At 38.9% G+C, this 63,314-nt stretch overlaps 1 pseudogene; it reads left to right on the plus strand.

Moving 5' to 3' along the window:
• Positions 1-29,570: 29,570 nt before the first annotated feature.
• Positions 29,571-60,713, plus strand: LOC132373716 (N-acetyl-D-glucosamine kinase-like; annotated as a pseudogene).
• Positions 60,714-63,314: the final 2,601 nt, after the last annotated feature.

Below are 63,314 nucleotides of genomic sequence, written 5' to 3' on the forward strand. Positions count from 1 at the left end.
GGTCCCTTGAGAATTTCCCCAATACACTGATAGCCACAGCAGTCATCTATTCACGACTTCGATGTGAATGTCATATATTTTTGTTTAAACTCAAGAGATTCTAGTTGGATGACTATGTGGTTCGAATGAATCTCATTGCTTTTTGCCCCCTATCCCCATCCAGAGACCTTCTTTTCTAAAAATGCTCATTGACCACACTACATTGTCATTGAAAAGAAGGACCTACCTTTGATGTTGCTCAAATGACTGTTGCACACCTTCAGGCAGCCATTTATTACTTAAAAACCATGATACCAGAGAAAACTACGTTTATATCCCGTAGAATTAAATTCTGCTGACTACTCCCTGCCAACTACTTGCATTTAAATGTACACTTAATTAGATGGGAGTTTATCCAGGCAAAGGTGCAGATCTGCAGTCACCAGGCCATGTGGAATTGACTGTCACTCATTAAAGTTATCCTTAAGATAAAGATTTAAATCTATTTCATTTCCTTGCTCGGTATCACTAAAGTAAATAGGACTAAGACAAGAGAATTAAAGGAGATTTTCCAACCAAGAACATTGACAGCTGAAATATAATCAGTTTCTAAGATTTATAATGCTATTGACTTTTCTTTTGCATCATAAATTTCACTGCTGACTCTCTGCCTGAGTTTTATTATAATATCATATCATATTAGGGAGATCAGATTTGCTGGTGACACATGAAAATCACTGATACGAAAACAAATTCCCATTATCAGCTCATCACCTAATCATATTAGCATCTTTATATCTTATTATCAACTTTTTTATATAAAATAACATTTCCTAATGACAGGGATTTCACTAATGCTATACGAGTGGGACTAATATCATTTGAGAGTTCTCATCATGCATATCCTACTTGAAAGCAAAGTATATTTGTTTTCTACACAGACTTTGAAAATTTCAAATGAGTGTCTAGCAATTCAGGCAAAAACGATGGTTTATGGAAAAGCTATCTTCTTGATCGGCATTGAGGGCCTTTCACAATTTGGTCCCAAACTTCAATTAACAGCATAATGACTCACAAAATTTGAAGGCAGTTACAGCAGATTTTTTAAAACCCCAATCAGCTAACCTATTGAATGCAAAGTAGAATAGATTTAATTTCTTTAGTTATCACTCATATTATTCTCAAAGTCAAATCAGCATAAAGTTTAGCTGAGTTAACTGTTACCCGATTCCAAGTGTTGGCCAATGCCACTGAATGAGAGATTTTTACCTATTTCTTAGCAAACTTTCTTAGACTGGTTGAAACCTGATAAAGGGAAAAAACAGCATTTCTACAATTTATTTTTTAGAATGTGACCGAATCACTGGAGTTTGTGGCTATATCTGCAAGATACTGAACTAGTCAATCACCTCAGCAATTCAGTATGACAACCAGTCAATGCAGTGAGAAAATCAATTTCATCAGCTCATTGAACTGAACTGATGCTTGTGGACACATGCAAATCGAAGGCCCTTCATGGCTTCCCATCGCTACTTTGGCAGCTGCTTCTCTCTCGCCAGTGGGATAAGGTTCTCACACAGCCAGAATGCCACAAAAGGGGACCCTAGCTCTTGCATGTATTTTTAAGTTCCCCTGGCATCTGGCACCAAACGAGAAGACACTTGCAAGGCAGCACCAAATACCTCTCCTGGCCAGCTGCAGCCCAGGGCCCCAGAGAGCAGCCTGAGCTCCCTTGATGAGGACTTCCCTGACTCTCCTCTCAGTCCTTCTAAAATCCAGGGTTCACCTTTGACCCTGCTATGCGAGTATGCTCCCAATGATTCTAGAACTGACGTTTCAGTCCTCTCCAGCATTTCATCCAAGAAGCTTACTTACCAGGCCCTCATTTCATACCTCCATAGTCAGCCAAGACCTTCCAGAATTCTAGAGTGGTTAAATAGATCAGCTTCTCATGAACCCTCCCTACGTGTCACCGGCTGAAATGTAAGTGCTTGAAATGGAGGGGTCTGTCTTTATAACCCAGGCAATGAATAGCAGATCATGGGGTTCAGTAAATATTGAATGACTGGATTAATTAACTAATTAATTTAAAGCAGTGGCTCTCAAGCTTTAGTTGGCATTAAAAGAAATTACCTGCAATCTTTTTTAAATATGGATTCCTGGACCCCATTCCCCCCAAAATGTTTATTTAATAGGTCCTGGATTGGATGCTGATTTTAACAAGTAAAAATCCAAGATTGGATTTTTAACAAGTACCCTGGGTGACATGTTTTGATTTAAAGTATCAGTTGTCTTCCAGTGATCTGACTCTTACTTTAAAAAACAAAAAAAACTATGTAAATGTTTGCTATAAGACAAATTTTCTAAGTTGACCCATTTCTACTGCGTCTATTTTTGCTGTTGTTTAGATGCATCATTTATCTAAGCCTAGGAGAATGACCAAGCATTTAAAATATATTTCCAGCCCTGAGTTTCAGCGGAAATTAGTTGGGAAGCCGTCCCTAGTGAAATGTGTGAAAACATTTTCACACAGAATACCTGAAAGTCTTAACAAATGTCTCCCCTCTCGTGGCTTTCTCATGACCTTCGCCTCGTGAATTTCCAGGCACCCAGCATTGGAAGGAAACATGCCCAAGTCCCGAGCGGTTCCCACCTTTAAGGAGAGGTTGAGAGGAGTCAAGGAGAAGCCTAACTATGCTGTCAGGCTGAAGCATCAAGTGAAACAAGGAACAAGCCAGCTTCCTGGGAAGCTAGTAGAAGCCAGTAGAAGAGAGGAAGTTAGAAATGTCATGTCTCTGCTGGCCTCTCAGCTCCTCCTGGCAGGGGAATTGCCCCCTGTTCTGTGCTCCTTTTCTCACTAGCGTATGTCTACATTCCAGTGGTTTTTACAGTATAGTCGACTTCATGGCCCACAGTTTCCACGAGTCCATAAGCCCTTCAAGGCAAGGCCTGTGACTGACAGTATCATGATTAAGAGCTTGTTCTAGAGGCAGACCCCAAATTCAAGTCCAGGTCTGCCACTTACTAGCTGTGTGGGCTTGACAACTTACCCACTAAGCCTCAGCTTCCTCATCTGCCAAATGGACAAAATAATAACTTCCCTGGAGGAATTGTTGTATGAATTAAGTAAAATAATCCATGTGAAATGCTTAGCAAACCTGCTTTGTAAGTGTTGGGTACGTATTAGCTCTTGTAATTATTGTTCGTTTTGTGTCCCCAGGAAAACTTGTGATAAATGGAATGGAAATGAGAATTCTGATACCCATCCTACCACAGCCAGCCTCTAGCTCCAGTTGGGCCCCTGAGGAAGACAGAAGTCAAGGCCAGTCACATGTCCACTGCTGGTCACTCCAAGTCCTGGCCACGAGCCTTATGTGGAACACCTAACCCTGGTGTGCTTGGACCAAAAGCCCAGGCCGGGAGATCTCCATGGCCTCTTCTGGGTCCATCCACTCTGATCTTGGCTCTTGAAATTTCACCACTCCGTGGAAAGAAGATGTACAGAAAAGGGATGCTGAAGAAGAGAAAGGCCTTCCCTAAACCACACTCCTAGGTCAATCCTGGCATAATTATTAATAAGACACCCTCTCCCAAGCACACCCAGGTTTGAAAGGCAAATTTTGTGGTTATCCAGCCCCTACACACTGGAGGGCAAGAGTCCCTCCAAGTCACTTGCACCAAGTTGGAAATAGCTCGAGCCTGTCGTGTGACACCAGCCTCATGGGCTAACAGGGAAAGAAGCTACACAGGAGAAGAACCTCCAAGGATGTAAACTGCAGGCCCTACCTCCACTCTGAAAGGCCTGCCCTGGAGCCTTGCGGCCCAGGTGTATCCCTGGGAACTCCTTTGCCCCTGGACCCCTGTCGAAGCCCCTCTTTCTCAGTGGGAGGGAGCCCGGGGACACCTAGCTCCCAGGAGAGTTTTAAAGAGGCCTTTAAACCGCCACTCCTAGTAGGGTCCCCAACCACTACAAGAAACTCAAAATATGAACTTTCACTTTAGGAAAAGCCTTTCCATGGACTTAAAAGCTTGCTTGTTTTTTGATGATCATAACATTCTTGGGTAAGGGACAAAAGACAATCTAACAAACTGCTGGTTGAACAGTGGTCACAGACTATCAAAGATGCAAGTCCGAAATAACAATAAAAACCCCAGTCAGCCACAATAACTCATTCCTGTCAAGCACTTTACATTCACAATGTGCACCCATGGCCTCATTTCTGCCTTCCAACAGCACTACGAGCTTGGCATTGTTAGCCCAAAGTTTACAAGTGAGAAAAAGGCCACCGAGAAAAGTGTTTTGCCAAGATCACACACATGTAAGCGGCAGGCCTGCAACCTGAATACTTGGCTTTTGATTTCAAATCTTTGATTCTCTTTAATACAGCCAGCCACATCATATTCAGATTAAACTTGAATTCAATTATATAGGAAAAAAAAGAAAAAGAAAAGGGAAAAATACAGATAGAAGGAAAAGCCAAGGAGAAACCATTTAAGAAGTGCAGGCAACATCTCTGACCCACCCTTTCAATACAAACACGTCATGGAAGGAACAAATGATTAGGGACAGGACCACACTATTCACTAAGTTTACCTCTGTCCTCAGATGCTTTCATAATGGAGCATCTCATCTTACTGAATGTGATTCTAAGATTTAAAGGTTTGTATTTGGGGACAACAAACTCCTCAACACAGATTAACTAGTTCATCTCATGCTCAACCCAGGGAAACAACCATGTATTAGCTATAGGAGGAAAAACCCCAGGGAGGGATAATGACAGGCCCCACATGGCACCTTCCCAGAGCTGTGGCTCCTCCAGTGTCCAGCATCCTACAGTTGAGAAAATGCTTTCACAGACCCCACCTCATGCAATCTTGTCAGCATCCCGGAGACAGGGAGAGATAGGAAAGATGTGCTTAATTAATATACCGCGTTGTGTTTTTTCTGTCTGCATTTGTGCTACAGGGAAGGACGGGATAAAGCGGTTAAGACTCAGGCTGATCAGGCCCCTAGGAGTGGAGCTTTCAGAGATGGGCAAGGTTTTTGTGCCCAGGCTTTGTCCAGAAGCCACAGAGCTGCCTGCCTCCAAGGCGCAGGGCTTAGTGCAGATGCCAGCTGTGACCACACGGGACTGATACTGGATGGCCCTCCCCAAAAAGCAAGGCACCACCGAATCTCCTGGGTTCTTGTCAACCTAAGGGAGTTGGAAGAAGCCCCAAGAATGACTATAAATAAGTGTCTTGCTCACCTTGGGAGATAAGCACCCACAGTTATGTTGACGTTGACTCTTTGTTTCTAAATTAAGAGAATTTTTTAGAGTAGAGTTCACAGCAGAATTGTGGGGAAGGTATAGAGATTTCACATATACTCCCACCCTTACACATGCAACGCTTCCCCCCTGTTACCAACATCCCTCACCAGAGTGGTACATTTGTTTCAATGGATGAGCGTACATGGGCATATCATAATCACGCAAAGTCCATCATTACCACTAGGGTTCACCCTCGGTGCTGTGCATTCTTGGGACCACTGTATAATGACATGTATTCACCATTATGGTATCATATGGAGTATTTTTACTGCCTAAAAATTCTCTGTGCTCTGCTTATTCATCTATCCTTCCACCCCCAACCCCTGACAACCACTGATCTTTTTTTTTTTTTTTTATTGTTTAGGTAATGATTTATTTGTATGTTTATTAGCCCAAGATGCTAATTGCAACACATTTCTTTCTCAAAGATTTTATTTATTTATTTATTTATTTATTTATTTATTTATTTATTTTTGACTGTGTTGGGTCTTCGGTTCGTGCGAGGGCTTTCTCTAGTTGCGGCAAGTGGGGGCCACTCCTCATCGCGGTGCGGGGACCGCTCTTCATCGCGGTGCGCGGGCCTCTCACTATCGCGGCCCCTCTTGTTGCAGAGCACAGGCTCCAGACGCGCAGGCTCAGCAGTTGTGGCTCACGGGCCCAGCTGCTCCGCGGCATGTGGGATCTTCCCAGACCAGGGCTCGAACCCGTGTCCCCTGCATTAGCAGGCAGATTCTCAACCACTGCGCCACCAGGGAAGCCCAACCACTGATCTTTTTATTGTCTCTATACTTTCATCTTTTCCAGAATGTCATAGAGTTGGAATCATACAATATGTAGCCTTTTCAGATTGGCTTCTTTCAGTTAGTGATATGCATTTAAGTTTCCTCCATGTCTTTTTATGGCTTGATAAGTTCATTTCTTTTTAGTGCTGAATAATATTCTATTGTCTGGATGTACCACAGTTTATTTAATTTCACCTACTGAAGGACATCTTGTTTGCTTCCAAGTTTTGTGTTGACTTTTTTTAATGAAAAAATATGAAATTTCTTGCAGATCTTATTTTGTGATTGCAAATTTTTTTCCACCTGTGAATGAGGAAAAACTAAGATGCCAAACATCCAGAAAAATCATATATTTGAGTTATAAGGGCAACCTTTGTGTGGAATGAGGCACTCAGCTTATTAGGCAGACTGCTGGCTAATGTATGCTTCTCCTTTGTTTCCTGTACAGACCTCAGTTGTTTAAAGTGACTTTGGGGTGCCCCTGTCTTTACTGACTTACTTGATGGATTGTCTCTAACACCAATTACCATCCTAAGTATGTGACATCAAAACAACTTGTATGGCTCCTTGGAGACACACAGAAGAAGGGGTTCCCAAGGCACACAGTCATTAAGCAAGTGTTTGTGCCCTGGTGCCAGGGCCTTTCCTTATTATATAAGAAGTAGCTCAGTTTAATGGTTCCTTGCCATCGAAGAGTCTATGAATAAAAACTCACTTGATATTCATCTAGTTGAAAGTATCTCCTACACATGTCCTGTTCTGCTCTCTCTGCAGCATTCTGAATTTTGGCTTTTGCTTGCTTTAAGTATTTGAGGATTTGTTTTCTTGCTTTCAAGCTCAGCTATAGTTAAGGGTTTCTCTTACATTGAATCCAGCATGTCTCTGTGTTCAGAGCCTGAGGAGGGCTTCCCATAACACCCAAGTTTGCCATTTTCAGGGTAGTCTCCATAAAAAAGTTCATTCACTCATTCAATCAACATGTCTGAATCCTTAAGAGGTGTCAGGCACTATGCAAGGCACAGGGGATGACATAAACATGAGTGAGATGAAAAGCCTGTTCCCAACCAGCTCATAGCCTAGAGATAGACCACAGACGAACTCCAGTACAATGGGGCCCCGGGCCGGCCTAGGCACGTGCAAAGCGAACAGGAGCAGAGCGCTGACCGCTGGTTGTGGCCGGAAAGCTGAGGAAGGCTTTGCATGTACAGCTGTGTGTGATGACTGTGACCAGCCAAAATCTATCCATGATCAGCGTGTCAGTGACAGAAATTAACTTTGACGTTTCTGATCCGAACCTGTTTTAAAATGCAATAGAGCATAAAGTAAAGTGGGTTGTTAGACTGTTCAAGACACCTGGGTCAAAGTTCTCATTCTGAATCTACGGGCACTTGAGAGAACCCTTGTACACTTCTAAGCATCACTTTCTTACCTTATTATTTAACCAGTTGGGTTAAATAATCTGTAAGATCTCATCTAGCTGAAAATTACATGATGATTATACTGAACTGTCCTCATTTTCCCACAAAAGCATTTTTATTCCATTATTTAAGGAAATAAAGCTAAACGTATCTGTTTGCCAAGGTCAACAAGTGCAATTTAACTAAAGAAACAGACCCAGAAGAAGAAACAGACACAGACCAAAAGACTAAAGAGAGGAGAGATTGCTGGTGAGCATCAGATGCAATTAGCACAGTAATGCCGGAACGCAGCAAAATGAAACTGCTTGTTTAGTATCAATGGGCAGAAAATCGTTTTGACTGAATATCTGCCCGTCACCGTCGTAACCACAAACTTCTCAAAGTGACGAGTCACATCTTGTCATTGCAGCTCACTACCAAGCATCAAGGGACCCTTAATAAGTACAAATTGGTTACGAGGAAGAAGAGAGCATCCTTTTCTTGGTGTCTGTTGGGTGCTGCTGAGAACAGTCTTTCAATCTCCCACGGCAACGATCGGGTCCTTTCTCCTGATAAGCAGCCGGTTCCCTTAGCGGTAATGAGCACTGTTAACCCAATGCATTAAGCCCCCTAGATCAAGGATAACAAAAACTATGTCCTTGAGAGCACAAATCGGTATGAAGTGAGGTGACTTATGATGCTAAAACGTAGCTTCAATTGCTCACCCAGTTCTGAATATGTTGTTTACAATCTTCAGCTCAGCTCTGCCAAAATTGGGTTCCCGTCCCATTACCGAAGGCAGGCAAAAGGGGAAGCGCAGCGCCATCTGCTGTCTGCCTGAGGGGAGAGCTGACACTGCGAAGGAATTACTTCTGTGTTCTGAAGGTGTTTCTTCCACGTTCTGTAAAGCAATTTTCTCTGGTATCAACGAATACATGAAATTTACTTGTTGAATTTTTATTATTTATTATCATTTTATTTATGTGTGATATTCTAGATAAGGGTCTCAGACGAAAATGAGGTTTGAAGTTTAAAATCTAGTTTATAATATTTATGAATGTCATAGAATCACAGCATACATTTTTTAATAAAGCATCTGACCTTAATTACAGTTCTTTCCTTTGCATTCATTTTAAATACCACAAAATTAATGCCATACACAAAGGGAAATATTGCAGAGGGATAATGTATTCAAACAATGTTATAAAACAGCACCTTTTGAGTTAAGATAAATATTTTTAAAATAACATATTAGAACTTAAAGAATGATTCAAAAGTAGTCTTCTTTCCTTAAAATAGCTGAAATTTTGCACTGGGTTACTGATCTTTCCTTAACTGGACTCAGTATGTAATTCTATTTTAATGAAACCTATTTTCAGAGCTGACAGTGGTGCACTGGGATTCTTTCAACTATGAATGAATATGCCCTGGACAGGACTAGATACTGGTCTCTAACTTGGATGATTTGGGGCTTATGTGACCAGAAAAAATGGTAAACAGGATGTCAAGGACAGCCACAAAAGTCTCGGAACACTTACCTAATGTACAGCCAGCCCTAAAATTCTGGATTGAGGCCACAGCAGAGACCTGGACAGAGAAGTCCAAAGGCAGCTTCCTCTGGCACCTCCTGCCAACATCTTATTCCAGGTGTTGATTTTTATCAAGTTTCTACTCCTACAACTTGAGGTAGGAGTGACAGCAAGAGATAAACAATGCTTGTTTTTTATTATAAATATTCCCAAAAATATTGGTAGAGAACAAGATGCTAGAAATAGTATTCATGAAACAAATTATAGATTAAGCCATAAGAAGCTACTGCTACTTGACTATTTTTTACCTTAAATAAGGCAATTTCACATACCACTTAGGAAATAGGAAACTCGAGGAAAGGTACACTAACATGGATGTGACTAGGGAATAACATTCCTTGTAAGTGCAGTTTTTAACTGCACAAAGTTTGTTCACAGCCGAAGCCATGTTTATGCAACATTAAGTTTGTCAAATATTTTAGCTTGCTTCATGAGTTTTATCAAACAGAATACACTGACTCAAATAAGCTTCCAGTAGGGGCTATCAATTTGGGTGTTAAGACTTAGTTTCTCATCCTTCTTTACTAATTAAGTTTCTGTCAAACCTGTTGTGTTATAATATAGATAAGAACTACGTATGAAATTAACTAATAGACATGCTATGTTCCAAAAGTCCATTTTTAAGGCAGTTGCTTGAAGGTAAGAAAGCACCTCCTAAAAGAAATAAAAAGTGGTTAATTTCCCAAGCCAATTCATGAGTCTGCATAATTCATCATGCAGTTACATTATGACGTTATTTTACAAACCAAAATGGCAAGCCCAGGAAACAGAAAGCTAAAAAGGAGAAGGAAAAGGATCAAAAAGTGGCATTGTGATACTTAGTGTTCGTGACACCATTTCCAGTATTCTGCCATACTATGTTATTTTTAAGTACTAAAATACATATTTAGTTCTGGATGATACTGTTGTTTTAATATTTGAAAAAATGTGAAATCTGAATCCTTTATGTATTCAAAAATCAGTGACTCAATTCTTCAGTTTATGCCACGAAACAAACCTGTGCTCATTTTTTAGAGCTGGGTAAGACCACACCCAAAAGGTTGCAATAAGCAACCAAATGTGTAATTGCAAAGCTTCCACTGAAAGGATAAGTCTTCTTCCAATTCAAAGACTTTCTGAACAAGTAAAATATGAATCTGTCAGTATTGACGTTGATAAAGATCTCTCAGTCTCAGTCTTTAAGACACTAAGAAAAAAAAAGACAAACCCGAAATGTTTTCTTCAAAACAAAATATTGAAGCATATGACAATAAAAAGATCGTCACTCTCAAAAATATTCAAAAAGTACTCCTCAAAGAGATGGCATTGTTTGAAGATGAAAGAGTCAAAAGTAAATGTCTGTAGTTAGCTTCTAACTTGCTTCTCCACTTCTGACAGGTACATAGAAAGAGCATTATCAGGAGCTGAAAAAATTTGCACAAAAACATGCTTGCAACTGAATAATGATACCGTTGACCTCATTTCTTTTAAGTTCGTACTTTTTTAATTTATTATTTTTTTTTTGGCTGTGTTGGGTCTTCGTTTCTGTGCGAGGGCTTTCTCTAGTTGCGGCAAGCGGGGGCCACTCTTCATCGCGGTGCGCGGGCCTCTCACTATCGCAACCTCTCTTGTTGCGGAGCACAGGCTCCAGACGCTCAGGCTCAGTAATTGTGGTGCACGGGCTTAGCTGCTTTGCGGCATGTGGGATCTTCCCAGACCAGGGCTCGAACCCGTGTCCCCTGCATTGGCAGGCAGATTCTCAACCACTGCACCACCAGGGAAGCCCCTAGGTTAGTACTTCTTAAAAGAACTATAAATTACAACAGATATTTGATTTTACATTTTGTGACTAATTTTCTTCATTTTATAAAGAGCCCATTTAAGTAAAGCATTATTTTATATATTTCATCATTTAATAATTTTACTATTATAATGCTTATTTATTTTCATGAATTTATATTTTACTTGAGGTTTTTTAGGTTTATAATTTTTATATTTGAAATGTATGACTTTTTAATCCAACTGAATTTTAAGAATTATGAAATTTTGTTTTAAATAAATTATAGGTGATACATGTATTTCAGTGTTCATTTCACTTAAAATCAAAATAAATACTGAAGTGCCAGAAATGTCATTTTTTTTCTGATATATCATAATGTCTAGTGGTGCTCAGAGACAGCATGTTGAGAAGGAAAGAACAAGGAGCTAGGACCCAAGAGACCTATATTTCAGGCTGAAATAAGACTTACTGAGGCCATAAATAGTGAATGGTACCCCTTCACCAACATGTAATTAAAAATTAAAACAATACTAAGTCATAAACTAAACCCAACAGTCTTCATTTTTCTCATAATGAATAAAAATTTTGTTGTTAAATATTAAAAAATATGACATGCTTCATCCATCTACAGTTCAGTCCTCCCCAGCCTCCTTCTCGACTCTGACTCTGTTCACAAGTGACTTCACCTCTCCGGGCCTCTTTCTTTATCAACACAATAAAGGGTTTTGATTAGATGACATCCAGCCTCCCATCCAGCTCTAAAGAATTACTCACTGCAGAGTCCGTCCTAGGCAATTGTGACATTGTGATTTATAATAAGATATATATATATATATATATTTTGGTCTTCATCCCCATTTCTGGCACAGAGCTCCTAAAACCCTTGGAATTTCCTAAGAGGTGAGAGGGATTAAGGTGTCTCTTGTTATGTTAATTAGGTGACTTTGGACCCTACCTAAGGATGGGGACTGGTTGCCAGGGGAACAAGCCATGTGATTAAAGGGTTGGAATATTTCATGCCACTCTCAGACCTCCAGGAAGGGGAGAGAGGCTAGAGATTGAATTCAGTCGCCAATTGCCAATGATTTAATCAATCACGCCTATGTAACAAAAAGTCTCCATAAAAAACAGAAAAGACGGGATTCAGAGAGCTTCCGGGTTGGTGAACGTGTAGAGATTCAGAAGAGTAGCACTCCTGGAGAGGGCACGGAAGATCCGAGACATTTCCCCACACCTCACCATATGCATCTCTTCTATATCTAGTAAGTAAAATGTTTCTCTGAGTTCAGAGGGCCGCTTTAGCAAATAAACTGAGCCCAAGGAGGGGATCATTGGAACTTTGGATCTATAGCTGGTCTGTCAGAAGCACAGGTAACCACCTAGAGTTGCCACTGGTATCTGAAGGGGAGTGGATGCAGTCTTGTAAGACTAAGCCCTTAACCTGTGGGATCTGACTCTACCTCCTGGTAGATAGTATCAGAATTGACCTGAATTGTAGGACACCCAACTGCTGTCAGAGAATTGCTTGTTGGTGTGCCAACCCCTTTCCCCCACATTGGAAGTTGGTTGCAAGACCTCTTAGCAAAGTTTATGAATACCTTTGAAATCTTCCTACCTCCCTTTAAGACAGAAAACTGTTGAACTAATTCATAGGACTGTGTGAATACATGATAGATAGCCTTAACACTTCCAGGTGTGTATTTATTTTAATATTATTAACCATGAGTCTCTAATTAAGGGGATTTCAGGCATTTTTTAAGAATGATTTTTTTAGGAGTGATAAGCATGGTATTTGCTGAGAACAAAGGCTTTGGTGCATGACTGATATGGATTTAGAGATTGACCAGTTCTACCAAAGCGGCAGGTACCTGGATTTGGCAAAGGCATGGAAAAATAAGCACTTTCAAATACTCCTCTAGGGAGAGTAATTTGGTTATATGTTTCAGATTTTCAATTGGCTGGACAATTCCACTTGAGGAATTTGTCTTATAAATTTATTCACAAAAGGCAAAATTTAGGTAGAAGGACCTTTATGAGGCTGAGTATGTTACGGCGTAGACTGAGCTAGTTATCCTCAGCCCCCCTCCCACCCTTCTATACTGTGTTCTGTGCTCCTGAGACTCTCAGTGTGCAAACTGCATTTTCCAGCCACCCTTGTCAGCTGGCTTCCCATTTGGTTCTGCCAGTAAGAGATCCTGGAAGGTAATGAGAAGGCCAGAGAAGAAAGACGAACCTTCTATTTCTGGCTCTGGCAGTGTGGTGGTTACTGCTGGTGGCTGGCATATACTGTCAGGGCAGCAGAAGTCCGAACTCAGTACCCCAAGAAGCATCTTTTCAGCTATTTCAGTGCTGACCTAAGTGCACAGATTCAGCAGGTCCAGAAGCAACTGGCTGCAATAATATCTCCAACAGAACAGTGCTGGTGCGGGTTTCTACTCAGGGGTATTAGTGCCGTCTGATCTCAGATTCTCACGCCATCTTCCATTTTTCCCAGGGCTCCCTAAATCTTCTAACTTTTGCTGTTCCAACCCTTCTAAGACCTTTCTAACCAGTTTCCTATGTTGAATTCCCTCTGTTTGAAATACACAATAAATTCTGTCTTTCAAAATGATCCTCAAATGATACAAAGATCATTCATTCCAGTATTGTACTTAATAGGAAAATATTTTAAAACAATATAAGTGTCACTCAATAAGGGAATGGTTAAATAAACTATGACACATAAAAACAATGGAATACTATACAGCTGGCATAAAGACTGATGCATTTCTATATGTACCAGTATGAATAACCTCCAAGTTATTACAGTTAAAAAAAAAAAGCAAGGTACAGAATACCATGATAGTATGCAACCATTTGTGTCAATCTCTCTTCCAGTTGAATTTTAAGTTCACAGACCCTGTATTCTGGCCAACTGTATGGTTTAACTGGCACCATGGCCATGCTGAGGCCAAAATACCTTTCTCGTTTTCTCTTTACTATTTCCTCTGTTTACCTCCTTCCCCACAAAATACTGTTTCTGTCTATGGTCTGTTGTTGATGAAATTAATGTGGGTCTAAAATATAATATGATTGGATTCTTGGATCATTTCTTTTATTTGAGATGAGACTATAAGACTACAGTAAGTCCCCTACACACGAACAAGTTCCGTTCTGAGAGCATGTTTGTAAGTCCAATTTGTTCATAAGTCCAACAAAGTTAGCCTAGGTACCCAACTAACACAATCGGCTGTATAGTACTATACTGTAATAGATTTATAATACTTTTCACACAAATAATGCATAAAAAACAAATACACACAAAAAATAAAGAAAACTTTTTTAATCTTACAGTCCAGTACCTTGAAAAGTACAGTAGTACAGTACAACAGCTGACATACAGGGGCTGGCATCGAGTGAACAGGCAAGAAGAGTTACTGACTGGAGGAGGGAGAAGAGGTGGGAGTTGGTAGAGCTGAAGGATTGTCAGCAATAGGAGACAGAGGGCAAGCTGCAATTTCACTCACGCCTGACGTTGATGGCTCAGGTTCTGGTTCCTTGCTGGATTCAATTCTATCTACTCTCTTGAAAAAACAATCCAGTGATGTGGATGAAAACCAAATATATATGAGAAATATATTTGGTTAAGTGAATGCCCAAATATATATTTCTTATAAATCACAATATCACAGTGGGACTTTAATTTTATTACGGCGATGAGAGGAAGGAAAATCCACTTTTTGTACTTTGTTTTGAACAACAGAAGAAAGATTTAATAGTCAAGTGTGCTTTAACTTTCTAATAGAAAAAAATATGATATTAATGAGAAGAGGAACTTAACATTTTCTGTGAAATCCAGGTGTTTACTTGACAGTGAGGGGATGCTCAAATCAAATTCGAGGCATATTGCTGGCAGATATGTCCAGTGCTCTACAGACAAAGGAAATGAGTGAATTCTCCTGGGTAGAGAGACTTCTACCTCTACCAGAATTTATTGTGTATGTAGCCTTCAGGTTTACTTAATTAATGATCTTCCTTGACCCATTTCAGAATTTCTGGGAGCAACATAAAAGAGGAATTTACAGAAGCCCTTCAGGGGCTTCACTACCTTTTTAATTAGTCCCAAGAAGTAGCTAACATATTTGAAGTGACTCCATAAAGATCCAAGCAGGATTTGTCAGTCTGGATTTGGTCAGAGAACAGAGCCACTACAAGTTTTAAGAAATAAGGAGTTTAACATAGGAATTAAAGTCTGCAGCTGAAAAAGAAGAAAAATAGTGACTAACAGCCTCGATTTAAACTAAAGCAGTGGAAGAGAAGTAGCCAGAGCTCACATAGGGAAGCCTGAGAAACTGTTGCTCGTGGCCCTCAACACCGGAAGGGGGAGCTCTAGAGAAACCTGCCAAGCCATTACGTGTGGCCGCCTGACTTCCTGTGAATAATGGCTCTTGCTTTCACTTTCAAAATCTCGATGCAAGTTTCTCTCTTGCCCAACTCTCGTCATACAGGGAAAGAGTTTCTGAGAAATGTAGTTCCAGCTTTACATGGTGCCTAGTTGGGAATGGACAATCTAGTACAGGGAACTTCACTCTTTCCTCTACCAAAACCTTTAGCATTGGACACAGTTGGCTGCTTCCTTCTTTTCAAAATACTTTCTTCCCTTGGGTTCTGAAATATCACTTTCTCTTGGATCACATTTCCTAGTTTCTGTTTCTCAGTCTTTTTTGATGCTTCCTCTTCATCTCCCAGAGATCAGTCCTGGGACCTCCTTGCTGATCTCATCTGGTCTTATGGCTTTATATAATATCTGTGTACCAATGACTCCCAAATATATGTCTCCAGCTCAGATGGCCCAGAACTCTTGACTCATGTATCCAAGTGCCCTCTTCTCTGCTCACATGTCTAGTAGCCCAAACCAAACTCTTGATTACCCCCAAGAAAAAGTTCTGCCTCAGCCTCCCGCATCTCAATAAATAACAACACCATTTGCTCATATCAACAGTCGTTTTTTTATTTTTCTCTCATCCCAAAGCCAATGCATCACCAAACCCTATCAGCTCTATGCTCAAGATATGTCAAGACTCTGTCCACATCTCATCACCTCTACCTCTGTAACCCTGTGCAAGTTCCCATCTGGATTTCTGCAATGGTCTCCTAATCCACCCCACCCCAAGTCTATTCCCAATACAATAGGCATAGGGATCCACCTAAAACATACAACATACATTAGATCACATCACTTCTCTGCTCAGAATTCTACAATGACTCCATTTCATTTGTTATCACAAAAGTTTGCCCTGACCACCTTATATAAAAGAGCAACTCCATCAGCACACCGCTTAGTGTCTATCACCATCTAACTACTATGTATTTATGTAGTAGTCTATTTCCCTGCTGTGGACTGCACAGCATCTCTCTAAGGTTCTTATGTGAAGCCCTAAGCCCCAACGTGATGATATTTGGAGACAGGTCCTTTGAGAGGTAATCAGGGTTAGATGAGGTCATGAGAATGAGGTCCTTCATGATAGGAATAATGCTCTTAGACACCAGAGAGCTTGCTTCCTCTTTCTCTGCCATGTGAGGACAAGCTAGAAGGCAGCCATCTGCAAGCCAGAAAGAGGGCTTCACCAGGAACTGATTTTGCCCACACCTTGATTTTGAACTTCCTAGCCTCCAGAACTATGAGAAAATAAAGTTCTGTTGTTGAAACCACCCAGTCTGTGGTATACTGTTATGGCATCCTGAGAAGATTAGAACTATCCACTCTCCCCAACTAGATTATAAGATTCATAAGGAACCAGATTTTGTTTGTTCACTGCTGTATCCCCAGCACCTAGTTGCCACTCGACATACGGTGTATTTGTGCAATGAAATGACTGAATGAATGAGTTGTTCAATGTCTTAGCTAGAATGTGGCAGAGCTGGAACTAACTCAGATGCTAGCTGATAAAAACACAGGATGAAGGATAAGTTTTCTATCTTAATTGTGTGAATCTAATTTGCAAATGATAATACAAGCAACCCATCATGAATATTCTAGTACATTCAGAAAATAAAAATATTAATTCTTCCTCTCAGCCTTTCTCCTATATGAAAGACGTGGTCATCCACTTGGGAAAACCTCACAGCATATCTATCCCACCACAAACTTCATCCAGTAAACAGCATGTGGGGATTCAGAGAGCATAGCATTAAACTCTACTCCCCATTCAAACCACAGAAATATGTTTATTTCTTGAAAGCTTTTGCAGAGCTAACTCCCAGTACAAGGGCCAGCCAGTACTCTTGAGGTCCTGACTTTAAAACGATGGCATAGCTTTGTTAATTCCCCAAGAGGGGGTGCATTTGTTAAAGAGACATAATTCACAATGTGAATTAGCTTCTGATAGTAATTCATCTGGTTCCACTAACACAGAAAGCTCAAAACCATTCAGACTTCTTTCCTTGAGACTACTGAAAATAAGATTCCTTTCAAAGCAGTAAGTAGTAATTGTCCCTGAAAATCAAGGCCAAATGGGCCAGAAATGAGAAGCAGGGTGTAAATTCTGAGTTTGGGCCCACCAGAGCCAATTACTGTAACAGGGACAATCTTGGTGTCTTTATTTGGATGCTTGAGGTAGCCTGTTTACTGCAAGGTAAATGAATTGATGTGTTCTCTATGTGTAATTGAGGAGAAACTTGTTGGATCACATATTCATCCAGTAATTGCCTAGGATTCCTATGAGAGTGCTTACATAATTTCCTTTGTATGTGTTTTCCAAAAGGACGTACATCTCCTATCCAGTGTTCTCTAAACCACAAATATACCCCATTGATTTTCTCGGTCTACAGTGTGTTGATTTTCAGCCCATCGTGTATAAGGTGAAAGGAAACAATAATTGTATATAGAAAATATTGATCTGCAACCATTGATTCAAGGCCCCATGGTATCAAAAGATTAGTTACTTTTAAGAGAAGTACTAAAGGTGACTTTCAGCTACTTTTTATTGACTAACACAGGCCAGATAAATCCTTCTATTCAAAGCCATAGACTCTTCTCCAGAAGCCATAATGAATAGACTATTTTACTCCCTTGCTTGAGATCTGAATAACACTGTGAATGTATTTTCCAAATACATATAAACATGTGCTGCACTATTAGCAAATAGTTCATAATATTTAAACTTAACTATAATAGTAAATAATACATTTAGTATTTACTGTGTCCCAGGAATTGTTCCAAGTGATTTACATATATTTATTTATTTAGTGTTCACAATACCCCTCTGAGTTAGGTACCAATATCATTCCCATTTTACAGAAGAGTAAACCAAAACATAGAAAGATTAAGTAACTGGTCCAAAGTCACACAGCTAGTAAGTAGCAGAGCCAGGCTTTGAACTCAAGTAGCCTGGCTCTAGAAGTTATACTTTTAAGCACTACACAATGGTACCACTCAAATTTTAAGGAAAATGTGAGAAAATTCATGGGTCAAAGCTGCAAATAAAAGTTATCCAAATACCATCCATTATTCTGCATCTGAAGAAGGTGAAAAAGAAAAGGTAATTTACTATCTTTTTGATGATAGCCATTCTGACAGGTGTGAGGTGATATCTCTGTGGTTTTGATTTGCATTTCCCTGATATTTAGTGATGTTGAGCATTTTTTTGTGTGCCTGTTGGCCATCTGCATGTCTTCTTTGGAAAAATGTCTAGTCACATCCTCTGTCCATTTTTTAGTTGGGTTGTTTGGTCTTTCAATCTTGAGTTGTATGAGTTCTTCGTGTATTTTGGATATTGACCCCTTATCAAATATATTGTTTGCAAATATTTTCTCCCACACAGTAGGTGCCCTTCTCATTTTGTTAGTGGTTTCTTTCACTGTGCAAAAACTTTTTTATTTTGATGTAGTCCCATTTGTTTATTTTTGTTTTTGTTTCCTTTGCCTGAGGAGACATATCCAAAAAATATTGCTAAGACCAGTGTCAAAGAGCTTACTGCCTATGTTTTCTTCTAGGGGTTTTATGGTTTCATATCTTACATTTAAGTCTCTAAGCCATTTTGAGTTTATTTTTGTACATGGTGTGAGAAAGTAGCCACACCATGTTTGATTGTTTTGCGTGTAGCTGCCCATTTTTCCCAATACCATTTATTGAAGAGGCTGACTTTTCCCCACTGTATATTCTTGGCCCCTTTGTTGTAGATTAATTGACCATATAAGCATGGGTTTATTTCTGGGCTCTATTCTGTTCCATTGATCTATGTGTCTGTTTTTGTGCCAGTACCATATTGTTTTGATTACTGTAGTTTTGTAGTTTAGTTTGAAATCAGGGAGTGTGATACTTCCTGTTTCGTACTTCTTTCTAAAGATTGTTTTGGCTATGCAGGGTCTTCTGTGCTTCCATACGCATTTTTAAATTATTTCTTCTAGTCTGTGAAAAATGTCATTGGTATTTTGATAGGGATTGCATTGACTCTGTGTATTGCCTTGGGAAAAGGGAACCCTCGTGCACTGTTGGTGGGAATGTAAATTGGTACAGCCACTATGGAAAACAGTATAGAGGTTGCTCAAAAAATTAAAAGTGTAACTACCACATGATCCAACCATTCCACTTCTGGATATTTCTCTAAGGAAAGCAAAAGCACTAATTTGAAAACATATATGAACCCCATGTTCATTACAGCATTATTTACAATGGCCAGGATATGGGAGCAACCTAAATGTCCATTGATAGATGAATGGGTAAAGAAGATGTGATAGATATAGGTATAGATATAGATATAGAATGGAATTTACTTAAAAAGAATGAAATCTTGCCATTTGCGACAACATGGATGGACCTAGAGTGTATTATGCTAAGTGAAATAAGTCAGACAGAGAAAGGCACATAACATATGATTTCACTTATATGTGGAATCCAAAAAACAAAACAAATAAACAAACATAACTAAATGCAAACAGAGTCATACAAACAGAGAACAAACCAGAGGGAAGGAGAGTGGAGGGATGAAAAAAAAAAGGTAACTATGTGAGGTAATGAATGTTAATTAGCTTGATTGTGGTGAGCATTTCACAATGTATATTTATATGAAACCATCATGTTGAACGTCTTAAATATATACAATTTTTGTCAATTATACCTCAATAAAGCTGAAAAATAATTTTTTTAAAAGGAAATGTAACTTTTTAAAATTTAAGTACTTTTTCTGGTTTATCTTCAAAAAAACAATTTAGAGAATACTGAAAATTATGTTATTCCATAGCTTAATAAAATACTCAGGCAAGATTTCTTATCATCATTTATAATTTTTAAATCCTCTAGGCATATAATCTAAAGAAACACAAATAAAAACCACAATGAGATACCACTTCTCACCCATTAGGATGGCTATCATCAAAAAAAAAACAGAAAATAACAAGTGTTGGTGACGATGTGGAAAAATCAGAACACTTGCTAGCGGGAATGTAAATAGTGCAGCTGCTATGGAAAACAAGACAGGGTTTCCTTTAAAAATTAAACATAGAATTACCATATGATCTAGCAATGCCATTTCTGGGTATATACCAGAACAAATTAAAAACAGGCATCTGAACAGACATTTGTACACCCATATTCAAAGCAGCATTATTCACAATAGCCAAAAAGTGGAAGCAACCTAAGTATTCACTAATAGGTGATTGGATAAACAAAATGTCATATATACATATAATGGGAATATTATTCAGCTTTAAAAAAGGAGGATATTCTTACACATGTTCAACATGGATGAACATTGAAGACATTGTACTAAGTGAAATATGCCAATCACAAAAGAACAAATACTGCATAATTCCACATATATGAGGTACCCAGAGTAGTCAAACTCATAGAGACAGAAAGTGGAAAGATGGTTACCAGATGCTGGGGTAAGGGGGAAATGGGGAGTTACTATCCAAGGGCATACAGTTTCCATTTGAGAAGATGAAAAATGTTCTGAATGGATGGTGGTGATAGTCGCACAAGAATGTGAATATATTTCATTCTACCAAACCGTACACTTAAAAAAGGTTAAATTTTATGTTAAGTATATTTTACCACAATAAAAAAAGACCGCATGTGTTCATTTGTGCATGCATGTAAATAGATAATAGATAGATAGATGACAGAGCCTCTCTTTTTTATGCTAATTGAAGCTGTGAACAATGTTCTGAACCTTCTTTTCTTCTCATAACAACATATCTTAGAGAGAATTCCATATCAGCACATTCTTTTAAATGGCTGGTTGATATTCTATAGTACAGGATACTATAATTTATCTAAGCTACCTGTTATCAATGGTCATTTAATTATCTACAGTCTTTTGTTACAATATACAATGCTACAACAGCAACATAAAATCCTCTAGAATAGAAAGTACACAATAGAGCTTGTATTAGTCAGGATAGACTAGGTAACATGGTGTTAAAAAAACAACCCCAAAACCCTTTACTAAACTCTCAGGTTCTCTTAATACAGCAAGAGTTTGTTTCTTACTCATGTGACACAGCCTGCAGGAATCAGCAAGGGCTTCTGCTCCACAGAGTTCCACCATCTTCTTCATCATCCAGAAAACATCGCCTCCCTCCTTGATCACTGGGCTTCCTACAGTCTCAGCCCAGAAGTAAACTCATATCTCATTAGCCAGAACTAGTATTTTCTCCCTCTCAACTGAAAAGAGGCTGAAAAAATGTAGGAGAATAAAATAATCTATTTCAGTAACTCTTCCATACTTCAATCACACAAATAGAAATAATTTCCTCACTAAGGTAAATCCAAAGTTTGCAAATTATTTATGGAAGGCTTTTTTAACTCTTAAGTGATTATTTTTCATTCAACAAATATTTATATCACTCCTACCATATGCTGAGTGCAAGAACATGGTAGGCACTCAATAAATATTTGCTGAATAAGCAAATAAGTGATCCCTAATTATGTTAGTAATTGCTACCATTTCTCCCAGAGCGATCCAACTACTAGAAATGGATAGGAAAAGAATAAGAAATGACTTCTGTCTTCTCACCTAGTCACTTGACCAGAGCCCAAATTAACTAAACTTCCTATTTGAGGGCAAACCTCCTCGTCAGGAGGAGAACCAGGGATCTGACTAAGCTCTAAGCTACAATTAAGCTATGATTATTGCCCAATTCAAAATTCTCATTGTTTCAAGGTCAATCCATGAGCCATGGTTGGCACTTAAAACACTTCAGCTTACACCTCACATTTGCATTCTGCACAAACATTATGCTCAGGTAGAAGAAGAGGATTCAGCTTAATCCAATAGCTAATTAGCAACACCTGCACCAAGGAACTATTAGCATCTTGCTGTTAGGTTACTGTTTGCATTACAGGATAAGTGATTATGCCTGTCAAATTTTGACAGGACTTGTTTCATTTTTTAGTTCATGTATAAATTTAAATGCCATTTTTTTAATGTCCCACAAAATGTTTAGATATGACATTGCTCTTTTTGAATTGCAGTTACAGATTTCAGTTGTCAATGACAGATTTACAATTAAATTCCTAGAAAACTTAAAAGTTGTATTTACATGAGTAAGCATATCCTTTTAATTATTAGTATCAGAGTATCTCCTCTACTCAGTCTACCTGTTCTCCCTAAGGCTCTAGTGCCTAGATATAAACTCTAAAGGTAGTAACATGGGTTAATTCTCAAAATTTTATGCCTATGCCTAAAAGAACGCCCAGCATGTGTAGGTACTCAACGCATATTTGTTGAATTAATTAATTCAGCTTCTGCATCTATGTTGATGACTCTCAGATCTCCACTCCTAACCACTCTCTAAGCTCCTGGCTTCGATTCACTTACAAAATATATTTCAGTATTTCACAATTCTACAGACAGTATATGCTCTACTATGATAACCATTTAGTTATTTTCTAGGTTTACAGTCATTCAGCTCAAGATCAATAATTCACAGTATCCCTTGTCCACATGTGAGCAAAATCTTTTTTCCTCTAGAGAGAGGAGTGGTCAAGATGGTGGAGTAGGAAAACCCTGAGTTCACCTCATTCCACAGGCAAACCACGACTGCAGTTATTTACAGAGCAATTATCCATGAAAGTGACCTGAAAACTAGCAGAAAAGACCTACAGCTAAGAACAACAACAAGACAGGCAGATGGGGCAGAGATGCAATACAGTCAAGACCCACACCCAGATAGGCAACCCACAAATGGGAGGATAATTATAATTACAAAGGTTCTCCCCAAGGAGCAAGGGGTCTGAGCCCCACATTGGCTCCCAAGGACAGGGGTCCTGCATCAGAAAGATAGACCCCCCAGAACATTTGTTTTTGAAAGCCAGTGGGGCTTACTTTCAAGACAGCCAGACGGCTGTGGGAAATAGAGACTCCACTCTTAAAGGGCACACACAAAATCTCACACACTCTGAGACCCAGGGCAGAAGGAGTTAACTGAAAGGGGCCTGGGTCAGACCCACCCGACAATCTTGGAGAGCCTCCTAGAGAGGCAAATGCAATTGAAACTCATCCTGGGGACATAGACCCTGGCAGCAGCCATTTTTGGAATCTCATCCCACCCCAAAGACACTGGCACTGGTAATCCTCCCTCTAGCTTATTAGTGCTGAGACCTGGCCCTGCCCTATAGCCAGTCAACATCAGCCCTGGGATGCCCTAGGCCAGGTCCCTACCCACCAGCAGGCCAACTGTCATAAGACCCTGTGAGCACCCAGCCAACCTGGGAACCGGCCCAGCCCACCAGAGGGCCCAGGACTTAGCCCCATACACCAATGAGCCTGCACTTGCCCCAGGACCCCCAGGGGCCCCCATAGCTAGCCATCAGATTAGCCCTCCCCACCAACAGGCCGACACCAGCCCCTGGACCACCACACCTCATAGACAAACAAGTCAAGACCCAGATTACCCACCAGCAGGCTGGCACCACTTGTAGTGTATACCCAGGACCCTGGCCATGCCCAAGGTAGTACAGAGAGTCCCAAACAGAGTCAACCCAAAGAGGACCATACCAAGACACACTGTAATTAAAATGGCAAAAATTAAAGATAAAGAGAGAATACTAAAAGCCACAAGGGAAAATTAACAAGTTATGTGCAAGGGAATTCTCATGAGGCTATCTGCTGACTTTTCAGCAGAAACTCTGCAGGGAGTGGCATGATACAAAGTGATGAAAGGGAAAAAAAGAAAAAAAAAAACCAACAACCAAGCATACTCTACACAGCAAGGCTTTCATTGAGATTTGATAGGGAGATAAAAGTTAAAAGAGTTCAGCACCATTAAACCAGCTAAACAAGAAATAAGGTAAAAGTACTCTAAGTGGAAAAGAAAAGGCAAAAACTAGAAATATGAAAAGCACAAAAGGAAAAATCTCATTGGTAAAGGCAAATATACAGTAAAGGTAGTAAATCAACCACTTATAAAGCTAATAGGAAGGTTAAGACAAAAGTAGTGAAATCACCTATATCCACAATAAGGAAAGGGATGTACAAAAGAAAAGGATATAAAATATGATATCACAAACAATAAACATGGAGAGGGGGAATAACACTGCAGAATTGTTAAAATGCATTTGAACTTAAGAGATCAGCAACCTAAAATAATCATGTGTATGTACCTATAGATTGCTATATATAAACTTCATGGAAACCACAAACCAAAAATCTATAATGTATAGATACACACACAAAAAAAGAGAAAGGAATCCAAACATAACACAAAAGGCAGTCATCAAGTCACAAGGGAAGAGAGCAAAAGAAGAAGAAAGGAACAAAAAAGAACCACAAAACCAATTAACAAAATGGCAAATGAGTACATACCTATCAATAATTACTTTAAATGTAAGTAGACTAAATACTCCAATCAAAAGACATAGAGTGGGGCTTCCCTGATGGCACAGTGGTTAAGAATCTGCCTGCCAATGTGGGGGACATGGGTTCGAGCCCTGGTCCAGGAAGATCCCACATGCCACGGAGCAACTAAACCCATGTGCCACAACTACTGAGCCTGCACTCTAGAGCCCACGCGCCACAACTAGTGAGCCCACGCACCACAACTACTGAAGCCTGTGCACCTAGAGTCCATGCTCCGCAACAAGAGAAGCCACCACAATGAGAAGCCTGCACACTGCAACGAAGAGTAGCCCCAGCTCACTACAACTAGAGAGAGCCTGCGCACAGCAACAAAGACCCAACGCAGCCAAAAATAAATAAATTAAAAAAAAAAAGACATAGAGTGGCTGAATGGACACAAAAACAAGACCCATATATATGCTGTCTACAAGAGACTAATTTCGGATCTAAAGACACACATATCTGAAAGTGAAGAATGGAAAAATATATTCCATGCAAATGGAAATGAAAAGAAAGCCAAGGTAGCAATACTTATATCAGACAAAATAAACTTTAAAACAAAGACTTTAGCAAGATACAATGAAGGATATTACATAATGATCAAGGCATCAATCCAAGAAAATATAACAATTCAAAATATATATGCAACCAACATAGGAGTACCTAAATACAGGAAGCAAATATTAACAAACATAAAGGGAGAAACTGACAGTAACATGGTAATAGTAAGAGACTTTAACACCCTACTTACATCAATGGACAGATCATGTAGACAGATAATCAGTAAGGAAACACTGCCCTTAAACATAAATATAAACATATAAACATAAATATATATATTGAAACTATATATATATATTCTATATATATATATAGAATATATAGAATATATATATAATCTATATATATAGAATATATATATATTGAATATATATATTTAATATATATACTGAAACAAATATAATATATTGCAATATATTATAAAATATAAACATAAATACATCAGATCAGATAGATTTAATAGATTATATAGAGAACATTGCAGCCAAAAGCAGCACAATACGCATTCTTTTCAAGTGTACATGGAACATTGTCCAGGAGAGATCACATGCGAGGCCACAAAACAGGTTTTAGTAAGTTTAAGAAAATTGAAATCATATCAAGCATCATTGCTGACCATAATGCTATGAGAGTAGAAATCAAGTACAAGAAAAAAAAATGCAAAACCTACAAACACATTGAGGCTAAACAATATGTTACTAATAACCAATGGGTCACTGAAGAAATTAAAGAGGAATAAAAAAATACCTGGAGACAAATAAAAATTAAAACCTAATGATCCAAAATCTATGGGATACGGCAAAAGCAGTTCTAAGAGGAAAGCTTATAGCTATATAAGCCTATCTCAGAAACAGGAAAAATCTCAAATAAACAACCTAACCTTACACCTAAAGAAATTAGAAAAGGAACACACAAAACTCAAAGTTAGAAGAAAAGAAACCATAAAGATCAAAGAAACAATAAATAAAATAGAGACTAAAAATAACAACAACAACAAAAGAAAAGATCAGTGAAACTTAGAGCTGGTTCTTCAAAAAGATAAACAAAATTGGTAAACCTTTAGCCAAACTCATCAAGAAAAAAAGGAGAGGGGGCTCAAATAAATAAAATCTGAAATAAAAAAACGTTACATCTGACACCACAGAAATACTGAGGATCATAAGAGATTACTATGAAGAATCATATAACAATAAAATGGACAACCTAGGAAAAATGGACAAATTCCTAGAAATATACAATCTCCCAAGACTGAACAAGGAAAAAAGAGAAAATATAAATAGACCAATTACCAGTAATAAAATTGAATCAGTAATTTAAAAAAAAAACTCCTAAAAAACAAAAGTCTAGAACCAAGATGGTCAAACAGGTGAATTCTACCAAACATTTAGAGAAGAGTAAACACCTGTCCTTCTCAAACAATTCTGAACAATAGCAGAGGAAAGAATGCTTCCAAACTCATTTTACAAGGCCAGCATCACCCTGATAACAAATTAGACAAAGATGTCATAACCAAAAAAATTACATGCCAATAACACTGATGAAAATAGATACAAAAATTCTCAACAAAATATTAGCAAACCAAATTCAACAATACATTAAAAGGATCATACATCATGATCAAGTGAGACTTTTCCCAGGGATCCAAGGATGGTTCAATATCCACAAATCAATCAATGTGATGCACCACATTAACAAATTAAAGAAAAAATTCATAAGATCATCTCCATCAATGCAGAAAAAGCTCTTGACAAAATTCAACATCTATTTACAATAAAAACTTCAACAAAGTGGGTATAGAAGGAACATACCTCAACATAATAAAAGCCACATATGACAAGCCCACAGCTGACATCATACTCAATGGTGAAAAGCTGAAAGCATTTTCTCTAAGATCAGGAACAAGACAAGGATGCCCACTCTCATCACTTTTATTCAACATAGTATTGGAAGTCCTAGCCACAACAATCAGACAAGAAAAAGAAATAAAAGGAATCCAAACTGGAAAGGAAGAAGTAAAACTGTCACTGTTTGCAGATGACATGATACTATAAATAGAAAATCCTAAAGACACCACCAAAAAATTACTAGAACTCATCAATGAATTTGGTAAAGTTGCAGAACACAAAATTAATATGCAGAAATCTGTTGCATTCCTACACACTTAACAGCCAACTATCTGAAAGAGAATTTAACAATCTAATTCACAATCACATCAAAAAGAATTAAATATCTGGGAATAAATCTAAGGAGGTAAAAGACCTTTATATGGAAAACTATAGACACTGATGAAAGAAATTGAAGGTGACACAAACAAATGGAAAGGCATACTGTGCACATGGATTGGAAGAATTAACATTGTTAAAGTGCCCATTCTACCCAAGGCAATCCACAGATTCAGTGCAATCCCTATCAAAATACCGATGCATTTTTCACAGATCTAGAACAAATAATTCTTAAATTTGTATGGAAACACAAAAGACTTCGAATAGCCAAAACAACCTTAAAAAAGAAGTATGGGACAGGAAGTATTAAACTCCCTGATTTCAAACTATACTACAAAGCTACAGTAATCAAAATAGCATGCTACTGGCACAAAAACAGACACATAGATCAATTGAACCAAGAAGCAAACCCACATTTATATGAGCAATTAATCTATGACAAAGGAGCAAGAATATACACTGAAGAAAAGATAACTTCTTCAAGAAACAGTATTGGGAGACTGGACAACTACATTCAAAAGAATCTAACTGGACCACTTTCTCACAGCATATACAAAAATAAACTCAAAATGGATTAAAGACTTACATGTAAGACTGAAACCATAAAACTCCTAGAAGAGTATGCTCTTCTAGGCAACATACTCTTTGATGTCAGTGTTAGCAATATTTTTTTTTGGATCTCTCCTCAGGCAAGGGAAACAAAAGCAAAAATAAACAAGTGGAACTACATCAAACTAAAAAACTATTGCACAGAGAAGGAAATAATCAACAAAACCAAAAACCTGCCTACTGAATGGGAGAAGACATTTGCAAATTATATATCTGACAAGGGGTTAATATTCAAAATATACAACATGAAAAAAAGCAAACAACTCAATTAAAAAATGATCAGAGGACCTGAATAGACATTTTTCCAGAGAAGACATACAGCTGGCCAGCAAACACATGAAAATATTCTCACCATCACTCGTTATCAGGGAAATGCAAATCAAAAACACAATTAGGTATCACCTCACACCTGTCAGATGGCTATTATCAAAAAGACAACAAATAACAAGTGTTTGCAAGGATGTGGAGAAAAGGGAACCCTCATGCACTGTTGGTGGGAATGTAAATTGGTACAGTTGCTATGGAAAACAGCATAGAGTTTCCTCAAAAAATTAAAAATAGAACTACCATATGAGGGGGAATTAGATGAAGGTAGTCAAAAGGTACAAACTTCCAGTTATAAGATAAATGAGTACTAAGGATGTAATGTACAACATAATAAAGACAATTAACACTGACAATATTATAATGAAAGCTGTTGAGAGTAAATCCAAAGAGTTCTCATCACAAGGAAAAAGTATATTTTTTTGCTATTTCTTTAATATTGTATCCATATGAGATGATGGATGTTCACTAGACTTATTGTGGTAGATATTTCATGATGTAAGTCAGATCTTTATGCTGTGCACCTTAAACTTATATACTGCTGTATGTCAATTATATCTCAATAAAACGGGGGGAAAAAATCTTTCTTGCTCTAGTCCTGGAAATGGGCTTTAGAGCTAGAGTCTTAAGCTGGGACCACAAAGGGGGCTTTAGAAATCCAAGAACCTTATAATATTCACACAAAATTTGTGTTTCATGGGTTTCTCTCTCTCTCTCTCTCGGTGTAGGAATGGGGTTGTTGCAGGACTGTATCTGTGGTGTTGGCATGTTGGTGATCCCAGTTGCAGCAGAACATGTTTGCAGTGGCGGTGTAATGGCAGTGGGGGTAGTTCGAGGTCCATGTTCATGGTGTCCGTGCAGGGTTGGTGGTGGTTGCTACAGGACCATGTGGGGACCAGCTACGTAATTCACAAGGCCTAGTGCAAAGTGCAAATGTGGAGACCAGTGTTCAAAAATGATTAAGCAATCCAAGGCAGTGACAATAGAGCATTAAACCAAGTGTGAGCCCTTCTGAACATGGCACCCTGTGCAACTGCTCCGCTTGCAGACCCAGGAGGCAGGCCCTATTAGCAGTGTCAACAAGGTGCAGATGATGGTTGCTATAGGTCCACGTTTGTAATGTCAACAAGTACTGATGCTTGTTGCTGCAGGACCAAGTTAGTGAGGTGTTTGTGTTTGACGATGCACAGCCTAGCTCCTCATGACACTGCCCACCATGTTCAACTATTTCCAGGTGCCAGATCAGCTAGGAATCCTCACTCACCTATATTTGATAAATGCAGGTTTACTGGGTTTTGCTGTTAAAATTGCAGGAGGTGCTCAGCATGTAGCTCCCCTTTCTTGTTTTTTTTTTTTTTTTAGATACATTAGTGTTTTGTTGCTGTTGTTGTCATTTTTTAATTTATTTGGTTGCACTGGGTCTTAGTTGCAGCAGGCAGGCTCCTAAGTTGAGGCTCACGGTCTCCTTAGTTGTGGCTCTCCAGCTCCTTAGTTGCAGCACGTGGACTCCTTAGTTGCAGCAGGTGGGCTCCTTAGTTGTGGCATGCAAACTCTTAGTTGCAGCATGCATGTGGGGTCTAGTTCCCTGATCAGGGATCGAACCTGGACTCCCTGCATTGGGAGCACCGGGTCCTATCCACTACACCACCAGGGAAGTCCCCCCACTTTCTTGTTATACCTTCAGGAAGGCCGGGTGGGTGCTGGGCAGACACACCATGGCAATATTACCTGGGATTGACCAAGTCTTGTTCCAACGGGAGACTGGCCTTCTCATCCTGTGTGTGGGCTCATTATGGAAGAGCTGGGAGCTGCTGAAGGAAGACTTCCTTTTGGCACTGAGCCAAGGCAGAGATCCTGGCTCAGAACTGCTTCTCTACCTTCACCCTGATGAAGCTGTGGCACTTCTCTTCACTGGGCGGGGCAGCCTAGGGTTCAGACACATCCAGCACCCTCTTCTCCTGGACTACAGAGTTAATGCCATCACCTTCTGCTCTACAACTTCTAGTAGGGGTGCCTGGCCCTGGCTCCACCCACCTCCAAGCCCAGTAGACACTGGGTCCTGGAAGGGAGGAGACTTTTTCTCCTTTTCCTTAAACACATACACACACATACACACAAATAGAAGAAAATAAACACATTTTACCCACTTCCAAAAAAAAAAATGGGGTGGCAGCAGTGGCTTCAACAGCACTAAATTCCAGAAATAGCGGTGCAAACTGCATCTTCTAGTGCTTCACAGAAGTATAGCAACAGATTCCAAACCAGACACTTCTGTAAGGGTGGGTTTGGACACTTCTTCCTGGTTGCCTAGTCTCATTCCCGATTCTACAGCCCTCCCAGAGGTTCTGTGAGCTACCAATGTCTTAAAAACATAAAGTCTCTTTCCTATTTCAAAATCGGATTCATTTCTGTAGTTTATAACAGAGAACACCAACAGATATGTGACTTACGTGCATTTACTGGGAAGCGGGCTATGGCTTTCATCAGATTCTCACAGAGGTTCTCTGCTTTAGAACCAAACCTAACTGAATTCCGATGTCAACTCTGTCCCTTCCTTGCTTCATGTCCTACTTCCCTCTTATATAAAACAGGTTTAATAAAATCTACTTTGCAGGGCTTCCCTGGTGGCGCAGTGGTTGAGAATCTGCCTGCCAATGCAGGGGACACGGGTTCGAGCCCTGGTCTGGGAAGATCCCACATGCCACGGAGCAACTGGGCCCGTGAGCCACAATTACTGAGCCTGCGCGTCTGGAGCCTGTGCTCCGCAACAAGAGAGGCCGCGATGGTGAGAGGCCCGCGCACCGCGATGAAGAGTGGTCCCCACTTGCCGCAACTAGAGAAAGCCCTCACACAGAAACGAAAACTCAACACAGTCATAAATAAATAAATAAATAAATAAATAAATAAAAGAACGTGAATTTCTTTAAAAAAAAAAAATCTACTTTGCAGTATTTTCTGAGGAATAAGCAATAATTCAAGGGGGAAGTATCTAGCATACATGTACTTCATCAAGGTTAATTCCCTTTCTCTAGACTCCTTTAAACTATAAATTAAACTTAAGTTTCATTTTAAGAAAGGGGGTTGTAAGGTAGAGTTAAAAAACAAAGATCAGTGATAACACAAACGTACTTAATATTTGTTTAAAAAATCAGGTATTCTAAATTTATTAAAGATGTTTTGAAAATACAAATAAAATCTACAGAAAACTGAGATGAGATTAAAGTATTCTATAAACAATACAGGGAAAGATGAACAAAAAACTGGGCATAAGAATTAAATACCATTATAGTTCAAGATCGACACAAATGTTTCATTTCTGGGACTGATAGGTCAGGTGAAGTCCATATGCATAATATCACTGAATTTCAGAATGGCATTTGATAGAGTTTCATTATATTTGGTGACGACCTTGTTAGACATGAGATAAGACCTGTGCTGGAAGTGACTCCGTGTAGTGGGTTCATAACTGGTTGAATGACCAGAGTCTAAAACACAGATTATGGATTGAGGGAGCAGGGTTTCATGAGGCACATCATAGGGCAACTTCCTTGGTTGTATACACATGCTTCTTATTACTTTGGTGAGGCCAGTTGAATCAAGAAATACATAGTAAAAGCCTACTATATGCCGTGCATTGTACTAGGCACTGAATATACAATGGTGAAAAAGAGAGAGCACATGTTCACTCAAGAGAAGAAAAAGTTTCCGCCTAAGCCGTCAAAACCAGAATGGGCTGACTGGTGCAGTGAGGGTAATTGTGTTGAAACGTTCAAGCAGAGGCTCGTCCATGATCATTTAGGTGGATGTCTCCAAAGACCTTCATCCAGGACTGACCAGGTGTAGAAAGAGCGGGGACGATAAAAAATGAAGAAGAGATGTCCCTGCCTTCAATCTAATATCGTGCTTGACATAAAGAGTTGCATGGTAATTAGTAAGGCATGTTAAAATCATAGTGTCACTCAAAACTGTCCTATTTTGGAAAGATTCTTTCCCCTAAATATTAGCTTTTACAACTCCTCGTGTATTTTTTTTAAAACTATATTGCCAAAATATTTCGTATTTCATTTTTTTGCAATTAAAATAGCATTGATTTACGACCTAACATAAGCAAACACACACTCTGACTCTAAAAACTGAAAAGCTGTTCTCTCTGCATGCCACCATGGGAACCCATCCAATAATCAAGGCTCCACGTTTCCTGTAAAATGGACTCAGACTTTGCCTCCAGCTGTACAATATAGAACCCTGTAGACAACATTTTTAGAAGTCCAATGCACTATCCATTGCGCCACAGAGCCCGACTAGACAACATTTTTAAATTTGCCATTAAAAGTATAAGAACGTTTTCCAGACCCTACAGAAAACTACTCTTTCAGACAATGGGAATCACTTTTTTCATAGCACAAAACTGAAAAAGGCACTATAAGTCAGAAACTTTATACTCAGAGAGCACATGTATTCATTTATTTCAAATTCCATCTGAGAATGAACCGCAGCAGCAGTGACCTACAATTTGCTACAGACTGATTTAGTCTAAAAAGACCCAAAATAGCCTTTCTACTCAGCATACAGTATCTACTCATCTATTCTGAGAATCTAATCTTTGCTGCATACTTTCTCCAGGTATGGATATGCCTTTGTGATAGTCACTTGACTTTGATCACCAATTTGATAGTTTAGCCTCTACTGCAGAAAATGTTCTCCAGTTTAAATACCTCATCTTAAATCTATTACAGAAAACTGTAATAGATTAGTCAAAGCATGGCACTTTTATCTATTTCAGAATTTTTAGAGAATTGTAAGAATAAGACATTTTCAACTTGCTAATTTTCATGGGTTTTTTAGAAATAATAATAAACTGATTTTTATAATGGACTCAGTAAAAACAATAGTTTGCTAATCTTCTCCTTTATATCAGGGACTAAGAAAAGTAGGGGAGGGAAGAAACAAAGCACAATGGTTTTTAATATTTCTCTTGCATGAGGTAAGAACTCAGAATACCTTCCAAAATAAATGTTACCTACTTTTCAGAAATGGTACAAAAATTGGCACAATGTATAATCAATAGGGCCTGGAAGTTTTACTCTGTTATGCTGATTCTATGAAATTTCTTTAATTCTGTACAATATAAATCATCTAACAGTATTAAAATCAAATGTAATTTGAAATTAATGATGTGAAGAATTTATTTCAGTTATCATTTAATCAAACCACTTTCATAATTTAGCTAGTCACCTTGGCTTCCTAGAAACTAATGAAAGAAATAGCCTCCCAGTGGCAGGGGGGATGGATTTTGGCATCTGATCTTTTATTACAAATCAATCCCTGACTACCTCTATAAACTTGGACAAGTCACTTCACTTCCCTGGTTGCAGGTCCTTATCTGAAAATAGGTACATATTACCTATGTGCCTATCACCATTGCTATCACTGGCTATGGATTGGAGGTTCCAGTGAATCAAATTGGGTTTGATTAATTTGCTAGAGTGGCTCACAGAACTCAGAGAAACATTTTGCTTGCTATATTAGCAGCTTACTATAAAAAAGTATAACTCAGTAACAGCCAAATAGGAGATGCATAGGGCAAAGTATGGGGAAAGGGCCCAGAGCTTCCATGCCCTTTCCAGGCATGCCACTCTTTCTGAATCTCCACGAGTTCACCAACCTGTCCTTTTGGGTTTTTATGGAGGCCCATTACATAGGAATGCTTGACTAAATCATTGGCCATTGGTGATGAATTCAACCTCCAGACTCTCTACCGTCCCAGGAGGTCAGATTGTAGGACTGAAAGTTCCAACCCTCTAATCACCTGGCTTATTCTCCTGGCAACCAGCCCCCCCAATTAGGTGGGGTCCAAAAGTCACCTAGTTAACATAACAAGAGACACCTCAATAGCTCTCATCACTTAGGAAATTCCAAGAGTTTTAGGAGCTCAACTGGGTGAAGACCAAATATGTATTTCTTGTTACAAGTCAATATCATAGCACTATGCAGGATATACGCAAGGGGTGGACACAGAGAATAACAGATAGGGTCTTATTTATATGATATGATCAGAATTACAGTAAAGATGACAAGAAAATGGGATCACAAATATAAAACACTTGGCACATAAAAGGCATTCAATAAATATTATTACATTGCTTCAGAACAAGATATGGAAAAAATTCTGAAATACAAGTAGGTAGGATTTGAAATTTAAAGGAAGAGCAGGCTAGATATTTTCAAATTCTTTTCTATAAGATACTTAGAAAAACTGGATCAAATATAATAGTCATTCTTTCCAATGCATAGCTGAATTCATTAAAAAAAAAAAAAAAAATGGTATGGAAAATTCCCAAGGGCCAAATCTAAAAAGCAAGTTGTAACCCATAGTTGTAGGCTGACGCTGAAAGTGCAGTTGGCTTTAAAGAAGTTGACAGTTCCCATTTTCTAAATGCTTGGGTTTTAAGGGCAACCTCGAGACAGGAAACAAGACCTTGAACTTGCAAAATATAGGGATTTGGAGTTGAAGTCTCAGTGCTTACCCTCACTGAAAAAGAAGGCTAGAAAAAGGCTGTCTGCCTATCAGCAAAGAGGAAACACAAAGAGATTTGTCTGTCTTGGCACAGACTTTGGGTGTTTAAAAATTAAAATATCCTCTGAGATTCATAACTACAGGTTATGAATCTGCATTTGGGATTAAAATTCAGCCTCTAATTGGTTTGGGAAACCCCAAAACAGTAAATGAACATATAAAGTTCAGGCAAACGTGATAATCACAATCCAAAATTACAAAACACACCAGCCATGAGGAAAAATTAGCTGAGATAAGAGATTAGGCCCTCAAGAACTTCAGCTATTGGAAATATCAGATAGAGAATGTAAAATTAGAATGCACAAAAGAAGCATATAGTGACCCCAAAGTAAAAATCTGGAAAAGATTACACTGGTGCTGGGGTAGAACACACACAAAAACTTAATTAGAAATACAAATTAAGCTGAAAAATTATAGCAGGAATGGGTGACTGTAAAATATAATGGAATTGTCTGGAGGGTGTCTGAAATTTAGGCAGAGTCCCAAACTGTTTCTAATAAAATAAAATTCATATATCACAAATTTTTTAAAGTTTCAGGACTGAAAAATAAACTGTTGAAATAGTCTCTTCTTCAGTGAAACAAAGATTCCTGTGGATATAATATAATGTAATATAATAGGATGCCTGAGGACATCTTAGGCTTTCATTAGAACTTCCTTATTTAGAAATGAAACAGCTATTCATTTTACAATTTTGATCAAGGATAATTTTGACGAAGAACCGCTATTAGAAAAGGAGCTTCACAAAATTGCTATCTTGTTATGTAAGCCCAGGGTTGATCAGGAGTGTGCAAAAGAACAGATGTAAAAAATGTGGGTGTGTACAAATCGGGACACTGTCGTTTTGCCTCCCACTTTGTGTCTGCTGAGAAAGTAGTCTTGCATATCTGCCCCCAGGCTGGCATGAGCAGAGGAAGGGGAACAGGGAAGAAGCAGGACAGAGAAAGCACAAGTGGAGTCAGCACTTGGGCTACATGATATGAATAACATGACTTTTCTGTGTGGCTGTGTGAAAGTACTTGGGCTGGAATCCTCCAGCCAGAACAGCACCCAACGGAGCCATTTGCCAGGAAAGTGGTGTGGCAGTAAGAGGAGGTCAAGGGAAGAGGCTGATCTGGAACCAGAGATCCCACAACAGGGGACTTCGCAGTGGGGACCCCGTCAGAAAGCCGGCACCTGCACTCTGCAAGAAGTTATCATCTGCCATCAGCATTACCAGAAAAGCAACAAGGAGCAGATTATAATCATCCAAAGAAGACAAGGGGTGCTTTCCTTCCCTGCCATCCCTTCCCCAAGCTCTAGAAAGAAGACAGAGGAAGAGTAACAAGTCTGACCAGCACTGGGGGAGAGTTTTGGATCAGACATGAAATTGAAGTTTTTAACTGGACTAGATTATTTTAATAACAGAAACTGACCAGAAAGGTATAGGATTTGCCCAAGGTGTTGTTAGGAGGTTGGAAAGTAGTATTTGGCATAGAATTATTAAAGGCGGCTTGTACTCCAATGCTTTCCATGTCTCTGTATTGTAGTTAAAGTTGTGTAAAAAGCAGAGAACGATACGGTACTCAGTTTCCAATCCCTCCGTTAAATAGTAGACCTGCATTAGAAACGCCAATTTTTCTTGTGGATTGCAGTTTACAATCTATCTAGAGGGATGCGGTTCTCAGACTTAAACGTTAATGCAAAACACTTCACATAGGGACAAAGGGTTCAATGCTGAGTGTGTAGCACAGACTATGATTTGAGAGAAGGACAGTACTGTGAGCTACCCAGTCAGTTTCACGGACAATATAGGACCTAAGCTGTGCCCCGGAGAGATGGATATAATTTGCATTGATAAAGGGATGTTGGGAGGATTTTGCAAGAGGAAGAGGTAGTATGAGCCAAGGTGCAGAGGTGACAATCCAGGCATCATGCTCTTCCCGGCTACAATGGGATTTGTGTGAGGGAACAATGGGACAGAAATTTACAGAAAGAGTTCAAGGTCAGATTTCAGCAGCCAGGACATATCAGCCAAAGGAATTTGCATCTGATTGGATAAATAAGAAGAAACCATTAGTTTTGCACAAAGGCTTTTGAGATGATTGTCAAAGGAAGACAGAGAAAGAAGCATTTAGAAAAGGAAAGAAAACATTTATTTTCTAAGAGGGCAAGAGAGTCAGACTTCAGAAGAATTGTCTGGCCAAAGTATTTAAATTTAAAACCTGCAAAATTGCCCAGGTTACCAAGTTTACATTAGTCTGTCCATGAAGGAAAAACAGTAACTTTCTCACGTGATTATCATATTCAAAAACTCACGATGTATCTTCAGACACCAACATGGCAAATATCAAATATAAAATGGTTTACAGGAAATATTCAAGGTTTTGCTATGCAGGGGCCAAACCCAGTCAAGGTGGCCTCATTATTTTTGGTTTATGTCAGAGCATTACATGCTTTCTCTGACTGTCATATATGAAGTGCTTAATCATGTTGGGAGCAGGGTAAAATGTCACTTTTTGCTTCTACAGGATCAAAGTGGAATTTGAAGCCAGTAAACTTGACACTGGTGTTCAGTGGGGTTGTTGAGATGAGCAGATGTCTCTGTAGGTCTGAGCCGCTGTGTTTTCCAGCTTCACCACGAAGAAATTGAGGCAGAGGTGTCAACTGACGGCTCAATAACATATTCCATGACGAAGCTGGGCTGCAGTATGCAACTGACAGCATGGCTTTCCTTTCCACTTCTCCAGCCCTTCTGATTAGCCTGCTGAACCATTTTACTTCTCTTTCAATAATAACTACCAGCGACTTAATTCAAGTGTGGGTGTTTTGGAGTTGCTATCAACAAGACAAATGATACAAGCCTCACCAGCAGCGCCCATAATTCAGTTATTCTTAATTAGGCAGTGCTAATCTGAGGAAGAACCATCCTACAAGGTCCTTGATGCCTCCCTGGATATATCAGCATTATTGTCAGAGCATCTGCCTCCTTTATTGCTAGTTCCGAAACATATGATTTACTTCTTATTTTATTATATTGTGGGGTTTTCCCCCTTGAACCTGGAATGTGCAGTTGGTGTCCTGTTATTACATTTTCATCCGGCCACAGAAGGAGCAATGTGAGGTTACAAATATGCCTCTGTGGTGTCATACCGATTCAGACATTAAGAGATTCCCATTATTTCCGCTACCTGGCTGCATCTGCTTCTGTGTTGATGGAAGGAAGCTCTTTCTAAAGTCTTGACTGTATTGGTTTGGTCTTTGCTACACAATGGACTTTCTGCTGTTCAATAATTATTAAGTATAAAAAATATGATACTTCTCTATAATATGCTTTATAAAGCAGAGAATTTTTTCCATACATGTCATTCAAAGATGCAAATTCAGACCTTCTCATGTCTTCATTTGTGTCACAAAATGATTTTTTTTAACAGAATGTCGACTTGGATTTTTCTGTTATCCTGATATTGCTGTTAATTTAGTCACTCTTTGTACTGATCTGACATACACAGGAGGACCAAGTGCCAAAATAGATGTACAGCTCCACTCCTTTGAGATTAAAATTGCATCTGTGAGCACATTTATAAAACTGCATTAGGGCAGTGGGAGTTGGTGATGGGGGTAGGAGGGGAAGAAAGAAGGATAAATTATAGATGTTTTGGACTTGGGTGTGAAAAGGGTGTCTCAAAATGCTCTGAATAAAATTACATCTTTTTTGATATTTTTCCTTATATAAAATGTTTTTACTGTTCTTTGAAATTATGATAAACATGGTTACATCACAAGTAATATCTGAACAGGATTGAGAATACTTCAAAGGTGTTTTGCTCATCAACTGACATCTTAAGAAATTCATTTAAAAAAAATTAAATTGTACATTAACACAATGTAAATTAAAATACAAATAGAACTTCCCCTTTAAAAGTAATTTTTGAGAGCAAAGCTTGTCCTTGGAATTTTTGTCTTTTCCCCACTGGTGGCAGTTTTCCCCTCTGCTGGTTTGATGGCATTTTATTGAGAAGCATCGTGTTGTCAATAAACAGGGTGGTAACCCTGAGGTAGGAGGGACCCTCTGCCCAAACTGGATTCTGGAATGAGAAGTGTGTCAGTCACTACAGCCTTTATGGTGTGTGTGGTATAATACATATGCCATACAAGTTAACATCTTAACCGTGTTTAAGTGTACAGTTCAGTAGCGCCAGGTACATTCACATTACTGTGCAGCCCATCACCAGAACTCTTCTCATCTTTGAAACCTGAAACTCTCTACCCTTTAAACAACAACTCTCCACTCCCTCTTCCCCCAGCCCCTGGCATTTATGCACTTTTAAGAAACCCCTGTTTCATTTCCTTTCAATGCTGTCTGTCTGATCGTCCCCACCGGATTTCAGCTTCTGGGAATGAAAGGCATCGGCTTCGTCATCTTCGTTCTCTGCCCACGTAGCCCTCTTAGCTTTGTCACACTCATCTCCATGCTTCTCGCCATCCCTCTCCTCCTCCTCTTCAGATTACTAATCCTACTCAGTGCTCTGTGTCCTCCTTAGCATCCGTATTGGCAGGTGGAGCTCTTCCTTCTCCCCAAATTTCTATTCTTTTAGATTGACTTTGAGTCAGCATTTTTTTTAATTAATTAATTTATTTATTTTTATTTTTTGCTGTGTTGGGTGTTCGTTTCTGTGCGAGGGCTTTCTCTAGTTGCGGCAAGCGGGGACCACTCTTCATCGCGGTGCGCGGGCCTCTCACCATCGCGGCCTCTCTTGTTGCGGAGCACAGGCTCCAGACGCGCAGGCTCAGTAGTTGTGGTGCACGGGATTAGTTGCTCTGCGGCATGTGGGATGTTCCCAGACCAGGGCTCGAACCCGTGTCCCCTGCATTGGCAGGCGGATTTTCAACCACTGCGCCACCAGGGAAGCCCCCACATTTTAAACACAAGTTTAAAACGTTCCTGAAGGCTGTGCCAGCTGCAGTAGCAGGAGTAGCAGGGGTGTGTAGGCAGCTGTAGCAAAGCGAAAAAGAGGCTGAGGGGACAACCCGAAGACGGCGGCTTAGAGCACGCAGGCCAGACTTCATTCATGGAAACTACAACTTCCTCGGCCATCCTCCCGTTAATAGTCTTCCACCTTCCTTTCTCAACCACAGCTCTGCACTTCCACCCTCTTCAATCCACAGATGCTCCACCTTCTAACCCAGTGTTTACAAAAGCACTGCATCGAAGAAGTATTCTGAGGGTTAGGAGGTGGGGGAACGGCTTCTGTGAGTACAAATTTAGGAAATGCTGCATACTCTTCCCCTCTTGGAAATTCCCAATGTTCATTTGCATAATAAAAGCTCCGGCCAGTCTTACAGTGAAGAAATCAATGGAATTTTGTAATTTTGTCTAAAATAGCCCTTTCCAAATTATTTGACTGTGTACCTTATAACATGATGGTTAAGAACACAGGTTTGTGGATTCATGAAGCCCTAGATTCCAGGACCAACTTTGCACTTACAAACTACACCAAGTTACTTACCCTCTCTGGGCCTTGGTTTTCACATCAGTGCAATAGGTTAAATAACATCCAGCTTTTCAAGGAAAGAAGGAAGGAAGGAAAGGAGGGAGGGGAATCCTATAAACTCAACTCTATGATGACATGGATTCAAAAGTATAGATTTAACCTAAATATAATAGTAATAGCAAAAAAAGAATAAGTCAAGATCAAAAAGAACTACAAGGAGCTGATGAAATATTCCAGATTCAAAGAGGCTAAACAAACAAGACAATTTAACACAATGTATGAGCGTGGATTAGATCTTGAAACAGGAAAAAAAAAAAAAGCTATAAAGGACATTATTGGGACGATTGATAAAATTTGAATATGGGCTGTATTTAAAACAATAGAATAGAATTGTATCATTGTTAAATTTCTTGATTTAAATTATTGTACGATGGTTATGTAAGAGGATGTCCTTATGTCTAGGAAACACACACTGAAGTATTGAGGGTAAAGGAGACATAATGTATCCAACTTACTCTCAAATGGTTGAGGGAAACCTCAGAACCACAAGAGAGAGGGGCGGGGTGAGGGGAAATGATAAGGCAAATGAGGCAAAATGTAAAAGAATTAAGGGTATACAGGAGTTCCCCGTGCTATTCTTGTAACTTTTCTAGTTTGAAATATATCAAAATGAAAACTTACCTAAAATTCATGATAACAGATATAAACATATGTAATGGCTAGCTCAGGGCTCATCTTCTCAAAAACACCTGTGTCTAATGATGCCTTGTGCTGGGTATCTCCCACTTGCCCCTCCAGTTCGGCCTCCACCACCTTCCTCGCCCCAGTTTGATCTCTGGGGGTCTGTCTTTAAGGACTCTATCAGTGGGTTCTGTGCTCTCCAGTCTTCAGCTGGATTTGCCCAGTGGGAGATGCTCTTTGGGTTCTGGCAACCTCTACCTCCCTGCTCTGCCCCTTTGGGCTTAGAAGTGATAATAGCTCCCCAGCGCTATGAGCCCTGGATATTCCAACATTCTGTGTTGTTTTCCCTAAACCTTGATCACACATTTGTAACTTCATTTACCACTCCTCAGCTACCCAGTTTGAACATGCTTCAGTATATATACTCTCTAGACACTGGAGACACAAAGATGGCTGAACGTGAAAGATGCTTTCTGATTGCTCACAATCCAAAGTAAAAAATGAATGCTGTTAAATAAAATGCATTGTGATACCCTCAGTCATAACCTGAATTACTAAGGAACCTTCCCTCAACCCTCTCTCACCTGGCCTTATGGTTTGGAGATTAATCCTTCCTAAGTGTCCTCCAGCTATATCTGAGCAGTCCCCAAAGGGGGCCACCTCATGGACACCCAGGAGCAGGGTCTTCAGTCTCTTCTGCTCTGGCGTCCTCGTGTCCACATGCCACTTTGTTTGATGACAATGACACATGTAGGATCACCATGCCCCTGAGCCCAGTTAACGTGGCCATTACTCCTTCCTCAGAGGAATGAACATCCCTCTTGATTTCATAACAGTATATCAGAGAAAATGTAGTCAAGGTTAAGGAGAAATTACTAAAAGTCTTAGAATAATGGAATATTATAACGTTACAACCACCACTCTGCTCTGGAATGTCCTGGTGTCCTTCACCTGACCCACTCACTGCATCAGTCCATCACCAGAAGCACCCCAGCCTAAACTTTCAGTGTTAAACAATTGAGAAGATTAACAAAGAGATCAAATAAATCCTCAAAATGATGGGAGACAAAGCAGCCATTAAAGTTATGCTAAAGATCTATATAAACAATAGTGTTTGTAATGGTTGAAGTGAGAAAAAATAGGTTACAGAACTCCTTGCAGAGTATGAATTCATACACACACACACACATACATATAGCTATATATACATATAGAGACATATATACACAAACACATATATGTATGCACTTACACACACACACACACACACACACACACGCTATTGTCAACTTTGTTAACCTGGGAACTCTGTTTCCCAGAAACCTCTTCCCTGTCTGGCTCTGAGCTGGAGTTGGCAACCACACGCTGAAGGAATTCCCAGTTAAATACACTGCCAGATAGACCCAGACTTGCCCGGTGGTTTCCAACTTGTCCTAACACTCATTCCACACCCAACTCTTCTGCTGCTGCCACAGCAGTACCCTATACCAGCCCTCACTCCACAGAGGCAACAGCTTCCCAGAGACCTCACCACAAGCCTCAGCTTTGTAGTGGGATGTGGTAGGGCTTCTCACATTTCCTGCAAGCTCCGCTTGTCCAACCACACTGGTGCTTCAGGAGAGTGGCTAGTGGCTCTTTCTCAATCCTCCAACTCCCCCTTCTGGACTCTCACTTCTCCAGCTCCCCCCATAACTGGTTATGGTCTAATTCCTATAACCAACCCCTTCTTCTATAACATCCACGGCGACTCTGCTTCCCTGACTGTACCCTAACTGAAACAATACATGAATGTGTGTAGGAAAATGTCTGAAAAGATAAGTGCTAAATGGAAACGCTTATTATCTCTGAGTGGTAGGCTTATAAGGTTTTTTTCTTTTTACTTGTTTGTGTTTAATTTTTTTTTTAATAATGACCATAGATTAACTAAGTTTAAATGATTAAAGAAAAATATCTTTTACATGACAACAATCCAGTAACAACCCATTCTTTTTTTTTAATACTAGTTTCAGGTGTACAACATAGTGATTCAATATTTTTACAAATTATAATCATTTTAAATTTATTATAAAATATTGGCTATATTTCCCATGCTGTACAATATATCCTTGTAGCTTATTTATTTTGTACATGGTAATAATCCCCCTCCCCTATATTACCCCTCCCCATTTCCCTCTCCCTACTGCTAATCACTATTTGTTCTCTATCTGTACCTTTGTTTCTGTTTTGATATATTCATTCATTTCATTCTTTTAGATTCCACATATGTGATAACATACAGTAAATACTATATGTTATGTCTTTCTCTGTCTGACTTATTTCACTAAGCATAATACCCTCTGGGTCCATGCATGTTGTTGCAAATGGCAAAATTTAGTTCTTTTTTATGGCTGAGTAATATTTCATTATATATATTACATATAATATATATAATATTATATATAATATATATAATATTATATATAATATATATATCATATATGTTGGCTAATGCTGCTATGAACATAGGGGGGTGCATGTATCTTTTCAAATTAGTGTTTTCATTTTTTCCAGATATATACCCAGGAGTTGAACTGCTGGATCATATGATAGTTTTATTTTTAATTTTTTTTGAGGAACCTCCATACCATTTTCCATAGTGGCTGCACCAAATTACATTCCCACCAACAGTGCACAAAGGTTCCCTTTTCTCCACATCCTTGCCAACATTTGTTATATGTGGTCTTTTTGATGATAGTCATTCTGACAGGTATGAGGTGATAACTCATTGTAGTTTTGATTTACATTTCTCTGATGATTAGCAATGTTAAGCATTTTTTTATGTGCCTGTTGGCCATCTGGATGTCTTCTTTGAAAAAATGTCTATTCAGGTCTTCTGCCCATTTCTTAATCAGCTTGTTTGTTTTTGGATATTCAGTTGTATGAGCTGTTTATATATTTTGGATATTAACCACTTATGGGTCATATCATTTACAAATATTTTCTGCCATTTATTAGGTTGTCTTTTAGTTTTGTCAATGGTTTTCTTTCTTTCTTTCTTTCTTTTTTGCCACATTGTGAAGCTCGCAGGATCTTAGTTCCCTGACCAGGGAATGAACCTGGTGAACCCAGGGCCATGGCAGTTAAAGTGCCAAGTCCTAACCACTGGACAACCAGGGAATTTCCTGTCAATGGTTTCCTTTGCTGTGAAAAAGCTTTTAAGTTTAATTAGATCCCATTTGTTTATTTTTGCTTTTGTTTCCTTTGTCTTAGAGACAAATCCATGAAAAAATTGCTACCATTTATGTCAAAGAGTTTTCTGCTGATGTTTTCTTCTAGGAGTTTTATGGTTTCTGCTCTTACATTTAGGTCTTTAAACGATTTTGAGTTTATTTTTGTATATGGTGTGAGAAAATGGTCTAATTTCATTCTTTTATATGTAGCTGTACAGTTTTCCTGTCGCCATTTGTTGAAGAGACTGTCTTTTCCCCATTGTATATTCTTGCCTCCTTTGTCATAGATTAATCGACCATAGGTGAGTGGGTTTATTTCTGAGCTCTCTATTCTGTTTCACTGATCTATGTGCCTGTTTTTGCACGAGTACCATACTGTTTTGATTACTGCAGCTTTGTCATATAGTCCAAAGTCAGCACGTGTGATATCTTCAGCTTTGTTCTTTTTCTCAAGATTGCTTTGGCAATTACAGGTCTTTTGTGGTTCCATATAAATTTTAGGATTATTTGTCCTATTTCTGTGAAAACGTCATGGCTATTTTGATAGGGGTTGCATTAAATCTTCAGATTGCTTTCAGTAGTATGGACATTTTAACAATATTATTTCTTACAATCCATGAACATGATATATCTTTCTATTTGTTTGTGTCATCTTCAGTTTCTTTCATCAGTGTCTATAATTTTCCATGTAAAGTTCTTTTACCTCCTTAGTTAGATTTTTTTCTAAGTGTTTTATTCTTTTTGATGTGATGGTAAATGGGATTGTTTACTTAATTTCTCTGATAGTTTGTTGTTAGTGTATAGAAATGCAACACATTTCTGTATATTAATTTTGTATCCTGCAACTTCACCAAATTCATTGATGAGTTCTAGTAGTTTTTTGGTGATTTCTTTAGGATTTTTATGTACAGTATCATGTTATCTGCAAACAGTGACAGTTTTACTTCTTCCTTTCCAGTTTGGAGTCCTTTTATTTCTTTTTCTTGTCTGACTACTGTGACTAGGACATCCAATACTGTGTTGAATAAAAGTGGCAAGAGTGGGCATCCTTGCCTTTTTCCTGATCTTAGAGAAAATTCTTTTAGCTTTTCACTGTTGAGTGTGATGTTAGCTGCAGGTTTGTCATATATTGCCGTTATTATGTTGAGGTAAGTTCCCTCTATACCCACTTTGTTGATAGTTTTTATCATAAATAGATGTTGAATTTTATCAAAAGTTTTTTTCTGCATCTATTGAGATAATCATATGATTTTTATTGTTCAATTTGTTAATGTGGTGTATCATATTGTTTGATTTACAGATTTTGAACATCTTGGCATCCCTGGGATAAATCCCACTTGATCATCATGTATGATCCTTTTAATGTATTGTTGAATTCAGTTTGCTAATATTTGGTTGAGGATTTTTGCATCTATGTTCATCAATGTAGTTGGCCCATAATTTTCTTTTTCTGTGATACCTTTGTCTGGTTTTGGTATCAGGGTGATGTTGGCCTCATAGAATGAATTCAAGAGCATTGCTTCTTCTACATTTTTTGGAATAGTTTGAGAAGGATAGGTGTTAACTCCTCTCTAAATGTTTGGTAGAATTCACCTGTGAAGCTATCTGGTCCTGAACTTTTGTTTGTTGAGAGTTGTTTTATTACTAATTCAATTTCATTACTGGAAATTTGTTAACTCATATTTTCTATTTCTCCCTGGTCCAGTCTTGGGAGATTATACATTTGTAAGAATTTATAATTGTACATTTATTCCAGCTTGTCCATTTTATTGGGGTATAATTGCTGGTAGTAATCTCTTATGATCCTTTGTATTTCTGAGATGTTGGTTTTAACATTTCCTTTTTTCATTTCTGGCTTTATTGATTTGAGCTCTCTATTTTTTTCTTGATGACTCTGGCTAAAGGTTTATGAATTTTGTTTATCTTTTCAAAGAATCAGCTCTTGGTTTCTTTGGGCATTTCTTTCTTTTTTTTTGTTTTGTCTCTATTTATTTCTGCTCTGATCTTTATGATTTATTTTCTTCTACTAACTTTGGGTTTTGTGTGTTCTTCTTTCTCTAGTTCCTTTAGGTGTAAGGGCAGGTTGTTCTTGTTCCCTGAGGTAAGCTTGTATTGCTAAAAACTTTCCCCTTAGAACTGATTTTGCTGCATCCTAGAGACTTGGGATCATTGTGCTTTCGTTTTCATTTGTCTCCAGGTATTTTTTTATTCCTTGATTTCTTTGGTGATCCATGTTTGTTTAGTAGCATATTGTTTAGCCTCCACATGTTTGTGTTTTCTGCAGTTTTTTCCTTGTACTTGATTTCTAGTCTCATAGCATTTTGGTCAGAAAACATGCTTGGGATGGTTTGAATTTTCTTAAATTTACTGAGACTGGTTTTGTTGCCTAGTAACAATCCATCCTTAATCATTTGTTACACAGGAACACTAACAAGAATGAATAGGACTCAGACTGGCTGGCATCAATATCAGAACCTCCTCTCCAATATTCAGCCAGAAGTACTCAATTTATTCCCTAGGACAATTAAGGCATCTCTGAAATATTATGGGTTTTTTTGTTTTTTTTTTTTTAAGGAGAGATACAGAATAATTATAAATTTTCAGACTTTTTATCACCTTCACATTTCTTCCTTGATTCTTTTCTCACCCTGGAAAAATTAATATATAAATCTTAATTTTACAAAGAGAGAGACTGACACAGAGGGCAAATGAGAGTCAATTAAAAAGTTAAATTTTTATATTTAATGTTTTTCTAAAACTATTCCAAATAAAGATCAAAAATATCTGTGAACATATACAGATTCTGTATGGATTTGATCAGTCTTGGGTGGGAAGGGGTTTTTTGTTTGTTTGCTTTTGCAGGATAGGTTGATTTTTCTATAGACCAAGTGGGTACATGTTTGGAATAATTAATATCAATATTATAAATTAATTTTACAGGTGATATTTTGGTATTAAAAGGTTGGCAAATTGTCAGCAGATTTGACAATTGTTTAAAAATGAACATTTTGGGACTTCCCTGGTGGTCCAGTGGTTAAGAATCTGTCTTCCAGTGCAGGGGAGGTGGGTTCGATCCCTGATGGGGGAAGCTAAGATCCCACATGCCTGTGCAGAGCAATTAAGCTGGTGCACTCTAGAGCCCATGTGCCACAACTAGAGAGTCCACATGCTGCAGTGAAGAGTCTGTGCAGCTCATCTAAAAGATCCCACACACCACAAAGAAGATCCAGTGTGCCGCAGCCAAATAAATAAATATTTTTTAAAATGAACATTTTATCAAATGAATCTGTAGGGTGCAGCATATAATTACAGAGCTGGGGATAGGATGCTAAGCTATCAAAAGGAAAAGTATGGGATGAATTGGACTCCTAGAGCCCGAGGGTAGTGAAAAACACATTACAGCACTCTAATAAACTGCCCATCTCAAATGACCTAAAGTGGTATTAACATAAAAACAAACAGAAAGTCCCTTTAGAAAAGAAAATTAAATGATTTATTCAGTAGCTAACTACATTTTCCCCAAAAGACAATATAGTAGTAGAAAAAGGAAGAACCACAGCAATAAAGCAAAAGGATACATATTTGTTGCTTTGAGGTTAAGAATAAGAGCACTAAAGTCTGCTTTTGCCACTTATAAGTTGCTTTGCCTTAGACCAATAACATACCATGTCTCTCAGTTGCTCCATCTATAAAGTGGGGATAGTACTATCTAGCTCCTGGAACTGTCATAAAGATTTCATGAGATAATAAATATAAAGCAAAAAGCATCATACTTAGTGCTCTACCTTAGAAAAGGCTTAGCTCCTTTAATAAACTCATGTGTGGGGTGAAATAAGGAGATTTCTGAAAGTAGATCGAGCTTAAAGCAACCAGAGTTTAGCTAAATGAGTCTTTCACGTGTAATTAGGGCCACTAAAAATGTAAGATACTAAAGTAAGAAGCATAGATAGAAAAGAAAATCAAAACTCTTCATGTTGGGACTTCCTTGGCAGTCCAGTGGTAAGGACTCTGCACTTCCACTGCAGGGGGCTCGGGTTTGATCCCTGGTCAGGGAACTAAGATCCCGTATGCCTCACAGCACGGCCGAAACAATAACAACAACAACAAAAAAAAACTCTTCATGTTAAAAACAACAAATTGCCTAATTAAACATAGCGAATTGAACTCACATACTTACCTTTGTTTCTTCACTAAACTCCACCAAAATGATAGTAAAACAGGAGAAGCATACACCCACATGGACAAAGAAAACAAGAAAGGAGATGAAAGCAGCAACAAAAATTTGAAAGCTGAAAAGTAAATGGATAAAGTTACTGACCATTTTCCTTGCTGAAATGTAAGCAGGAAATGGGGAATGCACAGAAATAAGCTACTTGAATCAAAGAGTCCTGGAGAAATATCAGGAATTGCAGAAATGTCAGGAACTGGAGTACAAGTAGAGGAACTGGTGGACTCAACAAATGAGAATTAGCTGAACCTATTAGACCTCATCCCCCATCTCACCCCCAGCCCTGTGCCTCTGTACAGTGCCAAGCCTGGAGTTCAACTGGCTAGAGAGTTTGAACAAAAAAACCTCTGAATTTGGGTACATTAGCCTCAACTGACTGTGAGAGGTACTTTACCAAAAAAGGGGGGGGATTAGGTGAAAGGCAACAGCCCCTTTCCCCTCTTTAGATCCCACAATACTGAATTCCGGCTCAAACCACACAAATGAGGACTCCTTTCTGAAGCATCTGACCAGCCCAAGAAAAAAGACCTGTAGATACTGAGAGAATCAGGAGTTCCCAGTAAAATAGTACAGATTACCCTATAGTAAAGCCCACCAGATAGTAAATCCCACCCATGAACAGAGCTTCCACTCAGCTTTTAGGTACCTCAATATTAACTATGATCTCCAGACATTAGAAAGATTCAATTCAACATGAGAGATGGACCAAAACAAAGAACAAAAAGAAACTTTGTGACTGAGATAATACAAAATTATTAATGTTCTTGGGAGATAAAAGAAAAGAGTGCATCTTTGAAACAAGAGCAAGATGTTATAAAGAAAACATTGGAAATTTAAAATATGAAAACAAATGAAAAACTCCATAGATGAGTAGAAGAGAGTTAGATTATAAAACAAAAAAAAGAGGGAATTCCCTGGCAGTCCAGTGGTTAGGACTTGGCACTTTAACTGCTGTGGCCCAGATTCAATCCCTGGTCGGGGAACTAAGATCCTACAAGCCTTGCGGTGCAGCCAAAAAAAAAGAAAATAAATGGCAAGATTATTAGAGCAGGGGTCCCCAACCCCCAGGCCACGGACCATTACCAGTCCATGGCCCATTAGGAACCAGGCCACACAGCAGGAGGTGAGTGGTAGGCAAGCGAGAGAAACTTCATCTATTTTTACAGTCACTCCCCATCGCTCACATTATCGCCTGAGCTCCACCTTCTGTCAGATCAGTGGCGGAATTAGATTCTCTTAGGAGTGTGAACCCTACTGTGAACTGCGCATGCGAGGGATCTAGTTTGCGCGCCCCTTACGAGAATCTAATGGCCTGATGATCTGAGGTGGAGCTGAGGCGGTGATGCTAGCTCTGGGGAGTGGCTGCAAATACAGATTATCATTAGCAGAGAGGTCTGACTGCACAGAGACCATAATAAATCAATTGCTTGCAGACTCATATCAAAACCTTATCAGTGGGGTTTCCCTGGTGGCGCAGTGGTTGAGAATCTGCCTGCCAATGCAGGGGACACGGGTTCGAGCCCTGGTCTGGGAGGATCCCACATGCCGCGGAGCAACTAGGCCCGTGAGCCACAACTACTGAGCCTGCGCGTCTGGAGCCTGTGCTCCGCAACAAGAGAGGCCGCGATAGTGAGAGGCCCGCGCACCGCGATGAAGAGTGGCCCCCGCTTGCCGCAGCTAGAGAAAGCCCTTGCACAGAAACGAAGACCCAACTCAGCCAAAAATAAATAAATAAATAATAAAAATAAAGGAATTCCTTTAAAAAAAAAAAAAAAAAAAAAAAAACCTTATCAGTGAATGGCAAGTGAAAGTAAGCTCAGGGCTCCCACTGATTCTGCATTATGGTGAGTTGTATAATTATTTCATTATATATTACAATGTAATAATAATAGAAATAAAGTGCACAGTAAATGTAATGCGCTTGAATCATCCCGAAACCATCCCCCCAACCCTAGTCCGTGCAAAAATTGTCTTCCACAAAACTGGTCCCTGGTGCCAAAAAGGTTGGGGACCGCTGTATTAGAGGACTATTCCAGTCTATCGGAGAGCTGAAAAATAGGTGTTTCAAAAAGAGAGATAAGTCACAAAGAAAGTATTGGAAACGATTACAGATATTCAAGACAGTATCCTTCAAGAAATGAAGACCCAAACGTCCAAATCAAAATGTTTATTAAGTACCCTGCTCATCGAAAGGGAAAAGGCTCACACCAAAGGTGCATCATCATGAAATTTCAGAATGAAGGAAAAAAGAACTTTAGGAAGAAGAGATCTGAATAGTTTCAAGAGAGCAAGGCCATATACAAGAGTTCAAGAATCAGAATTCCATCAGACATCTCAACAACAGTGTGTTGGTTTCCTTTATATGTCACCTTGACTGGTACAAGGGGTTCCCAGATTAAACATTATTCCAGAGTGTGTCTGTGTGAGGGTACTTCTGGAAGGGTTTAGCATTTGAATTGGTGGACTCAGTAAAGTAGATTGCCTTCCCCAATCCATTAAGGTACTCAATGGAACAAAAGGTCAAGGAAGGAGGAACTTTCCCCTTTTTTTTCCTGCCTCACTGCTTGAGCTGGTCATCTTATCTTCTCTTGCAATGGATGGGGAATTTTTCCCCCAGCTTTACTGAGGTATTGACAAATAAAAATTGTAGGGCTTCCCTGGTGGCGCAGTGGTTGAGAGTCTGCCTGCTAATGCAGGGGACACGGGTTCGAGCCCTGGTCTGGGAAGATCCCACATGCCACGGAGCAACTAGGCCCGTGAGCCACAACTACTGAGCCTGCGCATCTGGAGCCTGTGCTCCGCAACGAGAGGCCGAGATAGTGAAGAGGCCCGCGCACCGTGATGAAGAGTGGCCCCTGCTTGCCACAACTAGAGGAAGCCCTCGCACAGAAACGAAGACCCAACACAGCCAAAAATAAATATAATAAATAAAAAAAAAAAAATTGTATATATTTTAAGGTGTACAACATGATGTCTTAATTTATGTATACACTGTGAAATGATTACCACAATCAAGCTAATTAACATGTCCATCACCTCATATAGTTACCTGTATGTGGACGTGGTGAGAACACTTAAAATCTACTCTCTTAGCAAATTTCAAGTGTGTAATATGGCATTATTCACTATACTCACCGTGCTGTACGTTAGATCCCCAGAACTTATTTATCTTATAACTGAAACTTTGTACTCTCTGGAAGACATCTCCCCATTTCCTCCACCATCTAGGCTCTGGTAACCACCATTCTACTCCCTGCTTCTATGAGTTCAACTTTTTTAGATTCCACATATGAGTGAAATCCTGCATATTTGTCTTTCTGTGTCTGGCTGATTTCACTTAGCGTAATGTCCTCCAGATTCATCCATGTTGTCACAAATGGCAGATTTCCTTCTTTTATAAGGCTGAATAGTATCACATATATAAATATAACAGTTTATCCATTCATCTAACTATGGACATTTAGGCTGTTTCCATGCCTTGCCTATTGTGAAAAATGCTGCAGTGAACATGGGAATCCAAGTATCTCTTTGAGAAACTGATTCCATTCCAGACAGGGATTTACACCATCAGCTCCCCTGGTTCTCAGGCCTTTGGACCTGGACTGAATTACACCACCAGCTTTCCTGGGTGTCCAGCTTGCAGACAGCTGACTGTGGGACGCCTCAACCTCCATAACTGTGTAATCCAGTTCCTCAAGATATATATACTTTTTGTTTTTTCTGGAGAAACTTAATACAAACAATGTTGGAAATTAAAAAACAATAGAACAACCTCTTGTAAGTTAGAAAGGCAACATGTTGTCCAAATTAGAGTCCTATACTCAGCTAAATTATCCAACATGGGAAGTGTAGAAAAAACACATTTTCAGATGTGCAAGGTATCCCAGTGATTGTTTTCCTTCAATATCTATTCTCCTCTTCTTTTTCTTCTCCCCCCCTTGTCCGGATCCTCCTCCTTTCTTCTTCAGAAGTAGGTATGATGAAATTAATCCGGGCTCATGTGAAGAATATGTAAAAATATTCCACCCTCTGTTGCAGCTAGATGCCCATATGACTAGGTTCTGGGCCAAAGGAATGTAAGTAGAAGTAATTTGTGATACTCCCCAAAAGTTTTTTCTCCCCTTCCAGTTCTATTGAGATATAATTGATACCACCACTGTATACCACTGTATACATTTAAGGTGTACAGCCTAATGATTTGATTTATATACATCCTGAAATGATAACTTACCACAGTAAGTTTAGTGAACATGCATCATCTTATATAGATACAAGATAAAAAGAAAAAAAATTTTTTTCTTATGATGAGAATTCTTAGGATTTACTCTGTTAACAACTTTCATAAAAAACATACAGCCCTGTTAATTATGTGTATCATGTTGTACATTACATTGCTTGATCTTATTTGTCCTGTAACTGGAAGTTTGTACCTTTTGGCTGTCTTCGTCCAATTCCGCCTTCCCCTACTACCTGCCTCTGGTAATCACAAATCCAATCTCTTTCTCTGAGTTTGTTTGTTGTTTGTTAAGTATAATTGACCTATAACCCTATGTTAGTTCCTGGTGCACAACATAGCTATTTGATGTTTCTATAAGTTTCAAAATGATCACCATGATAAGTCTAGTTATGTAGTCCATACAAAGATATTACATAGTTATTGACTATATTCCCCACGCTGTACATTTCATACCTGTGACTCATTTATTTTGTAACTGAAAGTTTGTACCTCTAAGGCTCTCCCCCTCACCTATTTCTCTCATCCCCCACCTACCTCCTCACTGGCAACCAAATGTTTGTTCTCTGTATCTATGACTCTTTTCCCCTTTTGTTTTATTTTTTCATTTGTTTTTTAGATTCCACGTATAAGTGAAATCATACAGTGTTTATCTTTCTCTGTCTGACTTATTATTATGTATATAGCATAATACCCTCCAAGTCCATCCCTGTTTTCACAAATGGCAAGATTTCATTCTTTTTTATAGCTAAATACTATTCCATTATTATATACAACATCTTCTTTATCCATTCATCCATTGATAAGCACTTAGGTTGCTTCCATACCTTGGCTATTGTAAATAATGCTGCAATGAACACAGGCGTGCATATAACTTTTCACATTAGTGTTTTCATTTACTTCAGATAAATACTCAGGAGTAGAATTGCTGGACTGAATGGCAGTTCTATTTTTAATTATTTGAGGAACCTTCATACTGTTTTCATAGTGGCTATACCAATTTGCATTCCTACCAACAGTGCATGAGGGTTCCTTTTTCCCCACATCCTTGTCAGCACTTGTTATTTGCTGTCTTTTTGATGCCATTCTGACAGGTGTGAGGTGATATCTCATTGTGGTTTTAATTTGCATTTCCTTGATGATCAGCAGTGTTGAGCATCTTTTCATGTGTCTGTTTGCCATTTGTATGTCTTCTTTGGTAAAATATCTATTCAGGTCCTCTGACCATTTTCTAATCATGTTGTTTGGGTTTTTTTTTTTTACATTGAGCTGTGGGAATTATTTGTATATTTTGGATATTAACCCCTTATTGGATGCATCATTTGCAGATATCTTCTCCTATTCTGTAGGTAGCCTTTTCATTTTGTTCATAGTTTCCTTCACTGTGCAAAAAGCTTTTTAGTTTGATGTCATCCCATTTGTTTGTTTTTACTGTTATTTCCCTTGCCTGAGGAGACATATCCAAAAAAATTGCTAAGACCGATGATGTCATAGAGCTTACTGCCTATGTTTTCTTCTAAAAGTTTTACGGTTTCATGTCTTACATTTAAGTCCCTAAGCCATTTTGAGGTGTTTTTTTGTTTTTCTTTCATTTTTGTTTTTGTTTTTTGTATGTGGTATAAGAAAGTAGTCCAGTTTCATTCTTCTGCATGTAGCTGTCCAGTTTTCCCAACACAATTTATTGAAGAGGCTGTGTTTCCCATAGTATATTCTTGCCTCCACTGTCATAGCTTAATCGACCATACAAGTGTGGGTTCGTGTCTGGGCTCTCTATTCTGTTTCATTGATCTATGTGTCTGTTTTTGTGCCAGTACCATACCGTACTGATTACTGAAGCTTTGTAGTATAATTTGAAATCAGGGAGTCCCCAAAAGTTTTCTTAAAATCTGGGAGCAGGCCCTTTTCCTACCATTTCTTCATCCACGCTAGCTAGAAAACAGACATGCTAGATGGAACCAGAGGGCATTTTGTTACCATTGTTAGAAATCATTTATTGGGAACGACAAAGAAGCAGCCAAGAGGGAGGCTGAGTTCCTGATGTTCCAAATTAGCCTTGACAATCCACATTTATGTGAGAGAGAAATAAGCTTCTATCTTCTTTAGGTCATCATTATTTTTGGTTTCTGTCACTTGTAGTCAAATCTCATCTCAGGTAATCCAACCTAATACACAAGCTTAGGAAGGTTTTCTTTGCAGGTTATTAAGTTCTAAAAAAATGTATATGACATGGATATATATAACATGGTTTTTATTTATTGTGTTATTTAAATCCTGTAAAAACATCTGATATTTTTGGTCTTCTTGATGTACAAATTCTGAAAGTTTATTAAAGATTGATACTATGATGGTGGCTTTATCTATGTCATATATTTCTGGAAGATTTTGCTATATGTAAACATCTTCTATGATGTTTGATGCATAATAATTAGTGTATATTTTGGTAGACTACTATATGAAATTAAAAAAAAAACTTCTTTGTCCCATTTTAAACTTTGGATCTTGATTTTACTCTTTCTGATAATATTACATTTGATTTCTTTTTAAAATTTTTCTTCTATGCCTTTCCCCATTCCTTATTTTCCTTCTTCCTTTGTCACTTTGCTTAGGTATTGCAGGATTAACCTCAAAGTGTCAGAAGACTAACTCTTTCAAACGGTGCTAGGCCTGCCGGGAAATGGCCCTTAAATTCACCCATTTTCATCGTAAGCACTCAGAAATATTGTGGGATTATTTTGTCTCTGCTGAGTGAGAAGGCACAGAGTTTGAGTTTCTAGAACAGTAAGGATAGGAGGGAATAGGCAGAGGTGGGGAAAAGAAGGAGATGAAAATCCTGTGAGAATGACAAGATAAGATCTGTCAGAATCCTTATGCAGTGCAGCTACTTACATCCACAACTGTATGTCCCAGGGAAATTACTGGAGACTAAATAGCCCATACCACCATAAGGCAGCTTTCTGTGTCATCTCCTGCCTTGTCTAAACAAATCCATAAATTTCACATCCTTTTCTATAAAGAAATATTACATCCTCTAATGACACGGGCATTTTTCCAACAATTACATTATCATTTTGTTGCTAAAATTACCAGATATATTTCTCACAGAGAACATGAAGCTAGTTTTTTTTTTTTTAAACCAAACATCAAGATTTTGGTCTGTATTTTAATAATTTTGTTTATATAAAAATGGTACATGCTTATTTTAAGGAATGTCTAGCATGAAGAAGACTAGTAGGAGGAAAGGCAGTTAAAAAAACAAAGTTAACATTTATTGAGACCTCTTTATATGTCAACATTATTTTAAGTACTTTGTGGATATTAACTCATTTAATCCTCACAATGGCTTGATGAAGTAGGACTATTACTGTATGCATTTTATAGATGCAGAAACTTAAAATTTATTAACTTGCTCAAAATTACAGTTATTAAGAGGCAGAGCTGCTGTCTCAGTCCCCCAACCCCCAGCACCTGGCTCCTTAATTTCTCTTATACTTCTCAGCAAAAAGTTAACAAAACTATCATCACCTCAAACTCCACCATCCACATAACTATCACCATCAGGGGAACATCATTTCATGGATCTTTCTCTACATATATATGGGTGGAATGATAAGTAGAAATACTTTTATGAAATAGGGTTATACCATGCATGTTATGAAGGAATGAATGAAAGATTACAAATAGACAAAAACTAAGAGCATATCTTGCACCAAGGATTGTGATTCATCTAATTTTGTGATTAAAACTTTAAAATAAATAAAAATTTTTAAATGAGGTTGATATCCTAATACATTTTTAAACTAGTAAAGGCTTAACACTTTATATACCCTCCTTGCTTTCCACCTCCCAATTTTTTGTGGATTACATTATTAGATTAGATTCAGATATGTTATCGTAATATCCCCACTATTTCCAATTAGCCCCATAAGTGAATGCTTCACTGTTTATTGTAAATTCTTTTATCATGGCGTCTCCACTGCTGAGGTCTCTGTATTGATTCATCAGTTAGTTGTCTGCTTTCAGTTATGAGTAGGTTTTTCAATAACAGCTCAAGGGTTTACCATCTTTTGAGTTCATGCATGTTTGAGAATATATGCATTTTGCCTTTATATTTGAATGAGATCTTCTTTGTTATAAATGTTAGAGTCATTTTCTTTCATTCAAAACCTTGTAGACATTTCCTCTGTCTGTTGAATGTTGCTCTCCAGAAATCTAAAAATAGCTTGATTTTTCTTTTTTCATTCTTTTTTATTGGCGGGGGGGTGCCTAGGAGTATGATTTGCTTGCTTTTTCTAACAAGAAAAGATTTATCTGAAGAAATCTGTCTTTATTTTTGAAATTTTACAATTACTTAGAATATATCTGTTAGTACTCAGAAACAAAATTTCCTGAAATAAGATGTGCTCTTTTAACCTGCTGATTATTCTTTTACAGTTTTCATTCCAAGGAAACTTTCTTGTTCCATGTGTTCATGCCCTATTTCTAGTTTGTGGTCCTTTTGGATTTTTCCTAATTATGATCATCTATCTTTCTTTTTCATTGGCACTTGACTCACTGTACCTTTCCTCTATGTCAGCAATTTAATTTTCAACTGTCTTTTCTGTTCCTTTCTAATTTACTTAACAAACTTTTAATGACATCCTTTTGATCCTCAACTTGTTTCTTAGACCTATAATCTCTTTTTAAAATCTCATTTAATTGTTTTATCATTTCATTTTTGAGGCTTACCTTAATGAATTCATGAGCTTAATAAGTTGTTCCCTAGTATGAAGCACTTGAGGGAAATTTGTTCTTTAGGATATAGTTTCTTCTAGGTTGGATTTTTTTTTTTTTCCTATAGTATGACCCCATAGTTACCATGCCACTTTTTAAATTTTATCTTGCTCATTCTTGGACAGTTCTGATGAGATCCTCTACATCCTGTGATAAAGTGTAAATTACTTCTCATTCATCCAACAAGACTTTATTGAACACTTCTATGTGCCAGGCATGTATCAATGAATAAAACGGAAAAAAAAAATTCCCATTTATATTCTGGTGAATGGGAGAAGGGGTCATTGACTAAGAAGAGAATGATAATAAATAATAAACATAGTAAATATATTACATGTTAAGGTGATAAGTACTATGGAGAAAAAAAAATAGAACAAAGTAAGGAGAATTGAGAGTACCAAGGTAGAGACAGGTACAAATTGCAACTTTAAATAGGTAGTCAGTGTAGGTATTCTGGTTGTCTATCATTGTGTAACAAACTACCCCAAAACTTTAGTGGTTTCAAGTAACAACCATTTTATATTATATGATTTTGTGGGTCAGGAATTTGGGCAGGGCTTCTGTTCTACCTGATGTCAACTGAAGTTACTCAGTGGTTTTCAACTGGTGGCAAGTTTGGGCTGGAGGATTCAGTATGACTTCACTGGTCCAAGAGGGTTCAAGATGTCTTCACACACATGCCTGGACTTGGCAGGGATGCTGGAAGCCTAGTTTCAGCTGGGCTTCAGTTTCTCTCACTCCCCATGTAGTCTCAGGATGTCTCCAGGTGGTTTCTACAGAAGGGTAGTCAGACTTCTTACAAGAAAACTCAGGATTCTAAGACTCCAAGGTGGAAGTTGTTAGTCCCAAAGATAAGCCTGCCATACTCTACTGGTCTAAGCCATCACAAACCATTCTTATTAATTCAAGAGGATGGGAAATAAACTCTCCCCTCAACAGGAGTGTCAAAAAATTTGCAGCCATCCCTTATTCTTCTGGTAGGTTTCACTGGGAATTGACATTTAACCAAAGATTTGAAGGAGATGAAAAAGTTGGCCAGGGAAATATTTAAGAGAAGATTTGCAGAGAAAGGAAACAACAGTGCAAAATCTTCTAGTTGGGAGTTTGTCGGGCATGCCAGTGTGGTGGAAAAAGAGTGAGCAAGGCAAGAGTATTAAATAAAATTAGAGAAATAATGCTAGCAGATCCTGTAAGGTCTTGTAGCCACTTAAAGACTTTGGCTTTTACTATGAGTCAATGGTGTGTCACTGAGTGATGAGCAGAGACATGACATGGTATGACTCATCTTTTGAAAAGGATCAGTCTAGCTGCTATTTTAAGGATAGACCGTGGCTGGATGCTGCTGGCAACAGGGTCACCATTTAGGAGTCTGTTGCATTAATTCAAACAAGAGGTAATGATGGTCTAGACAAGTGTAGTAGAAGTAGGTAGGAGTGGTTGGATTCTGGATTTAATTTAAAAGTTGATGCAATAGTATTTTTAATGGCTTAGATGTGTCATGTGTACGAACAAGAGGAAAGTAAAGAACGACGCCAAAGATTTTAGCCTGAGCAGCTAGAAGGATAGATTTGTCATCATCTAAGTAAAGAAGATTCTAAATAGAGTAGGTTTAAGAAAAAAAATCAAGAATTCTGTTTTGGGAATGTTAAGTTTGGGATGAATACTAGATATCCTAGTAAAGATAACAAGCAGAAATAAGTAGTAGAGGAGACTGGAATTTAGCAGACATCTTGACTGATGATATAAACTGGGGACACGGTCCATGTTTGTAAAGGCATCGAATGGATGAGATTGCTGAGAGGCTCTGATACACTCTAGCATTAAGAGAGTGGGAAGAAAACGGAGTGCCAGACAGAAACCTGAAAGAAGTATTGAATGAGGAAAGAGGAAGACAAAGAGTACAATGAAATGGAGGCCAGGTGAAGGTGTTTCAATGAAGAGAGTCCTTCTTCAAATTCTGTCACATGCTACTAATAGGGCAAATAAGATGAGGATTAGCAATTGGAGATTGGAATTAACAACACACAAGTTGGGAATTCCCCGGCAGTTCAGTGGTTAGGACTTGGCACTTTCACTGCTGAGGCCCTGGGTTCCATCCCTGGTTGGGGAACGAAGATCCCGCAAGCCATGCAGCGAGCAAGCGAGGGAGAGAGGGAGAGAGGGAGAGAGGGAGAGAGGGAGAGAGGGAGGGAGGAAGGAAGGAAGGATGGAAACACAAGTCACTGTGATTCAATGTTTTTATAGAACCCTGAAACTAATACAATATTATAAATCAACTATAATTTTTAAAAAAAGAACACACAAGTCATTGGTGATCTTGACAAGAGAACTGGAGACAGAGAATACAGACAACCCTTTCAAGGAGTTTTCCTGGGAATGACCTAGTAGAGTGGAAAAAATTATAAGGTAAAGAGAAAGCGGGAAGAATTGGTGGAACATTGTTCTTGAGTTACACAAGAGAGGACAGAATCTGTTACCGAATGCAAGTGTGTGTGCCCGACACACAGTGAGGTGAAACAATACCAAAATGTCAGAGTTTAGAGCAGAGAAAGGTTTATTGCAGGGTCATGCAAGGAGAACGGGTGGCTCATGCCTTAACCCCCTTACCCCCGTACCTCCCCCAACTCCTCAAAAGCTTTCAACAAAGTCCTTTTATAGGAAAGGTGAGGGAGGGGCGTGGTTAGTTGTTGTAAACTTCTTGGTGTCGGATCCTTTGTTCTTGAGGTCAGGTCACGATGTTCCTGTAAACCTCCACCAAAACAAATGTTATTCTCAGTTCTGACAAGAAAGGGCAAGGTCCCAAGGCTTAACTTTAGCCCTCCGAGGTCCAGGCCCTGGCTAAGAGGAGGGGGGTCCCTGTGCAGGCCGGTCACCCTGCCTGAGAGCATTCGTCCCGCACCCAGTCTGGGTCTTCCTGCCGGCGCCCAGGCGCAGCTAAGCAGGCAGATCTCAGCTGGAGGGGCCCTCAGTGCCAGGTCCCCAGACCATGCCCAGCCGTCATCACTGAGGGAGCCAGGTGCCCAGGAGCCAGCCGGCCCTCAGGCTCCTCAGGCCACCCAAACAGGGGCCGGGTCCCGATGTCTGCGACCCATGGAGACAGCCGCCGGCATCAGGCCGCAGAGGTGGGAATGGGGGAGAGGTTCACTGCTGCTTCAAGGCCTAAGCCCAGCCAGTGGGCGGCCCTAGCGAGGGCTCTGGAGCTCTGCAGGACACACCCCCAGCCTGTCCCTGGGGCTCCCAGCTCAGCCACCAGCCCGAGGCCGCAGGGCCTGGGGAGCCCCGGAGAGAAGGCCACGATCCGCCTCTCACTGCACTCTCTGTCGCGAGGACCACTGCGAGTAACCACCGTGTGCGCTAACAGCTAACCCGCCCCGCCCGTTACAAATCTAGTGCAAAATGAAGGGACTGGCTTTAGACGGGAGGTGTAGCAACGTGGGGAAGCCAGAATCTATGGGAGCAGACTCAGGTTTATTATAGATTTGAGATCAATGTTTGTGCATGAGTAATCAATGATCCAAAAAGTGGGCTCTGAGGGTATGTGAATCATATGACTTCACTATCATCTGAAGTTGTGTAGTACCTTCACCATAACCTTGCTGGCATGGAGCTTCCTCTCATTCTCTCTCTCTCTCTCTCACACACACACACACACACACACACTTTCATTAAAGGATTTTCACCTCTTCTGGTTTAATTTCTTTCACTATCAACGAGGGTATACATTTTTTGGGAACAGAATTTTACTTTATGTCTTTATAAATAAAATGGCCAGAGTTCAAACTCTTTTCCAAATTTACAAAAAACAAAAAACTTCCACAGTTTTATAAAACATCCCTCAATTAAAATTCACTGAGCAAATCTGTGTGTCTACCATGTACAGTCACAGTGACAGATACCACTGAAAAAACAGAAATGACTTTTGCCTCCAGAGTTTATACTCTATAGAGCTGTGCTGTCCAAGATGTTAACCATGAGCCACAAGTGGCCACTTGAAATGTAGCAAATTTGAATTGAGATGTGCTGTATGTGAAAAATACAGGCTTAGTACACTATGGAAAAAATATGATCTTGCTAACATTTTTATATTCACTACATGCCCACATGAGAATATTTTGGATATATTGAATTAAGTAAAATGTACTATTAAAATTAATTGCAAGTGCTTTTTACTGCTTTTAATGTGGCTACTAGAAAATTTAAAATTAAAGTGTTTGCATTATATTACTGTCAGATAGCACTGTTCTAATAGATTAAAAACCTCTTTTAACCAGTTAAATGGCCCACTTAAAATATTTTAAATGCTAAAGAACAGTAGGTAAAGCACAGGTAAAATTGAGGGTCAAATTTTGTTAATTTCTACAAATAAATTTTTTAGAGCTATTCAAATGTATTTTAATACTATTCAAAATGTATTTTTAAAAAAGAAAGAATGGAAAGGTAAAAGAACCCTGAAGTAACAATATTCAGACATGCCAGTCTCACAGAAATGTAACTATTGTTATTTTATTATTATGTATTTATTACATTACATATTATTTATATTATTACTTACAAAAACTTCCCATTTAATTTTTAAAAATTTTAATAATCTGACATTTACTTTGATTTTTAAGGTACACTACAGTTTATTCACGATTTAATGCACCTTAAATTACAACTAGAAAAATGGTAAAAGTAGTTAACGACTATTTCCCCTAACAAGTTAAAACTCATTACTTAGGCTTTCATACTTCAGAAGTCCATACGCTAATCTCTACTTAAGTACCCTACTATGACATAATACGCAGCTAAAGAACGAGGTAGAGCTAATGTATCGACAAGGAAAGATATCATAATATACTGTGTGAAATAAGGCAAGCTGTAGAAGCCATTGTGGAACCAAGCCCGTGCGTGGGTACACTGTGTGTACATGTGCGTAGCAAGACAGGGAGGATACACACCAAATGCTCTTAGGGGTGGATTGTTAGGAGTCTTTTACTTTTTACTTCATATACTTTTAATTCTTCAGTATTGTTTGAATGTTTTTCAATGAGGGCATTTTGTAACTTATAAATGATTAAAAATATGATAAAGGTTGCTAATAACTATTAATACATTTCTCAACATAAATTTAGAAGAACTTTTAAACTCTCTTGGAAGTAGTCATCACCTCAATAATCTTTTAAAACCCTTCATGCTATCACTGTAACCAGAAAACCATTGTATAAATAATAAAATACGTAAAACTGAGAACTGTTGGATCATAACATTACAGAGACCTGTTAAAGCGCAATTACACCCTGGCACAGAAAAGGTACTCTTCTCTAGATCTGAAATTTGATCCTCTGGGTAGTTTTAAGAAATACTTGGGGACTTCTCTGGTGGCGCAGTGGTTAAGAATCCGCCTGCCAATGCAGGGGACACGGGTTCGATCCCTGGTCCGGGAAGATCCCACATGCTGCGGAGCAACTAAGCCTGTGTGCCACAACTACTGAGCCTGTGCTCTAGAGCCCGCGAGCCACAACTACTGAGCCCGCATGCCACGACTACTGAAGCCCCCGAGCCCTAGAGCCCGTGCTCCGCAACAAGAGAAGCCACTGCAATGAGAGGCCTGCACACCGCAATGAAGAGTAGCTCCCGCTCACCACAACTAGAGAAAGCCCACGTGCAGCAATGAAGACCTAGCGCAGCCAAAAATAAGAAGAAGAAGAAGAAGAAATACTTGGGCCAGTAAAATCATCTAGGTCTGTTGCCTACCCGATAGCTATCTTCTAAGCCCCTACCCTTCTACCCCACAGACTTCTAGCA

Source organism: Balaenoptera ricei, chromosome 10, assembly GCF_028023285.1.
Source record: "Balaenoptera ricei isolate mBalRic1 chromosome 10, mBalRic1.hap2, whole genome shotgun sequence".
Lineage (NCBI taxonomy): Eukaryota > Metazoa > Chordata > Mammalia > Artiodactyla > Balaenopteridae > Balaenoptera > Balaenoptera ricei.